At 44.2% G+C, this 72089-nt stretch overlaps 3 protein-coding genes across 3 annotated transcripts; 2 read left to right on the top strand and 1 right to left on the bottom strand.

Annotated features, from left to right (window-relative positions):
* Nucleotides 1–21593: 21593 nt before the first annotated feature.
* GPR146 (G protein-coupled receptor 146) lies at nt 21594–24850 on the top strand (the record flags this gene model as incomplete). The annotated part of the gene is made up of 2 exons (XM_079542700.1): nt 21594–21657; nt 23805–24850. The coding sequence occupies exon 2, from the start codon at nt 23849–23851 to the stop codon at nt 24848–24850; it is 1002 nt and encodes a 333-aa protein (XP_079398826.1). The 5' UTR covers nt 21594–21657; nt 23805–23848.
* Nucleotides 24851–49844: 24994 nt separating this feature from the next.
* Nucleotides 49845–50918, top strand: GPER1 (G protein-coupled estrogen receptor 1; the record flags this gene model as incomplete). The annotated part of the gene is made up of 1 exon (XM_079542649.1): nt 49845–50918. The coding sequence occupies one exon, from the start codon at nt 49845–49847 to the stop codon at nt 50916–50918; it is 1074 nt and encodes a 357-aa protein (XP_079398775.1).
* Nucleotides 50919–67591: 16673 nt separating this feature from the next.
* ZFAND2A (zinc finger AN1-type containing 2A) lies at nt 67592–70556 on the bottom strand (the record flags this gene model as incomplete). Its single annotated transcript, XM_079543117.1, is given in 6 exon segments — nt 67592–67790; nt 68326–68477; nt 68681–68710; nt 68713–68799; nt 69382–69476; nt 70547–70556. Coding segments are annotated over 6 exon segments (573 nt in total).
* Nucleotides 70557–72089: the final 1533 nt, after the last annotated feature.

The raw sequence follows: 72089 nt of genomic DNA, 5'->3' as shown, positions 1-72089 counted from the left end.
AACTTAAACCAATATTTGAAGGGTTGAACAAATATTTGAAACGCTTTGGGCTAGTTACCTATTTAGAAAGAGAACAAATTGTTTCAAAAAGACTTTTTGCCCCTCAGGCAACACAGAGCCAAATTCAGACCGAGCTCATCACACCCTAAGGACATTCAGCTGGTCCGAGCCAGATCCTTCCAACAGGCTGTTGTGGAGATGCCTGATAGGGTGAAATGAAATGCTTTAGGAACAGAAGTGCTCTAACAGGGAGGAACAGGTATGCCAAAATATGTAAAATATTAAATTAAAAAGTAAAACACATCATGGAGGTGAAAGGAATACACATCAGCAGCAATACTCGTGTTAAATCTGTGCAAGATTTATGACCCAAAAAGCAAGCACAATGGCAAAAACCACTGCCTGCCTTCTAAATAAAATCACTGCCTTCAGTCCCACACTGAGGGCTGTCGGAAACATCACCTATTTCAAAGTGCGTATGGGACTCTAAAGGCTTCTGAAATTCATCCCCCATAGTGAAAGCCTTACTATTTCCTGGTTTCATTTTAGATTTTTTAGAATGAGGTTGCATTTGGATGACAGTCAAAGCAGGCTGAATAGTTCTTGCGCTGCAACAGGGTCAGATAGAAGTCATGTCCATATCCCTGCCAAAGTGCGGTACGCAGCCTGTGTCCCTCACCAAGTTCAGCAGTTAAAGCAGGACACGAGCTGTAGGGTTTCAGATCTATCATAGAATCACAGAATGCCCTGGGTTGCAAAGGAGCACAGCGCTCATTCAGTTCCAACCCCCTGCTGTGTGCAGGTCGCCAACCAGCAGCCCAGGCTGCCCCGAGCCACATCCAGCCTGGCCTTGAATGCCTGCAGGGATGGGGCATCCACAGCCTCCTTGGGCAACCTGTGCCAGTGCCTCACCACCCTCTGGCTGAAAAACTTCCTCCCAATATCCAAGCTAAACCTCCCCTGTCTCAGTTTAAAGCCATTCTCCCTTGCCTTATCACTATCCACTCTCACACACAGCCATTCCCATTCCGGTTTATGAGCTCCCTTCAAGCACTGCAAGGCCACAATGCGGTCTCCCCGCAGTCTTCTCTCCTCCAAGCTCAACAAGCCCAGTTCCCTCCACCTTCCCTCATAGGAGAGCTGCTCCAGCCCTCTGATCACCTTAGTGGCCCTCCTCTGGATCGCTCCAAGAGTTCCCTGTCTTTCTTTCTATTTAAGAAATACTTTAAAAGTTAAAGTGAGGGAGATGCCATTGGAGAGTTCTGGTTTAGCATATGTTCGGTATATAAAGTTATTTGAGTGCTGTACAATAAATTACATGGCAACATACGCTTTCAACACGTTTGGAAGCTCAGTCATAAAAACAGTCTGATTTTGGCTAACGTGCAAAAAATCTACATGCAACAAATGCTGCAAAGGAGAAGCCACTAAAACCACTAAAAAGATGACAAGTTTTGCAGCATTTCCGTGGCTCTTTCTCCAGACTGATAACCAGAATTTAAACAAACCAGGCTGCAAAACACCTCGCATACATACAAAAAGAGCCTTTAGTCTTCAGTCCTTTCAGCTGCGAAATCAAATGTGCCTAATGGCACACAATAAGGAAGCCTCATCAGGGAAACAACCTGAAGTGACTTGCAAAACAGACTGTCCAGAAAGCACTGAGTGAGACAAACAGGGCTCTGAGAGCCACTGCTGAGATGTTCTAAGGATGTGAGAACGGCAAACAAAAATTCTTGATGATAAAGAATGAATTCTAACATTTAAAGGGCAAAGTAAAGAGACAGATGGCACTCTTTGTCAGACAAACCACGCTGATGGGTGCTGGGAGCTGAGCATGTTGTCACTTCTTCTGGACAATGAAACAAAACCACAGAAACCAACAGGAGCAGCAGCCAACTCTTACCACCCTATTTGGGCATTATGGGCCTATAAATACACACGTAGCATCTAAACAAAGGAAGGTTTTTCATTCCCTTGTAAGAAAATGATTAGCTGTGGCACACTAATAACACACTCGGAAATACCGAGGGACAAGCATCAGTTTTCATGTCCTCATGCCAGAATGCGACTCGGCGCTGCGCTGGTAAGGCTGCCATAAATGTGCAACAAGCATGAGCAGCACACGCTGACACACAGCAATCTTTTGCAGCACTGAAAGCTCCGTTTATGTAACAAACAGAGGAACACAGAGTCACAGCAAAAGCATTTCACGAGAAAAACCCCTTGATTTTGTCCGATCTAAAGATTTCATCTAATTTAAAGAGAGAAAGAAGCAATTTGGGCCAATGTGATACAGCGTCACGGCTCTGTTCGTCCACCAAAGCTTGTAGCACTGCCTATCATTTGGCTGCACAAGGATATTATCTAGCAGTTTCATAATTGAGATATTATTTACTACTGGAAATGATGTAAAGCAGGACAAGGATTACATTGAGCATTATCAAACGGGGCCTCAGAGTTATGATTTCTAGGCACAGGCAGGAATCGAGTAGCAAGGCAAAGTTTAAGAAAACAGTGATACTCTTGTGTATTAACAGAAGGCCTCTTCTGCTCTGTAGTGCACTACCCAAGACCATTTCCTTCCTTAGTATTAAAATTCTAATCAGCCTTCATTTCACCTAGAGAAATGTATGACCCAGGCAAAGCTCTGTGTATAGCTTTGGAAGCAAACAGCCCTGGAATGTGAGACCTGGTGTACTACAAACCCTTAATTCAACTGTCATCATCTGTACGTGCACAAATGGGGAATATTAAAGACACGCCAAGTGCCACTCTGTGTAACACAGTGCAAATGCCTTTATTTCTAAAGTAGCTGTATTAATTACAGATTTGATGTGAAGGTGCTAGATATCAGCACTGAGGAAACTGGGCCCACTGCAGAGAAAAGGAGAATGGGCAGCTGTGAGAGGTACAGGCACTGCACAAAACCTTCACACATTTGTGCTTTCTGGAGCTCTGCAAGGAAAACCAGGGAAATGCCAGCAGGGCAGAACTAAACGTGAAATGGTGAAGTCTTCAAATAAAATATCAAATACCAAGCTCAGGCTTCAAAGCACAGCAGTGAATCTGGATTGCTACAGTTCTGAAACACTCATCTGGCCTTCATGCCTCTCCATAGCTTTAGCATATTTATGTCAAAACAAAGGGGTGGGCCAATGAAACCTGTTTGCAGCAATATCATGCTGCACCACTTCCACCTCGCTGTGAAATCCGCTTCTTCTGCTCGGTGTAACAACACTCAACCCTCCTCCCTTCGGTGCTTTTCCATTCAGAGCAGTGCAGGACGCTCCATCCCATCTTCTGCCTCCCTCCTGCAGTCCTCACCTCTACTGGTGCTGTGTGCCAACGCCAGACACAAAGCCAGCTCTCTCCTCTTACATTTTTAAATCACCCCATCCTTTCTGGAGCTACCTGTTGGGCACAGCACTTCTCCTGCCTGCCTTCCCAGGACTCAGGTGCCCCTAGATAAGGAACAACAAACCAACAAGAAATAATCCCCCGCCCAACTGTGATGTGCCTCCACCTCAGTGGGACAGAGGAAGCCAAGAAGAGTGGGCAAGAAAGAGGAACTGACAGGCTTTATGCACGGGAACCAAGAATCAATCAGGACATCGCACTATTAAAGTTGTTTGCTGGCGGAATTACGATTTCCATCATACACTAATCACCTGTAAAGGCACCGAACCCTGGTGCTGCCATTTGCAGTGCCTGTATATGGATGCAGAGCAGACACATGTGGCTACAATGAAGCACCCACGGCAGCAAGCCTGCTGCTCCAGAGACTGCAAACCAGTGCCTGGGCTGAGCTCTGCACGCTGTAATCTAGCAGAAAAGCACTGAGAAGCATATCAAGGCCAGGCTTGTCAGCCTTAATATTTTCTGTGATTTGAACAGGGCCAGAGAATATGATAAGCATCTTTACAAATCCGGTTGGCTTTCCTTCAGATCCAGAAGCCTGTCTGTAAGCTGCAGAAGAACAGGAGCCCACATGAAATCACATTTTGAACAGAGCCAGTCCTGCTCCTCAGCCTCTGTGCTGAACCCTGTCTGCAGCAACACCCCCGTCAGCACGTGCAATTGCTCTTACAAGTACTGTTGCAGAGCTACACTCAGCATCAGAAATACCTCTCTTACTTAAAAATCTTCTGTATTTCTTTTTAAGGTTATGTTGATGAAGTGTTTCCAATGAGTTAAAAATTGTGTCAGCTTTCCTTGCAGACTTTTTTTTTAATCAGGCTGGTAAGTGTCCCCCATTCATCAGTGCAAATCAGCTTCATTTGCTTAGGAGCTCAAACTCGGAGCACACTCAAACCAAATACACCACGTTAAAGTGAGGGCAGTTGTGGTTCATCTGAATCATATGGTCAGATTGCAAATCTAAGCTGAGGAAATAGAGGTTGTGACACCCCACAGCTGGGACAGCCTTTGGACAGCAGTGTTACATCACGGCCACGGGGCCAGCCGGGCGCTCGCCTGTGTGAAAGTGACAGATCCCATGAGAACATTAAAAAAAAGGAAAGGTTTTCGTGTCCTCGCCAAACCCCTTCCTTCACTTAATGCTACCGCGGGCTGAGTTTCTTCAGAGCAAATGATTGCAGGAGGTTGCTGCCAAGCAATTGCTACTGATTTATTTTCATCCGATCACACAGCGCAGGAATTAAGCACTGTGCAAAACACATGGGCGACTTAATTACAAAAGGGCTTCTCCTGCCATACAAACCAATGCCAAGCGACTGAGGCTGCTCAGAGTGCCCTGACACGGCCCCAGCTCCGCATCACAGGACAGAGGGGCTCCAATGCCACACAGACACAGTGCCAGCAAACACAACACCTACACCTACTGCAAACGGAGCTGCTTCTCCTTCTGTCTTTTAAGCAGGGAGGATGAATGAGAGCAGTGCAGCTCGAGGCTCGGGCAGCGCTCTGTGGATGCCAGTGCCACACTGTGTGAACACATGTGTCCATCAGACAACTGTCAGGAGTGGTGAATTCTAAATCTGAGCCAGTGATAGGGGAAAAAAAAAAAAGGTGGGGTGTGAAACCACACCTGGAAAATGCTTCAGGCATTAGAAGTAAGTACAGTGTGAGCAGTGCTGTGCTGGACGGCCTGCAGCCCAGGAGCTGGTGCAGCATGCTACCTTATAACGTTTCTTTGGAAATACTCCGCTTCCCTCAACATTCAGTCACTGTTAAGTACCTTGAACTAATTAATCTTTCTTTATAGGGGAAAACACACATTTGACACCATGGGTTCATTCATTTATCTAAGCTAAAATGCTTAAACCTCTTTAATTGTTGAGTCACCATCCCTGGATGTGTTTAGAAACCATCTGGATGTGGTGCTCAGGACATGACTTAGAGGAGGGTTGTTAAAATCAGGATAGTATGGTCAGGTTGTGGTTGGACTTGATCTTCGAGGTCTTTTCCAATGTGAGCAACTCTGTGATTCTATGAATGTATTTATTTATTTTTATTTTACTGTAAGAAACAGGTAAATCAGTGCTTTACTTCATGCTTCTCCTTTGATAATTTACATCAGCACACTGAAATGCTGCCCACGCTCTAAGCAGCCACACATCCCTCCCTCGTGCGGCTGCAGCTCACTCACCTTAACTCTCTCCATCACTTTTCCCACTGCACAAAGCAGCAGACACATCCTGGCTAACCCAAGTGATGGAGCACAACACAGTGTGCCAAAACCATCGCCCTGTGCAGTAACAACGGAGCTGACATCTGTCACAGCATCTCCTTACCTGTCAGATACTTCATACTGGAAATGCTGTGCTTCAGCTCTCACCCAGCATGGTGAGCTGTCAGGGAGAAGGAAGCTGTGTGTTTCTATCTTCACATCAATACACAGCTTTTGCTCAGGAACCTCAATTCACCTCAAAAATGTAAATACTGCCGCTGACACCACAGTGATTCACTCAGTTTATCATCAGTTCAGCTGTGTCAGTCGGCAGTATTGCGCAGCAATTCAATGCCAAGCATGCAAACAATTATGTTCTCAACTTTCTGATACAACTCTCTGTATTGTAAATACTAAAAAAGTGCTAAAAAGCGTGATATGGTGGAAGGGAAGATAAATAAAACCTATTTCTCTTTATCAGAATGGATGAAATTTGCTTCTCAACCACTTAGGAGCAATTGTTTCACCTTTTTGTTTTGTTTTCCTTTCCAGTGGTTCCATCTTCAAGTGACGTCCTTCTGGGCTGCACCTCATGTGAGTACAGGCTTTATTGTATGTTTTCTATCAATGTACAACAGTGAAAATATTGACCAGCATTGCGATTTCTATTTTCTATTTACTTCTGTGAAGTTGTACTGGCAAATTCACTCAGTCCCTCTGGAGGGGTTAGTGAAGGCAGCTGCTGTTCACTCCCAGCTGCACCTCCTCCTCAGAGCTCAAACAGGTCGCCCATGTAGGCTCATACAGAGATTCCTCCAATGTACTACAGCTATAGCTTTGGGAAATTTAGACCTGGGGGATGCAGCCCATGATCCTCAGGCACTCAAGGACTCGAGAGAAGTCCGGAAATCCAGAGAAACTGCAGAAATAGACTGGAGGAACATCAGCACCTGGAGGAGTGAATTGGCATCACCTCTGCGAGCTGCTTGTCCTCCCTGCCAAGAAGGAATGGAGGCAGTCATGCTCTCCTCCCCACCTCCACCAGCAGGCCACCACAGCAGCTAACACTGGAAGCCCACAGCCCACATGAAAGGCTTTTACGCGCTGACAAAGGCTGCCCAGAGCGCGCTGCTCTCGCTGCTTAATGAGCCAAGGACCAGAGCCAGGAATCATTTAATGCTAACACCGGCCCTGCCAGCACCGAGTGCAGCTCTGCAGCTCAGCAAACCACTCTGACTTCTTCATTTTCTCCTCTGCACAACGAACACAACACTTCTGCACCCAACAACCATCTCCCCACTGTTTAAATCCCAATTTGATGCTCAAGCCGTGAACGCACCGCCTCCCTTCCTTTCACTTTGATAAAGTATAGTCAGTATCAACAGGCAACACTTTCTAAAAACTTATTTCCAGCTATTGTGAAACAGGAGCTGAATGTTTATGGAGTAGTTACTTTTTATGTCAGTTTACCATAGGGCCTCTTTAGCCACAAGCTTACAGCCGGAGGCCCCGAGGCATTTTTGGGAATGGAAACTTTTGGAGCTCAGCTCTTTACAAATTTCCAGCCCACAGCATGTTTTTCATTAGTCTACATGGTGTTATAATAAATGATGCACTTCCTCTTTCATTTTATGATTTTTTTAAACATGCAACAATTTTTTGCTGTCTGTTTTCTATTACTTTAAAATACTCAACCACAATCACCATACAGTCTGCTCCATGTATAACGACAGAAGGGATATATTGAGTAAGATATCAGCTAGAACAAGACAAGCTTCTCATTTAAATTCATCACTGAAGGCCAATCATAAATGCATTCAGTGCATTTTTAGGGGCCATTGTTACAAAAAACAGTAGTAAGTCTGGCATTCCAGAAGCTGAAGTTGGCCCAGAAGAGGCTCCTTACCTGCAGGACACAGCTGAAGCAGTGTGAGCTCGCTAGCCAGATGCTAAAGCCATGAAAAACTCCCCATGCCTTTGCATAGCAGAATTACACAAAGGGCTTTTTTTGCATAAGGAGATATAAAGCTGACTCTCTGCTCCCTTCCCTGAGTGCAGCTCAGTCTCATTTTCCTGGGGCAAAGCACCAGAATTCCTCAACTGCTGCGGTGGGTCCTTTACATTAGAGTAGAATTAGACCCCAGGAAGGACACACATAATTGTCTCCTTCAAAAGTTTATAAACAAGAGATAACAGCATCCCAAACAAAAACGTTGTAAAGTTATCACTCTAAACAAAACAGAGTACAAAGGGAAAGAGAAAGTGTCTAAAAAAAAAAAGAGAGAAAAGAAAGAAGCCAAGCACACAGCATTTGAGAATGTAACTGCATCCTAACAGCACGACTACCCACATTTAAAGCAAGCCAAAGCTCTTTGCACTGCCTTGTTCCTCTCAGCCCAAACGAGTTTGGTGAGCTCTGCAGGCGGTGGAAGGAAAATCAAAACCAAATGTCTGAAACATCTCAGAGCTGATGTCTGAGAATGCCGCGTTATCAAGAAATGCTCATCTCCCTTTGGGCTCCATTGCACTCACTGCTGGTAGTAACTGAGCTCAGCACATCTGTAGCAGACAAAGCATAGGGACAAGAACGTCCATACATTTGTTCAGTAATACTGGGGGACGTCTGTAGGTGAAAGCCTGAGAACTGAGAAAAAGGAGGAACCAATGCTAAAGAGTCCCCAGCAAACAAAGGCCGTGGGGTGATGGCCTAGAGGTTGGAGTGGCTGATCTCAGTCACCTTTTCCAACCTCAGTGATCCCAAGATCAGCCTTTAATGCTGAGGAAATGGAACCTTCCAACCTCTTTTTAACACAGAAAAGAAAGTGAAGGCCATCTGTTGCCACTGCCAGCAAGGAAGGAGGGCTGAATTAAGCAGATCCAGCTAATGACAGGACCCAGGAAGGAGAAAGGATTATCACTACACAGCATTCAGTTGTCTGACCCACTTCACCAGATTTAAAACAAAACAAAACAAAAATAAGAAGAAATACAAGTTTCATAATCACACCTCAAAATAACAACTAATTAGACACCGCAATTGCTTAACGGCAGAAAAGTACTTACTAATGGGAGCAGCAGCTCTCGACTACGTGCCCAAATCTATATTTGAATATTTTTCAGATGATATATGGTTGATACATTTATTTTTAGAGAGCCTTTTAATGTTCACCCTCTATAAATAATTCTCAATAAGAACACACTCCCAGGGCTGGCAGCACCAGGAAAACCAGGCTATGCCAACAAGAAGGCATTCCAGTCCAACTTCATCACGTCTAGCACACCAAGTTTCATTTACAAATCTTTGATTTCCAGATGAATGGCAGTTCAAAGTACATTTTAAAGACAGCTACTTTCTGCCTATGTATGTAGAGATTGCTAGAGATTAAGTCACTTTAATTACAGACTTCAGCAGGTGTAACTTTGTGATACTCTTTGAATTTGGTTTAAACTGATGAATGTTCTGTGATTAGCCGGCAGTGAGCTTTAGAAACATCAGAGATCTCCCAAACGCAGCAAAGGAAATCCACTGATGGTCTGAAGTTTGGTGCTGCTCTGTCATTTACTTAACGTACACATAACTGAGCTGGAAGCAGCACTCTGAAATGCTCAGCAATAAAGAAAAGCCCTGGAAGCAGCTGTGGGAGGGAAGCCCAGACCACGGCAGACCAACACATTGCAGTGGGCTTTTGTCCTGGTTTTTATACATGTATTAAACGACCCAAAGTTAACTTGCAGCGTTAAGGCCTACAGCATTTAAATTAAAAGCATTTGGGATTCAAATGGTTTAAACATGAAAATGGAATTATTTCTAACTCATTCTTCTCTCGGTGTCATGTTTTAGGGTGATAGCAATATGAATCCCCTGTTTCTCCCTTACTCAAAGGTTCTTTCTTGGGGAAAAAAAAATAATAAAGTAATCCAAAGATTAATTCTAAGCTATCAGATAAAAATACCATAGTATTTACCTTAACATTTTTTTAATATATACTGAATTCAAGTGAAGCGATTTCAAAAGTTACCCTGGATGCTTTTCTCATTTGAAGACATTAAATATTGGCTCTCACAGATTTCCATTATACATTGTCTGACAATATTTGCTGCTGCTGATTACAGGAGCTGACTTAGCTCTTACAGTGCTAATGACAAAGTCTTGTACGAGTTGGGCACAGATGACATTTCAGAGTTTCATACTTAGTGCAGATGTAATTGCACATAAGTGTAAAAATTGGTAGTGCTAAATGCATAAATTCCCTTTTGATCCTTTTTTAATAATTAAATCAACAGCTACCTTCAAACTTGCCTCCTAATCCTGCTTTAAATGATCATTTACTGCTGACACCTGAAGACAAGGGAAGGGCACAGGCACACTCGTATAATCCAGAGCACAGGGAACTTGCGAATCCCAAACTGAAGTCCCAAAGCCACAACAAAGCCATGGACAGAGCAGGGGGAGAAACCAGCCATGGAAGCAGACAGCAATCCAGCAGCTTAGGGTCAATGCATGGCATGTGGTGCAACAGCTCAAAGGCAAGGCTTACAGTGGATGATTTGCAGGAGGCACAATTCTGGGAGCTCCAACTTATCCGAAAGAAACAACTGCACGGTTCTGAAAAAAATCACATTTTCATGTTTTTCTCTTCATCAACTGCACCGATGCTGCAGGAGAGAGAAAAATGACAAACAGAAAGGGACAGAAAGAAGCCGTGTTCTGTTGCTTCAGCAGAAAGGTGCAAATCTGGAGTGACTGCAAAGGTTTGAGTGGCCAACAGGTGCTGTGTGACTGCGTGCTCCAGCTGCACAGCTCCTCTTCCAGAGATTGCAGCAGGGCTCGCCCTTGGCCAGAAAGGGAAAACCACCACAGGTAGGGAAGGTCCTTTCAGTACCCACATCAGGCACAGCTTAATAAGAGAACCTCACAGGGCCGCTCCACCTCCAGGTTTACTCGCTGGCGGCTGGTTGTGTAACTAACAACAGAAAGGAGCCATTTCCAGCTCATTTTGCCTTGTGAGCCCCAGGCTGCCAGGAGGAAGCATGGAGCTCAGGAGCAGCTTTCCTGCCTGCCTCGCTGGGTGTTCCCCTTTGAAGAGGCACCCAAGCAGCAGCTCACTCACCTGTTCTGTAGGGTTGTCTTTAAAGTAATGCTTTCCACCCTTTGAGGTTAACTACAGAGACATGCAATTAATTAAGCAAGTTAGTGGCATATAACTCCAGCCTTTTATTTCTACTGGGTGTCAGAGCAGGACACAAGTCCTGTCTGTAGCAGGGTTTTGGAGGCTCCACAGAAAATGCTGTACTTTACAGATCAATCTGATAGGGTTTGTGCAACACCAGCCCAACCTGTGTCAGAGGAAACCAAATAGCTATCAATTAAAGGAACCCAACAGCCTGTGCTGCTACTGTCAGGTATGGAGCTGGTGCATTAAACCTTTGTTCTCACATCCTTTTTTTTTTTTTTTTCTTTTTTATGACTTTTATGCTCAAATGAAGAGCAAGCCTGGAAGTGGATTTTAAGTGGACTGCCTCCAAATTGGACAGGCTAACAAATTTTCATTTGTTAACAAACAAATGGGCCCCCATTGGCCATGGGGGCTGCAACGCTGCATAAGAAATGCATCGAAAGCTGCTCCTAGCAGTAGTATCCAAACACCACATTACTGCTTCCCAAATATTTTCCTGGGCTACAATGTTTGCAAACCGAGCCCTCTCTTCTTGCAAAGCTGCCAGGAACATTCTCAACAGTTTCAGTTCTTAATAACAACAACAACAACAAAAAATTAATAAAAAACATCCCCACATTGTTAAAAAAAAAATTCTGGAGAAAAGATGGCAAGGAATCTATCCTAATATAATGGCTCTCCCATTTCCACATAGCGTGTGTGCTGTTTGTTTTCATTCTTGAAGACCAGGATTTTATAGCTGTAATTACCTCATTTTCTCATGGTACAAACAGTCCAATTTTTATTCATTTTGATAGCATTCTTCCCCTGGTTTTTCTTCGCCTTAAAGCTTGCTATTAACATCAAATACAATAGATTCATACAATCAAAATACCTGTTGGGGGAGAGATTCATTAATAAATTGTATTTTCAAATCAGCTTAGAGCACAAGTGTCAATATGAAAATGAATAACTAGAGGGAATGATGCTTTAACTGACTCCTGAAGTTTGAAGCATATTGTGGTGGTTCTATTTTTAAATTAATATCATTTAAAAGACAGTTTCTCAACCGTAGCCTTATCTTAAAAGATTTCTGTGCAGTAATTTTCCCCACAATCTGGAGGGCATTGAGAGGTAATGTTCAATTGAGCAGACCCTGGAAGCAAGGAGGTGCTTCATGGTCAGCTGGCTGTGAAATCCTGTAGCTGCCTGCAGCCCTGCATGCAACCCTGCTGCTTTAGGTCTAAGATTTTTTTAAGTGTGTAAGGACAAGGAGCTGCACCCCACTATTTATCAAGGACAGCCCTGCTTAAACAGCACCTGTGCTATTTCCCCCGTGCTGGGAAGCAAGCTGTAGCACCTGCAGGTGCAAGACCTGTGGTCTCTGCAGAGCAAGCAGAGGAGGAAAGCTGTTCCCCTCCACAACCACCTGAGGTCTGCAGAAGGAAGAACTTCTGAGAGCCCGGTGGCAGGGAAAGGTCAGGAGCAGGGTATTATATTCTGCATGTTTGGATTAGCACACAATGGTTAACTAAACTGACTTAATATCTAATGACATTTTCAAACAATAGCTCATACAATTATCCAAAGTATGCAGAAATAAAACACGCAGACAAACACCACTGTGGTCCCTCAGACATCCACACAGCAGTGCGTGTCAGCGCTCTGGCCGTGCAGATTAGAGGTCAGGTATAAATGAGCCTGAGTGAAGAATCCCCTGATCAGAAAAGGCAGAAGCACTCCTTCCTGCTTTGCCCGTTATTTTCAGTCCCATTTGTATGCAACAATCAGTTTCTGTCCCATGCTTTCAGCATACAACCATGTTTTTGGAAACAGAATCGCTGTGTTTAAAAAAAAATAAAAAGCATGTTACTGAAATGAATCACAAGCTCAGAACGCTCCCAGAAAGCCGCTGGGAATTAGCTGGGTTAGCAGGTCTGAGGGATTGTCACTAAAACCACATCAGCATCCTGAGTCACGTCAGCTGGGGAAGGCGCTGTGATGGGGCAGATGCTGTCGCTGCTCTCCAACTGCTCTGCACTGCTCCCTTACCAATGGAGCCGGCGTTAGGAATATTAAACTCAGGCACCTGTCTCAGCAGCTTGGGCTGCTCGTGAGGCACCCTCAAAAGTGCAGCTTTGTGGTCCTTTTTGAAACCAAGCTGCTGATGCTACAAGCAGGGCTGCCAGCTTCACCACAGCCCTGGGAGAAGCTGCTTGAAGTGCCCACAGCAGGCACTGCTGGTGAAGGATTAGTGAGCAACCACTGCGCTGCAGCTCAGGTACAACTGTGCTCTCCTTTAAGGGGCAAAAAGCTGTGCTCATACAAATGACATCTCTAAAGAAACTCATCTGATATTTGCTGGGAAGTCTTGCTTGCTTCAGCTGATTTGCAAATACAATTCATTTATTTTAGGTAATTACCAAAGCATTTTTGGGCACGTTAAGCCAAATTTGAACTTTCTGAATTCTCATACTAAGGTAAAACACAGACAACACAAGTCCTGAGTAGATTCCCTTCACGTTACTTCTTAGTTCAACACTTACACTGAAAAACAGGAAAAAGCATCCATCGGTGACTGCAAGCATCTGTGCAATGGAACAAGGAGATACCTGCCCACATTGCAACCTCTCTATTGCATACCAGTGAGGGCTGTTGGCAATCCTCCGAAGGCACCGTGATGTCAGCTTGGACTCAAAGCACGCTGAGGTTCTGACAACCCTTCCAGTTAAAACTATTCCTTATAGACAACTTCCACATGGGTAGTGAAGGCCCAGACACACACACACTAAATTCACTGATGCCACAGTGATGCTTCAACAAAACCACTTCAGCTCACAAAAGCAATACCCTACCAACCACAGTCCTCAATAACTACTTCTACGTTACCCTTGTGAATTGCTTAATCCCTCCTGAGCAGTGGCTCTACCTAACGCTGAATTACTGTTCCAAGCACTCCTAAAAGATCAACCTTGGTGAACAAAACTGAACTTATTTGTCTTTGTCTCACTTAGCTGCCATAAATAGAAGATCAAAGCAGAACTGCCCGTCAGTTTGTAGCAGCTGTTAGAGATGACAGCACCTCAAACACGCCGTGCCTCCGCTTTGCAGCACCGCAGAGCAGGGTGCAGACATACATGTGTATTATGTACACATTCATCATTCATTTTAGGCGTCAGCTCCTTTTGGGTTAACAAGGAAAAGCATCCACTACGCTTCTCTGCTGTGGGCAGGGAGAAAAATATAAATTAATTCTTCATTACAGTTTTACAAAGCAAATTATTTAGCGGCAATTTGTATTCAAGCTAAGCACACAGAATCATGATATTACGCTCTTTTTATTCAAATGAAAGGAATTTACATTCACCTACAATCTCGTTAAAGTAAGAATAATGAAGCATTTTCCTTTCCTTTTTTTTTTTCTTTTTTTTTTTTAATGAAAGCGTTCTTTCTGAATGCTTAAAATAATTCTGAGGTTTATATTTTAGTATTTTTTCAAATACAGGTTGGCTCTGCTTCAGGTCTAACGCAGCTTTCTGTTTAAACTCCCAAGCCAGCTGGATGCTGCAGGCTTCTGCTGCACAGCAGTGCTTTGCAGAGCTGGGCAGGGTTTGCCTCCTGACAAATACAGCTGGGAGAGCTGTAAGGGAAGTTCAGCTCACTGTGCCCAGGGTTTGCTCTGCTGTTGGCACGCACGGCCTTGCAGAATAGCTACTTCCCTGGTAAAAAGTCCTTTCTGGTACAAAAGCAGCTCCTCCAATGGATGCAGACACTATTTGTCGCTGGTTATGCAACTCTAGCAAGGGCTGGGCTATTCCTCAACCACAGTCACATCCTTCCAGTTTGTACTTCAGAAACAACAACAAAACCCTTGCGTGGTGACACAGTGGCACACGGAACGGACCTTCTGGCAGCACTGGGCCCCGTGCCCAGCACCCCTGCACCCCTCTGCCAGCACCGCGCCGCGATATCGCTGCGGTTTTGCAACCGCCCTCTCCGCCAATAGCAGCGTGCAGCTGAAGCTTAAAGGATTATGTGTATGTATGTGCAGGGGAAGTCACATGTAAATACAGACTCGGTGCCATGAACAGGGCTGGTGCAGCCGTCGGCGGGCTGCTGCTAAGCCTCCCTATTGTTTACTCTTGCTAGAGAAATGAGAGGTCGGAGTTTCTGCTGAGCTTACCTTGGAAGGGTTCTGACTTGATGGACAAAATGTTTCTGCCAGCCTTCAAGGAACAGCAGGGCAGTGCCTACCAGGTGAGATTCTTAATAGTTCGCCTTCTGGAATGCTTTTGCTTTCTTTCTGAGTCTGGGAACAATTCGTGTTAACACGTACGAGCTTTGGGTTGGTGCAAATGAACAGCTCCACCGTTACAAAGCAGTGGTCAGTTTTTAGAGAGCAGCTCTTCAGGAAAAACACTGATGTATAAATGTGCCATCCTGCTACTTAGACCTGCTCGTCCAAAAGAAAGTCACAGAGGGCTTCTTTAAGCACAGCAGTTTTCACTCTCTTACTCATTATGCTGGGCTTCTCATTTACTGCTTCTTCTTTGTATAAGTATGTGCTTCTAAGTTTTTCTTAAATATATGAGATCTTAATTATTTACTTTATATTAAATCCTGAATGGTACGGCAGAGATATAGCAAAGAAATCGATCAGATATTAATCTGATTAGTCTTTAATAAAGAAGCAAAGTTGCCAGTGAAAGTGAGGTACTTGTGAATCTTCTATTCATGGCACAATAAAAAAGCACGCAGCAAACCATACTGTGAAAAACTACTGCAAAGCAGCTAAAAGACACTGCTAATTAACTAATTAATTACAATTAAGCTGCATTTTCATTTATATTATAAAAGAAGGTAAGCCAAAGGCAAACATCAAAGCAGCAGAAATTTCCTGCTTTCAGCAGAAGCTCTGAATAAGCAGAATGACTGCTGTCCTTTTCAGCCTCCATAAGCATTTTCAGCTATGCTAATCACCACAATATTTGCAAATCTGTTTTCTACTGCACTTAGCACAAGACCTACTTCGCTTTAGGGCTCTGCCTGCTGAACTTTACGTCCCTTTCATATAAATGCTAAAGCAGCATAAAAAGGCAGCACGCTATTTCTTACACCAGCATCGCGTTCTGAACGTGTTTGATTGGCCCAGTGATTTAAGCCAAAGCAGCGCCCTGTGGATTCCAACAGAATTTGAATCGATTCTGAAATTATGAACAAAAAGAAGTTAATCAAATGTCTGGACAAAGAGATTCACGTGAATGTCTGCCTTCACGATCTGTACATCAGAATGATTCACTTTAGCTGCTCCCTTCTGGGTCTGAACAGCACATAAGACTTTCTCAGAATCTCAGCGTATTTTCCACAGCAGGCAAAACACAGAGCTCACGTACATCAGGATGGACTGGGCAGCTCCAGCGACCTCCTACAAACACTGCTGTAGTGCTGGTATGCACCCTGTATCTGTGGGCCATGTAACAACAACCATTTATCAATCATTACTAAGAAACTGGCTCTGTGACAAACTAATTACTCCTCAGGCTTCCACCCATTAGCACAGAAGGAAGCAGACACTCAAGGTGCATTTATAATCAAGGCTTTATACAGCTCTGCAGTAACAAAATCTGCTGCAGAGGTTGTGCTTTGGAAGGTTTCTTAAAATGTATACACCTAAATCTGCTCAAAGGACAAATCACTGTTAACTGCTTCATGGTATGTGAATCACTACAATTAGTAAGCAGGAGCCCTTATTTGATGTCGTTTATTGGGATGTGTAAAAACCTTAACCAGTGCTTCTCAAAATCCTGTGGGCTGGACAGAACATGGGCTAGCAGGTGTCACAGGTAGTACCCTCACCATAAGTATATCACTGATGTCTCTGCAATGAGAGAATCCATATGGAGAACCCTGGGTTACAGAGCCCCAAGACTCCTTTGCACACTTGGTTGGGAGCAACTCCCACCTGCACACCTGTGAAAGCAAACTGAGCACTGCCACGTCTCCAGTGCCCAGCAAACGTCCTACAGCAGTCAGCCGTCAGGGTCAGCGCTGCCTTCATGGAGTCTGATGGATTGTTCCATACATGTAGTGCTGCAGGGAGCCCTGTAAGTGATTAACACTATCAATCAACTGAAAACGTTGATGAACAGCAGGCAAACCCCCCAGCGCTGGTGTCGTGGAGAGGGGAGCTGCAGCAGACAAGCAATAGGTGGACAAATCCGAACCTTCTGTGCCAATGAGATGCCTTGATTAATTTCAAGCTCCTTGTAAATGAAATTCCTACTCCAGATCTTCATAAGAACAGTCATCCTAACGTCAGCATTAATATTATACTAGCCCTCCTAAAACCTTCAGTTAAAATACTGTATTCAGCAATTACAAGTGGAGTACAACTAAATCAGTAGATGTGCCAGTTCATCTCAAGGAGGCAGCTGGAAAATGGCATTTCCTTCACCGAGCAAAAGAAATCAAAAGCCACAGGAGTGTCAGGAACAAGAGGTCTCAGACTTCAGCTGACAATTATCAGGAAGGTATCTGTTTATCGTCAACGGATGTGACAAATCTTGAAGCCATTTCAGCCATAGTAGAGCTCTGCTAAGGGGCAGACTGTTCTCTTCAAACTCCAGACTCAAACCGGTTTCATACTTACTGTTATCTTGAAAAGAGCTATGTCAATATTTCTGCATTTACGAGAAACCTGAGTGTTTCACAAGAGATTCCTCTGCAGCCAACACGATGCCTTGTTGATCAGACACGGTGTTGGCTTTCACATGTGCCTCTAGTTGGAAATGGCATGATGTTAAAGCTTCCAGGAAAACTACCATCTGTGCTTCCTGCCATTCAGGCAGGAGAATGCCTGCAGAGAATGCTTCCATGCTGCCAGCTCTGAGCAGCATTTCCCATCACAAGCCCTGAGCATGGGAGAAGCCAGCAACGAAGGTTAAGATAAGGGCTCACTTACAGCCATCCCAGCAGGATCCCAGCCTCTCACACTGCCCTGCAGCAAGCTCAGCCCACAAAGAATAGGGATAGTTCACTCTAATTTTGATAGGCAAGGACTGTCTTCTTTAACAGAGTGATGCTGATTTAAATCATAACACTCGGCTCATAGACACTGCTTGCTCCTGCAATCCTGAGTAATGCTGGAGATTCAGAGATCCAACCATGTGCAAACCTGTGATCTAAGTGAAGATATTTAGCATAAAGATGCTTTGTAATTTTCTCTTTCCTCAAGTTAATATTTATATATATATGTCTCCATGATCTGATCTTTACACACACACAAAAAAAGAACATCTGTGTTTCAAATGCTGGTAGCCACTATCTGAGCTGATCCATGTCATGCACTGTGCTGGGCAGGTTGGCCTTCCTGTACGAGCAGAAAGAGACCCCACCTCACGCCACAAGACATTCAGTGTGCATTAGGAGCTGCACTTTGCTCTGTGGCAAAGCCCTCCCCATCACACACAGATGGTACAGACAAGGGACGGTGAGATTTCCAGGCAGATGCTCTGTTGGAATTCAGAGATAAAGCAAAGTCAGGAAGAGGTGGAGCATGAGAGCAGTCAGACTCACTCATCTGATATTTGGGCACTAAGATAAGGGACAGCCAGCAAGTGACAGAGTTAACCCCTGCGGAGCCCTGGGCACACAGAGCACTGCTGGCAGTGCAGCTCTTGCTGGGGCCGGATTCTTAAGTGCATGAAGGCAGATGTGCCTGGCAGACAGCAGCTGTCTCTGCACACGGGGCTCCTCCTGCACAATCTGCAGTGCCCTTAGTGCAGGGCTATCTCTCCCTCACAAGCTTTACTTCGCCATTAGCTAAAAATAAATTTTCCTTTTTCTTCCAAAGGAGAACCTGAACTCACCTGATGCATACTGATCTGTGAGGGCAATCTGCAGACAGCTTAGCTCTGATGTGCCCTTAAGTGAACTCAGGTTCCCAAGGAAAGAGATTAACAATCTAAACAAAGTGTGCTAATGGGACTTTGTTAATATTTTGCATTTGGAGGGCACTACATGTATTTATACAGTAGTAATAGAATAATGTAAAGAAGACATTGAAAGAGAAGTGAAAAACTGCATTTACGGTTGGTAGGTTGCTACCAGGCAGCAGAAGTGGGCTCTGAATTATGCTGGAGCTGCAATGCAATGATTTACCACAAGGATGCTGTCTATGGAATAAAGGAACAAACAGATTACAGTGGTCGCAAACCATCTGCAGAACAGCAAAAGACTTCACATCACAAGAGCGGGGCCCATGGGAAGGAGCCGAATTGTGAAGTGTTCTCAGGCAGATGTTTGTTTAGAATTTCTGAAAAAGCAGTGAGATGGGCGAGCAATCTCAAAGGATGACCGACGCACAGTGAGAAGAGTGACTTCAGAAGCCTGAGCAACTGTGTGCTCACTCCACATGTGACGGAAATACACCCATCCTTTCTGAGAATTCCGTTCTCGTTGCTGGCTTGACATGCCTAAGAATGCATCGAAGGCAGCCCAGGAAGTCCCATAGGAATGAGAGAAGAAAGAAATGACGAGTATCATCTGAAGAACCTCGTGCTCCCTCTGCCAGGACCGGAACGGAAAGCGGTACTGCAAGAGGAAGAAAACCACCCCACCCCCACTGATCTGCTCCTGCTCTTTTGTTTGTATGCTTTAAGCATCCCAGGCAGGATGTCAGATTTAATGCTACTTTATGCATCAGTTATTACTGTAATCCACTCATGGCTTCCTTCACGTTGTACTGCATGGGATCAACTACATTATAAAATGAAACTGATATCAATTATAAGCATACCACCCGTCAAACTGGTCAATGATTGCACCACGAAGACGCAAATGATGGGGTTGGCAGAGGCCTGTTTTTCTCAGCCCAGCACCCAGTATCAAGCAGGATTTTCTTCTACACTAATGTTTAAAGCATTTTATCTGAGCCATATCATTATATTCCAAACAATAGCAGCTCAGCAGCCACACAAAAAAAGAATATTCGGTTTCTTACTTGCCTGCACTGCAGCATTTTTCCCCTCTCATCTAACCTGGACAATCTAGTTTCACTTTTCTGTACAGCCAGCCAATGACTCCTCTGTTAACCCCTACGACACGTATATCAACTGGTAAGCTGAAAAAAACATCACATAATGCAGACTTGGAGGTAACAGCAACGTGAGACGGCTTTCTCTCACACTTCAGAGTTCAGAGCGTGCTCCCCCTGGGGCACGACTAATGGCAGGGGTGCTATTCTTCTGCAATACCTATCATCCACTATTTAAATGTTTAAGGAGTAACCCATAAATAATACTTAGCATGTCACTTTCTAAATGCACCTTACAGACCCTGATGAGTAGCCAGAATCTACTAAGCCATGGTTCATGCAACGCTTCTTGCAAAGACTTCCAGTTTTCTGCTTCTGCAAACCCCTGCAGTCCCACAGTGCCTCCCCACGCAGCACGCTTTGCTTTCAGTCCCTGCAGAAATTAAGAGACCCTTTGGGAACTCTACAGGACCCGAGGAAGGTACGAATGCTCAGCATCTGCAGAGACTTCATTTGTTGGCAACAGCTTTATAGCCACGTACGGCTTATAACGACATTACAGTTTGTGAAAAAGAATATTCAGAGGTTGGATTATCTGTTTAAGGGCACTGTCGCATACAGGCCAAGCAGACAAAAGCATTTATTTACTAAACTAAACATCTGGACAGCAAGAGGGGGCTACAGCAGAACACAAAATTCAGCACACCATTAACGATCAACCTACAGCTCAGAAACTCTGCAAAAGAAACGATCCACTTTAAGGACAGAGAGAACACACGCACACCACTGCTTGTGTGCAACGCTCAAACACGGTGAGCTCAGTCATCTTTCCAGCTTCTCAAAGAAAGGAAACACGATGGGATCTGTGACACCATCACAAAGTGGGGCCCTGTCGTATCGTCTCAACACTGAAGCAATCTCTGAATTCCACATCAGTGCCCGGAAACCTGCCTCCCCAGCTTCCAGAGCTCGCCCTGTGAGCAGGACAAGCAGCGGGATGCTTCTTAGCACAGTGTGCTCAACCACTGCCTGTTCAGGACGTATGGCCTGTAAAAGCGAAACCTCAAAGCCGTGTATTCTTATCACAGGTTAAAAATAAAACACTTGCTCTTGAGCAAGAGCAGTGGATCGCAGGGCAGGGAATGGGCTCCCACATGTCCCTAGGGAACCTGAGCACAGACGACAACCCCCAACAGCTCTGATTGCTGCCGCAGCACAAGCATTCTGGGCAGTAAGTCGGAAACCCAGTGGCTGAAGCCCAGCCTCTTGCTTCTTGAGCGGGGCTGTAAACAGCCAAAGGGAGGGGCCTCGCACAGCCAAGCCGAGCCCAGAGTGGTGAGTAAGTCACCGAAGGAAAAACAAGTGCAGCATGCAGCACTGGGGCTGGGAGGCAATGGGCTGCGGTGAGGCGCTCCGGCTGCTGCCCTCCCAGCATGCCCTCCACGCACGTCCCCTGCAATGCCCTCCATGCAAGTGCTGCCCAGGAGAGCCTGCAGGGCTGTGAGGTGAAGGTAAGGCTGGAGGGGTGCGAGCGGCGGGCGGGACACGCGCCTTGCTCTCGGTTTTCCGTTTCAAGCGCTGAGGTTGATCGCAATACGATAAAAAGTGTGAGCCCAGACAGCACGAGGGGGAAGCACTGGGGACGGCTGAGTCAGAGCACAGTAAACAAGAGCACTGCAGCATCAGCCTACCCAACACAGCCAACCTGGGACTGAGAAAAAACTGCCTTTCGCCAGAGAAGTGCTCAGTGGGGATCTGTGGAATCCTGCCCATGGAGCATGGTGAGGACTGGCCCAGGGGGCCCAGTGCCTTTGTGGGGAGAAAAGGTGAGCAGTGTGCCTCACCTGGCCGCCAGGAATGGGTAACAAAGTGTGGTTATTTGGCGTGGGTTTTATTTGCGCTCCTTTTTAGGTGGGTTTTGCCATTTCAGAAAGTTACTATTTAACAGATATCCTGCTTCTTCTGTCATTAAAACGGAGCTGACTAATTTACCTGCAGTTAGAGAACGTCAAGAAAATGGAGTAATTATTACACACAGTTGCGAAACCAGACATCCCACCAATCTATAAAACACAAAGCAAACACACGCACAGAATGCAAAGGCTGCTGACTTCCTTCTGAGACAATACACAGGCAAGTGCTCACGGCTGATGTAACTCAGTCTGTAGTAATCAAAGTTATGTGCTTAAGGGTAAACCTACATAATGGAACTACATGATTGTACCCATGCCTGTGCTTAGTCAGCCTTGCACTCACTGTAATGCATATATTTGCAATATCTTGTTCCAGTCTGCTGCGTTGCTTGAATCAAGCCAGAGCAGTTCAATGAGATGGAATTTTGGTTGCCTTTGACTGTGCAAGACAGCTTTTCTTCTTCTTTTTTCAAGTTTTAACACACCAGATGCTTCCTGAAGACTCACAGGGTTGTTTACAGTGTTCAAAATAGAATGAGGATTAAGGGACAGTATAAAGATACCACGGTTTGTACATCTATGCAACACTCATGCTAAAGAACTGGTCTGAGAATGCAAACAAAAAGGAGGTTTTTATCCACAGGTGAAATAAATCTTTGCATACAACAGACCTGCATCTTGTGCTACTGTTAAAGACATCTCTTACCTGAGAAAATCTGGCATCAGACTGTGAAATAAAGGCTTATCTGCCCAGCTAAGTGGCTGTGTTTTATCCTGCTATCTGGCTGTGCTTACTTAGAAGAAAGTGCACACAAAACAACTGCAGTGGGAAATAAAATTGAACTGGACATGATTCTGGAACATATTCTTCTGGACTTCAGCTGAAGTGTCAGAGGATTAACGCTACAGAGATGGAACTGCACATCTCCCAGTGGTTGCAAAACCCACAGTGTATCATTCAGCCATATGGTTCACTGAGTACAGTATGTTGTCTAGTGACATTCATTTTAATTGCACAATGCTTCATGTGGATTCAATTTAATCTTGTTCTCTCGCTGGAAAGAATGCATTTGTGTACTTTTCTGTACCTGCTGAAAGAACACAGTGCTGCATATCTGAGCATCTCAGACTACATCTGACACGTGAAATCGCCAGCCACGCTGTCCTAGGAAAGGAATGACAGCCATGATCTGAAGGCCTTGAATGTTGCCAGTTGTACCTTAGAGATTGCTTTAGAGATTTCTTATTTCTGCATTTCAGAAAGAGACGATGGCTTTGAGGAGTCTTCTGAATTCTGATGACAAAGGACAGCTGGACAATGACTACTGATATTAGCTTACTTTTTGAAGAATTTAAGCTATTTCAGGAGGAAATGATAGTTAATTCCTGTCGTTTTAGAAATACAGGCTGCCCTTCTATTAGGTTCCCTAGACTACAGAGGTCCATTGTTTTTCCAGAACTAAATGGTTGTAGGTTTGAAATCTGAATAGAAACTTGTAAAGAAAAGCCAGCAAAAAACAAAACCAAACCTTCCACCTCATTTCCCAGTTTCCTCTTGCCTTACCAGTGACTGATCCAGCATCCATTCACCAGACTGTCTCAGCTGTGCCTTCCAACAATCACTTTGAGAGAAAACTTGCTTGTATTTACTACATAAAACCATGCAGATTTTTCTATTTTCCATCTTATTGCTGAGATCTGTAGCTCCTCTTATATATTCTTCAGCAACTACATTGGCACAGGATTAAATAAAGGCGCTGTTTCGTAATTTAAGAAGTACTGATATTGCTGTGCATCACATTGGTATTTCTTTTTTTTCAGCTCATTGCCACTGATTTCCTCTTAAGGAACTGAAACTTGTACATTCGTTTAGCAGTCACCTGAAATTTTTGAAACACGGGTGACTTCCTATAGTGAGATGGAAAAGAATTTCCATCACTGACCTTAAACCGGTCAGTTTGGTCATTGGTTACACGAGCTGCGTGATCTTAAGTGTGTTTTCTTCACATAACATTGCATTTCACTTACACTGCAATATCTGAACGCTATTCCTGTTTCTCTCTCTACAGAAAAGCTGGTAACCAGCAGAGAAGATACAAGAGCTAAAATCACTATGTGGAGCTGTGAAACCTTAAACAGTACTGACAACAGCGAGGACCAGCATCTCTGCCAGGACTTCCACTTCGTGCTGTCCATCTTTTCCCTACTCTACCTCATCATATGTTTCCCAATTGGCCTGTGCTACAACGGCCTGCTGGTCCTGGTCAACCTGTACAACAAAGCGACCATGACGATGCCCGATGTTTACTTTGTCAATATCGCCATTGCTGGTCTCATCATCAACACCCTGGCACCAATGTACCTCCTAGGTCTTGCCAACACAAAATGGGCCATCTGGAATTCTAACAACGAAGTTTATATCACCTTGCTTATTTTGTTCAACGTCTCATCTTTGGTTACCATGTACTCTACCACATTGCTCAGTCTGGACTACTACATCGAACGCGCCCTACCCAGAACTTACATGTCCAGCGTGTACAACACCAAGCACGTCTGTGGATTCATATGGGGAGGAGCCATGCTCACGAGTTTCTCATCTCTTCTATTCTACGTCTGCAACCACGTATCCACTAAAATAATTGAATGTTCCAAGATGCAGAACAAAGAGGCAGCGGATGCCATCATGGTGTTTATCGGGTACGTCGTTCCGGCTGTCGCAGTACTGTATGCACTTATTCTGATCCTGAGGATACGCAAAGAGGCGACACCTCTGGATCAAGACACTGGACGATTAGATCCATCGGTGCACAGGCTTTTGATTGCCACAGTCTGTACACAGTTCACGTTATGGACACCCTATTACATTACCCTTTTGGTAAGCACATTTACTTACGCACGAGGAAGACCTGCAGATGAAAACTACAGTCGGATATTACATTTTACCAAGGTTTTATCCAAATTCTTGGCTTTCTCGAGCAGCTTCGTGATGCCTTTGCTTTATAGATACATCAACAAAAACTTTCCCAACAAATTACGACGGCTGCTCAAAAAGATACACTGTGGGAACCAGGGGTGTTCTCACGAACGCACAGCAGTACAGCAAGTCATGACGTAGGCACTGAACACCTCTGGTGCTGTTACTGCAGTACTCAGACTGCGATGTGGCTGCGTTGGCACTCAAAGTCACCGACGTGACAGCCCCAACCAGGAGGAGCCTTTAATGAGTGAAAGAGTCTTAACTTTCCAAATGTGTTTGCTGAGATCTGTAAGACTCTGGCTATGTGCTGTAATACCTGTGACATCTAACACTCTCAGTGCACTGAACTGCTTACAAAGAGTAAGCTCTGTCTTCATCATTCTAATACTCCTGTCTGAACAAATCACTAAGCAGATGATGGAAATCCTGACTGAACACACAGCACCTTGTAGGGGAAAAGGCATTACCTTGTTTTCTGTGCAAAGAAGTAACAGCGCTATCCTTGATGAAGTAAATAGTATTTTTCAATGAAGATGATAGGGTGATCTTTGCTAAAGGGCGTATCACCCAATTAAACATGTCCGAATAGTAAATGTTAATTATAAATTAAATTATTTAATTTCCTCTCCATCATCAAATTCCCTAATCTACCATTTTCAGAAGCTATATTCTCACACACTCTAACCTAAGCTATTAACACGTACGACGAATCAGATTTTTCCTAGACACAACAGTAACATGTTTTATTCTTCCGGTGCTTTGTTTGCATCCTAAGGCATTTCAGGAATTCAAAAAATATTTATTAACTAATTCTAGGGGAATTGAGAGATTTCTGTTCCACATGTTAAAATGAAGGACACAATGGTTTACAAACTTAAATCAAAACTGAACGAGTAAAGAATGTCTGGCTAAGTGTTATGGTCCACATATGTTCATCTGTAACAAGAGTAATTATCTTAAAAATAAATATGTTTATGATTAACATTTCTTATTTTCAAGGGATATGTTTCTCTACAAATAAACTGAAATCTCTTTAATCTCGGGGATCACTGGAAGTTCGGAGCCCAGAAAAAAAACAACCTTTCAATGCATGCAAGATTTTAGGATGGGAATAATACGAGGGATGCTCCAAAAGTAATGCCTCCTATTTTATTTTGTTGGTCCACGATGTCAGAGGTGGATGTCGGTGGGATGGCAGTAGAGGCTGAACCTTGCCAGCAATTTTCTGTGACGTGCTGTTGCCGTGTGACAGACGGCAGCAGAGGGGCACTCTGACAAAGTGGCATCGGACATTGGAAGTGTGTACAAAACAAAGGTGTTTTGAAATAAATAGCACTCACTGACATTTTTCAACGCTTGCTCACATGGGTGTGGATTTTAACAAGTGCAGTATGCAGGTGCTTATTGTTTGCTGGCAAAAACGCATAGCTCACGGTGGTGACCGTGTTGAAAAATAGTTTGGTGGCTGAGAATTTGCTCTACCAAGCAGTGTTATTATGCTCTTTGTATCTGCAGTGCTTTCCATGGCAAAAAAAATAGGAGGCATTACATCTGGAGCGACCTACATACATATGAATTCCACTCAACATCAGCTTCTTGCTGACCTGGGGAAAAATGCAGTGTCTCCCAATGTGATTCACAAATACACAGCGAAAGTACAGTTTCTGTATTTCACAGTGGGGATGGAAAAAACCAACACAGCTCAGAGTGTTTGAAGAACATGAGAAATACAAAAAGCTGCTGGAAACAAAACTACCCTGATCCAAACAACCACCTGCAGCTGTTGTTGCATCAGTGACAGCAGAGGGGACAGAAGTTATGCTAACATTCTCCCATTGGCTGAGGGCTAGCAGGACTTCTTTGCCACTGGCCCTGCAACAAATCATTTCTTTGCTTTATCTGTCACAACACAAATCATTCAGCAAGACTTCAGCCAAAAAAAATCAGGGGTTTTCAGCCTCTGGTATAGAAAAACCATGGAGTAAAAACAGAATTAAATCTTTTCTATTGCATCATCTGATCTCATAGCTGGTCACAATTTATGAGCATAGGAAAATGGTTAAGTTTAAGTGAGAAGGAGATGAGGAACAGACTTTTCTCAGATCTTTTCCCCTCTTTTCACCATCATTTGAGTCATTCTTCTCACAGCCATCTTCGCTTACCTGGTTCGTATACAGTCATCATTTACATTATCAACATCCTGCTCACCCCTTCCCCTTTTGCTTTCAATACCGTTTTCTATCTCAGTGAACTTGTTTAACCATTGAAACCCTACACAGCAAGTCATCTATTTGTGTGGTGGTTTCTCCCCATGAAATCTAGCCAGCATAATCACATTACTTTGCTTCACAGTGTCAGCCTGTGGATTAAAACCAGGTCACAGAAGGAAGCCTTTCCTTATCACCACGTCCATTCACACGCTAATTTATGCTTCTGCAGACACAATACTGGCTTCTTGGTTTTCATAACCATTTTTTGGTTTCATTTTTCTCTTAACTTGAGATATATTCTAAGAATTGCAAGCTACACTCATTTGAAGCATTCAAGCTCACACCCACAGCCATTCATAGCAAATCTTTCCTTGGAACTGCTGAGTAAACGGAGACTCATCTTCCCTCCGGGGAACACTGGGCATCCTGAAGCACCACATCACATCTCTCACGTCAAAACTGTTCAACAAATTGTGACCCACGGGGCAGGAAAACAAACAGCAGCAGAGAGGAGCTGGCAAACCTGGGTGTGAGCAGAGCCTCGTGGAGCTGGGACACGGCCAGGGCAGCGGGCTGAGCAGGCAGCACAAGGGTAGCTGTAACTGCTGTGCTGCTGCCCTGCGTCCATCTCCCCTCTTCCTAAGATGCACCACACTACTTCCCATGTCTAAGCACTTGTCACATTTATTTCTACTCGGGTTAAATCACCAGGCCACAGCTCTTTCATCACCTCTTTCTGTTATTCCCCTCATCTCCTTCAGTTCTCTACCCAAACGTGCTATTCCATTTCATTCTGCTCCTGATCCTTTTGTGCTTGGCCTTGTACACGTGGTAATTCCCAAGACCACCACCTTCATGACAACTCAACCTCCATCCAACCATTTGGCATTACAAATGGAACTGTACGGAAAATGGAAGCTGCAACTTAACAGAAGGAGAAAGAAAAGTCTTCTATCATCTACTCTTGAAACCTCAACTTTGATTTTTTTCCTAAAGATCCTTTTTACTGCAGCAGAATTGAGTTTGTGCATATCCTTGATAATCTACTAAATGTGATGGCAATCATACAGGCAAGGAGTGCTGATAACTTCATGAACAAGACTGGCAGAAACTCAAGGATTTTTAAGAGTGAATTTGATCATTTGCCTCAAAGAAACCGTGCCATGGAATGGGTTGGCTGCTGTTCCTCTAAATTCTGAACTTGATTCCAGTGCTCTCATGTGGTGTCCCTTAAAAAGCAATATCCCACAAAGCAAGAACTTCACAGTATTTATAGAAGCAGGACATGAGCGAGCGCATTAAAATACTCAAGGAAATGCACAATAATGTAACTATGGAGGAACCTTTATGCGCTAATTTCTAAAATACAAAGTTCTCAAGGACGAGGCCTTTCCATTTCGATACCCAAAGGTTTCTGATGACTGCAAATAGGGGCATGCCTACTTTGCATCTAAATAAATATGAATAAAATACTGTATATATGCAAGATAAAAATCAGCCTACTGATGAAAAAATAATTTTGAAGTAATTCATTAAATTATTTCTTAAAGCAAGTGTATCATTTAAATGCAAACCTCTGGACAGTCAAGTGTACTGTATGTTTCGGTATGTACATACTGGCATTAGAAAGTAAGCACTTGTTAAGTGCCATTATTAACAGCGTTATTTTCTCACAAAATTCAACTTCATGCTCGAGATGAGCTGTGACTTAAAGGCCACTTCCTGAAGAGCCAATTAAGTCAAATCTGTGAACTAACAAAGATGTTCGTCTCTGCTTCTGCTGAAGGTATTAACACAGCCAGTTCAAGTCAGGTCTGTCTAGACAAACCCAGTAGCCGTCCTGGTTTCAAAAGTTTCCATTTAGAAATCAAATTGAGATGCTCTATGAAGATGTAATGTTCAGTTAAGGAAAGAAAGTGACCAACCACTGGAGAATTCCTGGTTCTACTTGAAATAAAGAAATGTGGTCCTTCCATATTATATCCAAGAATGACATGAAATGGACTTTTGGCAAAGCTTCACAAAGAAACCACCGACTCCTAAGACTCTAAATAGAAAAAGTGTTAAAGCCCATCTGTTTGGTAAGAGGTGTGGGCTCTTCTTTTTGACAAAAGGGCTACTTGCAGGCAAGGCTAACGCTGTGCTCCTTCACAGGACCAAAACATCACAACTTCATGACTTGGATGTCAAACCAGGCGTGCTGAATTACCTAGATTTTCCAGGTCACAATTTTTACATCATTAACATCTAATTATGCATCAGCATGAAGTCAGCTGGGAATGAAGGCAAAAAGTCACAGTTTTTTTCAGCATAGTGAATCCTACAACTAATAGGACAGAAAAATTGGCCAAAAATACAAAGTTGTTGGTTAATGTGTACACTGGCTGTGTGTTTGTCACTTCTTTGTGCAAGTGAACCCAACTGATCATCAGTGTAAACTCAATGTACCACCCAGGCAAGTCAGTAAGTTTACATGAGGCTGAACTGTACCAATATGCAGCAGAATCAGCCCTTGTCTGTGAGCACAGAGAGACCTCAATGAGGACAACCACATTTTGGCACCGAGACAGAAAGCACTGAACTGTTCTATTACAGGAAAACAGGTTACAGCACCGAGGTTAGCAGGAAAATAGAACACCCATATCAGAAAGAGGGGAAGTAACACTGAAAAAAATAATAACCAAGATTCGGTTCTCTTTTTCTGTGCACGTACACAGTTAAGAACTTACTTATCGTTGCTAAATACAAATGAAAGCAGGCTGCTGGCCAGGCTGGAGACCTGCACATGAGCTGCCCTGCAATGGCACAGGGCTGGGAACAGAAAACAAAAGCGGAACCTGGCCAAGTGCCACTCTCAGTTCTTCTCTTAACGGAGCACTTCAAGAAGCACTGATTTGGGCCTCAGCTTCTGCAGCTGCAAAGTGCTCAACACACTGAGGAATCTGAAACATATGCTCTAAGATTAATTCTTGCAGCTTTTTGATAAGTAAAACCTTGTGTATTTCTTAACCATATCATGCAATACTTTTTCCAAGTGAAAGCAACTGAATGCACAAAACCAGCTGTGCGGACTCAAGTGTGAAATGTTTCCCATCATATTTCCCTTAACTTTCCATTACCTATCAAAACACTTTGGCATATTTTGAATACATTCTCATCCCGTAGGAGAGCAGTGCATTTATTACCTATTTTGTCACTCCACTTCCTTCCTACCAAGTCTTTGCCTTACCTGGGAAGTGTAGGCCATTTCCTTCGACTCCTCCCTTCTAAAGAACAGCACACTGACAGAATGCTCACATTTCCTTGCAATCCCCAGCAGAAAGCTCACGTGTTGTTACAAACCATGACAGGAAAAGGCTTAAACGATACCAGATTCCTATCAGAGCATTAACGATTCAGTATACAAACGTTTACAAAAAGACAAACCTTCCTTTCAGAAGTTCCCCAGAACAAACGAGTTTTTAAACCAGATGACACGGATTCCCTTTCTGGTTATAAAGCACCTGAAGATGCTTGGTGTGAAAACAGAAATAAGCAGCAGCACAGACACTCTCAGCTCAGAGGGCTGGAGAAAAGATTGTTAGGAAAGGGAACAGGTTCCCAATTAGAGCCATCCTAAGGTACCTGTGAATATACTTAGAGCCAACAGCAGGAATAATGCTGCCATTATACAGGAAAGCTCTCAACAGATCCGGATCAAGTTAATGTCTAAAAATGCAGAATTGATCCCCTAATTTAAAGGGGTTTTTAAAATCATAAATCCCCCAATTTCAATAGGAGGTTCTTTGATTTATCACTTCTATGCAAGTCTATGTGTTACCAATAATACAACAAAACTATAACCCTAACTTTAGCATGTACATCTGCAAATTTAAGCTAAAATTTATCTTGAAGCTGGTAGAATTCCCACACTTGTTTTCATCTCACCTCCCAGATAAATGGTATTTCTGATGTTAAGTCTGGGATCAAAACTGTTGTACAAACACCACCTGGTGGTCACTAACAGAACAATCCTGCGTGTCACAAAGATGGTTTGATCCACAGAACGAGTCAAACAATTCATGTTCACGATGGAAACAAGATCAGACCAGCTGCTGGCTATAAATGAACGTACCAGCAGGTCCTGTCTGCAAGCACATGGAAGGAGAAACAAAATTAGCCATTGCTTCTGCAGCACTGCTGAGACAGCGAGGTACATAAAATTCTGTTGCAAGAAACAATCCTCAACAATGTTCAATGTGTTTTTTAACCTCACAGAATATTTAACCGGACTATGAAATCTGATTATTGAAAAGACATAAATATTTCTTTTAAAAAAAAAAAAGCGTGTGTTTCTTGTGTTTGTTCTGAACACCTGGTACCAAGCACTGCATAGAGAAGATGCTCAGAGATCAAAAGCAGTGCCATTCCCAGCCAGCTCCAGAGCATCGTAATTCTTCCTAATTAAGTTACGCTTTCACTAATTCAAAATGAAATAGATTTCATTCATTATTAATAGAGAAGTTTCTGAAACCTTTCAGCTCAGCCTATGTAAATTAAATAGCCATTCTAACACCTGCAGTGCTATACGGAGCCCCCTTCCTTTATAGAAGCTGCTGTTAGACAAAGATGTTTTCCACCCCTCATTAAGGCATTATTTGGAAATACAGCCATTTTCAGCCCCCACTGAGGAGTTACCTGCACATCTACCCACACAGAGGAATTTATTTTGAGATTGATGGAAACATCACTGCAGAGTAACAGTAAGAAAATACTGTTTATAGAACAGCAAACAATGCCCAAATAAGCCAATATAAAAATCACTAACGGGGAATCATGGGTGAGCAATCCTGAGATGTGACGGCCGTGGTAACGCAGCACAGAGCACGGCTGTTCTACAATAAGAGGCTCAGTGTTGATTTAGGAGCAGCCTCAGAGGCGCAGGCAATTATTAATCCCAGTGCCTATGTACCCACATCACCAGCTCGTGATTTTTAACCCTATCCAAGCAGACAGCTTAAATTCCACAAATCCACATGGCTCCACGTACCTTACAATCAGTCTGTCTATCTAATGAGGAGATGAACCAGCTGTGCAGTGGGCTGACCAAAGGAGCTCAAAGCATCCACATATCCAAATGCCACCGCTGAGACCCATCTGCTGCAGTTACATGGCAGAAGCAGACACATCTCAGTTCCACTTACAGATCAAGATATCAGGAAGCCAACAAGCAAACAAAAACCCAAAAACATGCAGTGAACACAGAAAAAACAAAGACATGGCTTTTATTCTAAAATTCATCCTCAAGCAGAACTCCTTCAGTTCTCCGAGCTGGCAACTCCTGACTTTGTGCACAGATTCCGTTATTGTTCTGTTTGGCTTTATGTTTCACCTCAAAGGCCTGAAGTTCCACGATCTTTTAATTGAGGACTCAAATTTGCTTGCTGCTGAATAGCTGACTAAGCAAGAAGAACAATTTCAGAGTGACTCTGTAACTGTATGTCAGTATAACAAGAAACTTAGAATAGATGCTCTTCTCAAAAAAAAACCCAAAAAGCCCTAACAGTAATAATAATAATACATCTGAATAGATTATTCAAGAAAATGTCAGCCCAAGGCAGCTCCCCCGTGCAGGAATCAGGAGTCAGCACACTGACACAAGCAGCCCCGTGGTGCCCAAGTGCCACCAAGAGAAACTCTGCACAGCCAGCTCAGCCCCTGAGCAGCACACCGAACCTCCCCCAGCCTCCCGTGGTGAGCATCCCACCCACACCCAGGTTATTTTTTGTTGGATAATTACATTAGAGGAATAACTGAGATGGAAATACATGATAGTTTATGAAAAACAACTTCAGGGAAAAACGTGGATTGTTTTTCGGTTCGTAATTCCAGTAACACAACATTGCTTTTCATCACAGCATGCTGGGGAACGGGCAGTAACAGCCATTGGATGTTCCAAAACAGAGGGACGCTTTCCTTAGTAGCCCTCCATCAGAAAGGCAAGAGAAGCTGCCTCAGCCCTACGTAGAACATCATTACCACGCTCACCTCATCCACTGAGAGCACACACACGTGCTAATCATTAATCAACATCACTCATACAAATAGCGCTAAAAGAATGCAAACAGACATTTAACCACCTTTGTTTTCGCACTTTTCTGAAGGTTCACACAACCCCACACTAGTTTACCACTGTTCTCATGACTTGTGCCCTGTGATCATTTAAGCAGACGGAACTGAACTGATCCATTGTTTAAGAGAAGACGCAGCTGGTCTCACAACAGCAACGTCTCGCTTTTCTTTCAGTAGTGCAGAAACTGTGAAAGTAACAGCAAAGTAACAGCACCCTGGGCTGCTGCCAAACCCACCCTGCGTAGCTGTTAGGATGCCAACGGAACAGAATACGGAGTAAGAAGTTGGGACACCTTGATTTCCTGACCTCTGTTTCTCTTATGGCTCTCAGTGTCTTCCATCCATTTGGGACACCAAATTTCTCAGTACCCAAACTTCACCATCCATACAATGTGGACACTTTCTGATGTTCTTCTTTGAATCAGTGCACGTATTCTGAAACTGTAACGTGCTGCTTGCTCCCAAGTCGAAGCATGATAAGCATTTTTTCCTTTAGGTACAGCTGGATAATAACACACAATACGGAATAACATTTGTAAACATGAACATAAATTTGGAGATGCAAGCTTTCCCTTTGTTTTTTGTTGTCGTTAAAAAAGGATGTGTAAGAAATAGCTTTTCTCTTTTCTCTTTTCTAGTTCTCTCTGTATAATTTTTCTCATTAGAAGACAAGCTCCCTCCAAGCTCTTCTTCACACCTTGCATTAGCAGAAAAGCTGCTACTGAAACACAGGAAATGCAGGTCTCAGTGCTGATGTGCTGGGGCTTTCTTCACTCCAGTTACTCCTCCTTCACCAACTGGCTGTTAATTACCTCAGAATAAAGCTTTATAAAGGGCAATTTGAATCATCCTTAAACTTTTGGTGCAGGTACTGATTTTTCTCTATCTTACTGGTAGTCACAAAGGCTGCATTGGGAACAGATGAACCCCAGCAGGTTGTCCCAGCCAGATCCAAGTGCTGGTGAGGGACTGCTGTCAGAGCAGGGCAGATGCTGGGCTGTTCAGTGTTACCCCATGTGTGCACACAGTCCATTCTGAAACCCAAAAAGGCAGGTTAGTATCTCCTAGTTGAGGACCAGACACTTCCTAAAATTTTCTTGCCTTTCCAGCATAACCACTGGATTGTTCATGCAGTTCATGCATTCTCTGTGCAGCCCTACGTCCTACATAATGGATAAGGTGACACTCCAAATTTGCATAGCTCATGGAAAATCAACAGTAAAACACATTTGCCTGACTTGCACTCATTTACCCTTGCTTATTATGTGAAATTGATACCACCAGAAGAAACAAGGACTTGGGGACACCTCCAGACCAGCTGTGCCATACAGAACATGTACACCACCCAGCCAGCTTCAAGCTTTTCAGAAGCAATTTGGAAACACTATTAAGAATGAAAGGGAAACAATGCACCCAGTCCAACAAACAACCATGCTGAGATGTTCAAAAACAAAGCTACGTGGGAGTTGGGGTGTTCTGAACAAGTGCAAGCTCCTAGAAAACCACATTTCACAGAGCTGCTGAGCTACTGAAGAACTGTTTTGGAGCACAGCTACTTCACAGAGCCCGAAGCAACCCACATCTGGTTTGAGAGAAGTGCTTGCAGCAGCAATGCTCACCCTCAGGTGGAAGCACAAACCTCAGCTGACATTGTGCCTCCAGCCAACCTGCAAGCCCCATTCTGAGCCCTGCACTCTGGCGCATTGGTTTTATTCCATTTTCTTGAAGTGTTTTGGATTTTTCCACGTATTTCTCAGTAAAGCTTGCTAAAGCACAACAGGTGAAACACCATGGAGACAGGAAGCACTGAGCAAAGCTACAGCAGATTATTAAAGATTAGAAAAAAATATGCTTTGCCATTGATGTGCTCCTTTGAGGAAGCACAGTGCAGCTGATGCCTTCCAAGCAACAAGGCTGTGTGCACAGGAATAATCATGAGCCAAGCCTTTCTTGCTCATTTCCATCTAAGGTTTTGAGAATACTATTAAGCAGTCACTAAGAAGATTGATGCTTAGCCCAACTCAAAACATATTACGGACTCAAAATCGTGGCTTTTAGCACCTCATGGTCATTGCAGAGCATCTGGAAACATAGTTTGTTGAATGCGCACAACCCTGGGGGTGTTCCAAGAGCCAGAACTCACGCAGAAATAGAAATATACTGTATTTTTAAACCGTGACACAAAGTATTTTGTTGTCACGTAGCTGCCCAGTTCAGTATGGGCTTTGAATCTGCACTTATTCAATTGGCTTTCCTTTTTCAAGAGCCCTAGGAATTAAAACAGCACGCTTACCAAAAAAAGTAATTGCAAAGGCTGGGCAACGGGTGTAGGATTGCTTCATGGGCAGGAAAAAAATTCCACTGGATGGCCTCACAGACTCAGAAATGGCTGCAACAAACACTACTTTTCTGTTCTAAAATATCTCCCTGCAGAGGATAATTTGAACTTTAAAGTCACATGGTGAAATCATAGGTTTGCTAAGCATGCAACGTGTACGGTTTGAATGATGTAAACCCAGTTCCTGTTTCCCTTGCAGAACTGAATGTTTTTGTAGTCAGCAAGCAACCGGAGTTTTCATCGCGATTTATAACAGCCAAAGAAGTTACTGTGATATACACACGCTGCTGTCTGCATAAATAGAAAGGGCTACATCCTCCAAACAGTAACTGTAATTCATCTGACTACTCACAGTGGAAGTCTCAGCTAATTGTATCTGTGGAGCATTTTCCTGGAAAGGTAAGTGCTTTATCTTACTTCGGATATGCGATGTTTTATTCATCACCAGAGGATCAAATGGTGAAGCTGTGGTTGTCTTTCACAAAGTTTTTAATGTTTGCTTCTTTAACAAGATTTGAACGAGACAAAATGAAACAGTGCCTCTGAGAAACACCCTCGTAAAGCTGAATAAAGCCGAGCATTAAACAGAGTGAATCTGACAACTGCTTTCTGCTAACTGCATTACTCCCACTGAACTGACATGGACAGATGATGAAATCCCATTCAGTGGTGTGGACGAGGGACTCCACAATTCCCTAGGAGCAGTCTGCTGAGGGATGGACATTTTTGGATAATCCTAACAGCGCTGTAAGGGTTCTATAGGCAGGAAACGCATCCGCAGTGCTGGTGTAGATTATGCTCAGTTATAGCTGATTCATATTCTGGGAAAGGGAAAAGAAAAGCTTTCAGTTTCTCAGCAGTCATGGTTAGGATTTCTGAAGTCTTTAGCCTCAAATACTTTCCAAAGCGTAGGAATTCTGCGCTACAACAAGAAGAAAGTGGCATTTCAGTACAATCATCCCTTCCCTCTTTATTTTTTTCCCACCATTTGGCAGACCTAGCCAGAGCAGGAAGGACAAATCCACACGTGTGAACCCCCCACCCCCAAAGCGCCAGCATCGCTTCTGCGGGGCGGTGCAGCCCATGCCCACTCACACAAGGAGTGCTGTGTGCGCTGCTGGATGATGGGGGGAAAGAATTTTCTCCTTCTCTGAGCTGCTGGCAGACCAACTGCCCTGCCCAAGCTTTTTATAGAGGGAGAGCTCAGCTGCCAGCAAGAAACTCCCTGTTTTAGGGACTCTTCTTTCTAGACTTTAAATAAACAGAAGTTTCCTTGAGACCAAGCTCTCCAACCGCAGCAGTTAACCATCCATTGCATGGGAGGGTAAGAAAGCAATGGAACCTTGCAGACTGGGTCCTCTCATTACTGAAAGCTGCTTTTCACAGCTTGCTATTTTTCCAACTACTTCTGAACATGGTGCTCATTTCCTCAGCTCCACCTGTGGGAAGTGAAGCAGAATGCATGAGCTGTGCTTCAGAAAGTGGAAATTAAATATATTCACTTCAATCTCTGGCACAAAAGGCATGGTGGACACAAATGGGGAAACAGTGCCAGAGACAAACCCCAGAGAACCAAAATTGAAGCTATATGAAGGAAGGACTAACAGTGTGCAAATGATTGTCAAGTAAAACAAAGTGGGGAGGAAACAGAGGTGAGGAAGAGGATGGGCTTTTAGAGAATGGCAATGCAGGAAACCACAATGCAAACAGCGTGTTGTGACTTTCCCTCATTAATTAACCTGAGGAAAAGGCCTGAGTTCTGCATAGCTTCCATGTACGAGAGCTCTGATGGGATATTTTGATAGTGGTCTCAGTCACCAGTGCCTAAATAGAAATGATGAAGTCAGTTCTCCCCTAATAAGCTGAGAGGAAGAACTCATCCACATCCTGAGGCATTTACAGGGCACAATGGCAGCTCCAGGAAGCAGAAAAGGACCCGGCCCAGCAAGCACAGCACAAACGTGACGTGCTGGGAGCAACCACATTCAGTTCAGTGCAAGGAATGAACTCAGAACATTGGGAACGTTTCAAAACCGTCAAGACTTAGAATTTCTAACAGTTGTTTCCTACAGTAGAGAAGCACTGAGGCTGAAGGGCTCTCTAAAGCTCTAGATACAAACAGATGCACAGAAAGTTTACACCATCTGTCCCAGTTTTATTCAGCCCCAGATGCAGGATGTGAGGGATGGGGGGGCTGCTGGCAGGGCCTCAGCCACAGGGGCCAACACAGCAACTGCAGGAGGTGACGAGCAGCACTCCTTGCTAAGAGCCATTTCCCCAAGAAGGTACAAGGAGACAAGACATGGCAGAAAACAAGCAGCATTAGGGGATGGTGTCATACAGCAGGAATAGACACCTGTGTGAGTGCAGTGCAGAGAAAAAGCATACCAGTATTAGCTTGCAGGAAATATCAGGCACGTTTGTTTGCAACCATGGGCACACAAGTCTTTCCTAGCACATCCAGAATGCAAAACTGCCATTTGCTCTCCTTCAAATACTTAGTGAGGCATCAAAATCAAATAAGAGAACAGTCTGACATTACCATTGTGACTTTCTAAAAGCAGAATAGAGACAACGCTTGGAATAACTCAAGAAAGAGTAACAATCTGCATTATAAACTTCAATCTTATTTGACTAGCCTGCAAGGATTTCAGAATATGCTACAACTGCTAGCAATGATCAACAGAAAATGGAGCTATTTTTCTTCTGCACGAACACTTGATTGACTTCCAGCAAGCATCCTGCACGTACAGACTGAACACCGCAGAGCTGCCAACAGCTCAGTGCTTTGGCAAGATTTTGGTAATATGGATAATTTTCTGGAATTTCCCATTAAGACAATGCATCCAGAATTTTTCCTTTTGTCCAAACTTTAACTTCTACAGTTGCAGTATTATTTTCCCCTGAATTGAAATTCAATTAATGAAGGAAATTAAAAAGAAATACCTTCAAAGATGAACCCAGTATCAGAACCAAAGTCAGATCCTGAGCGCATTTCAACAAGTTTTGGCACCTTGTTTCTCCTGCAATCTGGTGGAAGGCCGTATGATTTCCTGTGAAACCTGAAGTTACTTCCTTTGTTTCCTTGGCAATTCTGCTACTCTGAGATGCTGTGCAAGGCCAGTGAGTGCAGCCTGGGATGGAAGCTGTCAGGAAGACAACAGAAACCTTCACAGAGCCAGAACTCCATGGAAATACTTGGTTCTGCATCAGGGCCAACAGGACTGGAAGGTGACCCCTGGAGACTCTGGCAGGAGAGCTGCTCAAAGCAAAAGTGTTTCTTAACCTCCTGAAAGTACTGTGTGGGATGCTGGCTTCCCATAAGAGCAGGAAGGTTTCTGGGGATGCTCAAGTGGTTCACATCCTCTGCAATCCTGGCACTGGATCAGGCTATGCTTCACACCTCTCTTTTAATGGAAGGTCAAAATTTGACTTACACTGCTTGCTTCACTGATTATTTAAGAAGGGATGCATTGCAGAAGTCAGACATTGGTGGCCTTCAGATTTCCAGGCAATGAAGAGAAATCAAAGCAGCAGATGGAGGCCAGGAGAAGGTCTGACAAGCTCTGTGGCTGCAGTGACTGTGTAGAATTGAAAGGTGAGACAGGCACATTCAAACATGCAGGTCAACATGAAAGAACAGCCATGGAGCCAAGGGGAGCGGACTGCATGGCAGCTGCTTGATTAATGAGGAATTTACTGGTATTTAAAGCCCAGAATATTGGGCCTTATCCTCAAACACTTTGCATCTAAATCTACACGGACCAAAGCCAACTGGTCCTCTGTGGCACAGAACTTCCCCATGCATGTCCTGCATTCCTGCCTGGAACAGCACCTCCAGAAAGGGAAAACTGACTTCAAAGAGAGGGAAAGAACGCTGCTTAATCAAAACATAACTCTATGGTTTGATAGAAATGCAATTATAATTACATAAGATTATACATATACACTTAATCAGAGTCACTTCGATAAGTCAACTTTTTGAATTAAAGTATTAGAATTCCAATTTTGAGGAGCGATTAAAAATATCAGCAATGTGAAGTAGTGTCAGAGGTAACAACACAAACGAACTGCCAAGCAGCATTAAGGCACTGACTTATCTATAATGAGCACTGCCTAAAAACACCCCTATATCTTCATGAACTTTCACCAATTTAAAGTTACTTCCACTGTAAGAGCTAAAATCACCAGAATACTTGGAGGAAAGGTGCCTTAAGCACAGCTGCGAGTGTAGCACTCTTGTTATTAATTGTTACTGAGTCTGTTATTTTCCGAACCAACCTGCACAACAAAGTGTCTCAATTTTGCTTTTAATGGTATATAAAACATATATACATGTATCTACTACACTGGGTTTTTCTTGAGTACATACAATGTTTCCCTACGAAGCTTATGGGCTTCAGATGGATCCTGCAAACACCAAGAGGTATCACAATTACTGTATCAATACATCCCAGGGTCACTGAGAGCCAGCAGCCCATCCGTGCTGCTGTTAAATCTCAGGAGCTCAGAACTCAGCTGCAAAAATTGTTCCATGGCAGAACTTCATTGGGAGGCTTATGATGCACTGCTGATCATTTTCTCATGCTTGAGCACGTGCAAAAAATTTCCATTTTCTGCAAAGTATGTAATGCACAAAGGAAAAGACATTAACACCTGTTTCTCCTTCCTTTTCCATTTCAGTTTCTAACTTCCCCGGGCAGGAACAAGCAGGTTGTGCAGAAAGGATGAGCGCTCACAACATGACGTGGATCAGCTACCCAAGCAAGAGCCTGGCTTCCACCTCCCTAGAAGAAATTGAAGCATTCATAGCTTCACAAAACATCATATCCAGACTTATGCACTGTTACATTGCCTTCTTTGTGCCGACAGGGCTGATAGCTGGCGTGTGCATTTTGGTCATTTTCATAAAGAATTACGTGCAGAACAAAGCCATGGAACACTTAGACCCGCTTCTCCTACACTTCACCATCAGCAACATCACAATGATTCTGTTGTCATTCACAGTCATCAACAGACCTGACTACACAAGAGTGACCCACCTGGCCTGTAGTGTTCTGTCATTTCTGTTCAACTTCAGTTATTTCAGCTCTCAGCACTCTTTGGTGCTGATGCTTCTCATGCTGTTACTGAAGAGATTTCCACCAAGGACCGCTCTGAGCACAGTAACCCAGCGCCCCATTCTGTGCGTTGGATGCATACTGCTATGTGCCTTCTGCTTGGCTCTGACAGAGGCAGTGCTGGTTGGCACAGAGAACTACCACTTGGAAACAGACTGCCAGCTAGATCCGTTATTTGCATGGCCTGAATACGAGATTGTTAAATTCACCCTTGGATTTGGAATCCCATCATTTCTTCAGATACTCTCTTTTATCACCCTCCTTGCCAGAGAAGCCCCTGCTGAAGCTCCAGCCTTACAGCAGCACATCCGTGCTTACCTTGCTGTGTTCATTATAAGCATAACTACATTTATATGTCGTCTATTTTACAACATTATGATTCTGTTCAGGACAACACTGAAATTACAGAAGAACATTGGAACTCCAAAGGATGAGCTCGTGATGAACATTGCTGAAATAGTTCTGTTCTCTGAGAGCTGTGCTAGCCTGGTACTCATCCTCTGCTTGCACAAACCATGCAAGGACAGAATACTCCAAGTCATACGGAGCTGCCGAAGGGCACCCAGCACCCCCAGCCACCTCGACATCCCAGTAACGCCCACAAGCCCTGAAATGATGCCTCAGTAACACCTGCTCTTCTCAGAGCTCTCAATCTACCCCTATGGCTTTTCTTCTTTGTAAAGGACAGTTGTTCTTCCTTTTGATCCCAAACTTGGACTATCACACAGCTAGCAGGACTGAGAGAAACATGTATTTATCTGCTATCTGCAGTGACCTAGCATGTAGAAACATGCAGGACTTGGGGGTCTGTTCTTACGTGCGTGTAAATATTTTTTCATCTCCTTCCTTTGCACTTTACTTCAAAAGCGAGCAGAAAGTATTGCAGCCATAGAAGCATGCTTCTGTAATAGAACCAATGCCTTAGTGAGGATGAGCACCAAAACATATCCCAGAGCAAACTGGAACTAAGGTAAAAATCTGCAGTCAAAGCATTTTCTCAGGTTTGCTTCCTCTTTGGACTGGGATTTCTTGCCCTGCAAGCCACCCATATTTTTGTAACACTGCTTAATTCCAGTAATAACAGCAGTGAAGCAGGGGTTAAGAGTCCATTACAATCCCAAAATAGTGATACTGCAAGTCTATTTCACAGCTTGCTTGTACCATGTATGCACACAGAATGGGGTTTTCCTTCCTTTCTTTTCCTGTTTTTCTCTTCTACACTTGCTGGAACCTCCAAGGTTTTTATCTGAATTCTTTGCATGCACAAAAAAAAAAAACCAAAACAAAACAACAAACCAACAACACAAAACCCCTCAAATTAATGGAAACGTTGGTCCATAAAGAACTTTGTGTCCTTTCTGAGGCACTGAACTGGAAAGATGGACAGGATGGCTAATTAAAACTTTGTGCAAGAATGAAAGCTTTTTGTTAAAGTATGCTCAGCTTCAGCTCCGCATCACGACTTCATGCAATTATTGATTTAAACCATTCTTGATGAGTTCATTCAGAAGTATGAAGTCACATGCCTTGAATAGTCACATTCCATTATACCTTCACTAAAAAAATGAGAAAAACCAGGCCCAGAACAGCGGAACTGCTTTTAAAAAGGCAAAAAGAAGAAGAACCCCAGATCCAGGCAGAAATCAAGGCTTTGCTGGAGATAGGAGAGGAACATTACAAATTTTAGATGAGAATTCACAGAGAAATAGTGCAAAATGGAGAAAGAAATCCAAATCTGAGCATCCCACAGCAGCCATGGCACTGCAGCCTATGGAAGCAGCCACTGGTGCAGGCAGAGCCTCAGGTGCAGGGCTGTGATGCTGGCTGTGAGAGCACCACTGCTGTAACCCAGGTGGGCCCAGAGCCCTTTTACACGTTTGGCTTCAGTCTCAGACTTCCTTCCAGGGAGGATAGAACAGAAAAAACAAGGAAGGCACGGGGCTGTTCTGCATCTCGGATAAAGATGTGGAGTTGGAGTACAAGTTAAAAAAAGAAATACAGAGAGGTGATAAGCAGGGCTCAAGTGACCTGAAGGGTCTGTAAGAAAAAACACTCTGATACTTAAACACATGTTTGTGTAGCACTGAAGGCAAAATTTACCTGATTAGACATGGCACCTGGATGCTAAAGGAAGCAAGAGATTTTATAGGAAAAATCTTGGAAAGTTATCTTGGTAAGGTTCAGATCTGTGTGCAGTCAGTGCAAATTGGAAGGGGCTGCCCGAAATACAGCAAAGTGGCACTGATCCACCAACAGGAACACGTTCTGCTAGGATTGCCAAGTGGAAGACTAAAGGACATCTGCCCAAATGTAGCGTGCATAGATCTGGAATGTATTTACATGGCTCTAGTCCTGAAATACAGTCAGAATCATGAATTCCAGGACTTCTATCACGTGCAAAGAGAGGGCAATCGTCCCACCATGACCATAAGGACCAACTTTTCCACAAGATGTAAGAATCAACTGGTGAAATATCTGCACTGCATTATGTCAGCTTGTTCTCCCACTCAGCTCTGCCCCACTGCCAGCACCAGCAGATGGATAAATAGGGAACATCACATAGAAACATGGCATTATTAGACACTGGTCAGAAAATATGTAGATAAGAATCAACTCTTCATATACAAGAGTTAATTATATAGTTGTGAAAGGATTTCTCAGATGACATCTGAAGTTTTGCTTTGCATCCGAGGGAGTTTAAACAACAAGGTCTGAACATCAGCCCTGCAGAGAGGAGCTGTAAGAGCAGCACATCAGTAAAGCTGACAGACTGAGCGAAAGGATGTGTCAGAAGATGTAAGCTGTTTATTTCAGTTCAGGCAGAGAACATCACACTTTCACAGCTAAGTATGTTATTTTCTAGAATGGGAATTATGCACAAAGGATTCTACTTTATTCACCGCTTCCATATATTGAAAGGATGAAAGAATAAATATTGTATTGTTTCTGAGTTCTGTGTTACTGTTCAAGGTGCCTGAAAGTAAACCCAGCCAGCAAATGCACAGGACCTGGTTAGAGAACAGTGGCTGGGCCCTGGGAAGTGGTCTGATGTGAGCAAATCACACTGTCCTGCAGGAGCCTGGAGGCTCAGCACAGGTAGCATGCATGACAGCACTGCAGCATTTGGCTCAAGCAGAACCACATCAAATATCTCAGAAATAAAGCCTGTGGGAGCGACTGACAGAGCTGACACTTGGAAAAGAGCAAGAACCACTGCTGCAGAGCTGTGAGTGCTGGGTACAGCTCCTGCTGCTGTGTGTGTGATGCGAATCGGTGAGCTCTGGTCTCTTCCCTCTCCTCAGCTGCTGCATGGGGACAAAAAGTATTTTCTGCATGGCTGGTGATATTGTCATAATGTCTACATACAGGAAAAGACTAACTGAAGGGCAGAAAACAAAAGGAATCAGGGGAGAAAAGGTTGAAACGTGAAACAAAAATCCAAGCTCTCATTAATATAATTCATAGCAATACAAAAATGTTTTGTTAAATGGTTCTTGATAAAGTTACACAGAATTGCCATTAAAATTCAAAACAATTTACATGTAGTCCTAGAGGAGATCTAATTTTGATTCAACTAGAACCTCTATCTGCAATGTGAAATGGACAGAATTAGTCCCAAAAAGCCAGTATAAAACAGGCAAATTTGTGGTAGAAGAGCAGCTTTGGCTTGGATTAACAGTGATTATTTTTAAATGATTAATAAATTGAAATGCTTTTTTTTTTTTTTTTTTTTTAATAAAATTAAATCTGCCTACTCTCTCTTTTTCTTTTTTTCCCATCCGTACCAGAAACAGCTTTGCTGCCCACTTTCTTCCAGGCTTCACCCAATTCTGAGCAGTACGTTCCAGAAGAAACACAGCACAGATATTTTTGTAGCCACGCTGTCAAAAATAACTAATGCCATATATTGGAAATTTGAAAGAATGCTTTATTTCTGTTCTGATAGCACACACATCTAAGACCAGCTTAGCTGAAAAAAAACCCAAAAACCTTCAGTTCCAAAAACTAAGAGAAATGAGCAGGCTGCTGAAGGGTAAGCACGCATTTCTGAGTGGGTAACACGCTGTAAAAAGATTATGTAGAGACTAAAGACTCATCTTTCCCGAACCAGCTGGCTCCAATCTGATCTGGTCCAATTGCAAAACAACATCTGAGCTAAAGAGAGACAGGATTTGCACAGCTGAATCATAACTTGAGCTGCTACACCCTATTTGTATTGCTAAGGCCAGCCTCCAAAGCATTTGAATTTCAAACTTATAGACCTAGAAAAGGCTTCAGCATCATTTGTGTTGACTTTGAGCTAGCTGCAGGTCTCAGTATGGTGAAAGCTCAAGCAATTTAGCCATAACAAGTATGCTATGTAACTTTTACACCATATACTTTGCACAAACAGTTGATTCACTAAATGCCAGGTATGAGAGAATGTGTTTTGCTTCCACAGTACTGTAATCCTTATTCTCTCATTTAGGATCAGTTAGTGACAACTATGAAATCCTTTCATTTGGACAAGTGGAGAGGCGAAGCACCCAGGAAGGCCTGCCAGACTCAGCTGCTGGAGTCGGAAAGGATTGCTGCTTTGTGAATTCTATTTTATCACATCTGGATGGAGACTGGAGTGCTATGATGACATCCTCCACTTTTACATCATGTTGTGGTCCAATTACAGAAAATCTGGATATGTTTCTCCTCTCTTTGAAGTGTTTTGCAACATACAGTGCCAGAGAAACAAAAAGATTCTACCAAACAGTTTGAATGGGTACAAGTGCTGTCCCTGCAAAGGCTGAACTTTAAAAAAAATGTATTTTTAGTAAGAAAAATGCGTTCTCAGAATAATTGGCAACTAAAAAGGCTGAACAAACAAACACACTCCAGGCAAGGTTTTCTGCAGGCACAGAACACAATCATTTGTTCCAATCCAAACTATGCTCGATTACGTGCAAGAAAAGTAGCGATCCTGTGACTGGTCAGGATAAAATCCAGAGGTACTGCAGAGGAGGGCAACAGCTCCAGGCAGATGTCACACAGTGGATGGACAAGGTCACAGGTGCTGCTCATGCTAACAGAACGATGAGACAGCCCTGGAGGGGGAGTTCCATCTACACGCACAACTTGAACTTTACAGCAGCATCTGTTCCTCCTCCACTCACCTCCCACTTTGCTCTTCCTCTACTATCACACTCCTTAGGTAACACAGCAGTCCTATGCTGACGCCTGCTAAATTACCTCCAGCAGCCTATATTATCATATTATCCTCACTCCGAGCCTCTTGGTACACCTCAGCACATCACAATCACACCAGTGCTCCTTCAACACAATGCAGAGCCAGATATGTTTATGGAGGCATATACAGTGTTTAAGAAGTTGACTACTACAGATTTAAAAACAACTGCCAGGAAAAACACTAAAGGCTGGATTACTGCAGCAGGACATGGCAGGAAGGCTAGCACACCAGTTGCTTCCATGCTTGTTCTCAGCAGCAGTTGCAATAAGGCACAACAGGCAGGGCTGTAATACTGTCACAATTCAGTTCAATATACAGATCACGGAGGCACTCGTTATGAAGTCCTATGGGATATCAGCAAATGAAGGAGGAAAAGGGACTGAGGTATTCAGCAGCTGTTAAAATTTGTTGTAAGCACTTCGTGACCCTTTTCAATGGGGAAGTGCTGAACGGTGAGATTAAGATAGATTAATCAGTAACAATCACTTGATTGCATAAACAAGAGCCTGGAGATGCTGTCATTTGTTTTAGGAAACAAAATTCAGAGAACTCACATGACCGCCTCATAAAATATTTACTGAAACACAGAAGTCACTAATTACAGTGTAATCATATTAGACGTGGCCTCTTCTTATGCTTCATAGCTCTCCTAGCAGGAGAAACAGCTACTTCAGGGCTTTTTCAGAAGGACATTTCCTACCTACACTTGAAGCGTGGCAGAAGGACACATTTCTTGTCCTAAATTCAAATGAGAAAATCAGCACTGATAACAGCATTATACATTCTGATAGCAAATCAGCTGATACTCGCAGTTAGAAAACCAGGGGCAGACAGAGCAGCTGATTGCTGGAGCAGGACCCCAACATAACAAACATGAACACCCAGAAGCCACCTCTAGGCATAAAGGGAAACACTGATCCTGCTGGCCCTTACAAGATCAGTGCAAGTTCTGAAGGACAGAATGAAGCAGACGAAACCACATGATCCATGAGCAACAAGAAAGACTCTTTATAATCCTGCCCTTAGAACAGAGGAAAAACAGCCCATCAAAGCTGGTATCACAAGACTTTCCAACACGACAATTACTGCACTCCTATAACCCAACCGCAGCTGTGCACTTCTCAAAGCAAAGCACTCTAAGGCCTTCGGTCCCCATTTCCCCATCAGGAAGACTCCAGAAATCCATCTGTGTGCACATTCTCTTCAGCTAAGCAGTAATGCACTCCCAAACCATCCACAAACAGTCACTGTGCAGGAACAACGACACGATAACTTCATGCCTCTGAACTGATAACACTGATTTCTTGGAACCCCAATGCTGAGATCCAATCCATTTTTTTAATAGCAGCAGAACATCGCATCAAAGCATGGCCTGCCCATTAATGACACTTAACTTTAAGTTAGCAGATCAATATCACCTTAAAAAGTGAACCACACAAAGACAAAATTGCTCTTTCAGGAGAAAAACACATTTCCTTTCAGCCTTCAGAACTGTAGCCACCAGTAGGTGGTGTTTCTGAAATGTCAGAGAAGGGTTTCTTCTCCCCTACAGATGAAATGCAAAACTCCACCTGCACTACTGCTGCTTTTCATGCAGGACTCCACGCTCACTGCTGCTCCACGTTCACTGCAAAGAAACCTATTTCATCCGAGGGCCTTTGAGCAGAACGATTCTACCACGCGTCAAGATGACAACACACACCTGAAAATGTAAATATACAGACGACACAGGACTGACTCGCAGGTAGGAAAACGGAAATCTGTAAAGCCAGTTTAGTAAATGACCCTCCTTAGCTGCTAGATTTCACTCCATCCAATATTTTCCTCTTAACTGTCCCGGGGTGGTTAAGAATATCTTGTATAACAGAAATTGTTGCTTTGTGTGCGTGTAAAATCGGCTCAGTTGTGACTTGCAAATGCATCTCTTAATAATTGATCAGCTGAGCTCTAGGTTTGAATACTCTGCCCTGCCTGCAAAAATGCTGAAGGCAAAAGGAGAGCCAAAGGAACGGTACGCAAGAGAAAAGTGACAAATAAGAGACAGCAGCTGCGTGAGTAGATGCAGCAAAAAAGAAACCAGCAGAAACAGGGTTAATTCCAGCCCTATGAGGCTGTTCAGCAGCACTTTGAACACAAATTAGAACAACCCTGGGAATCTATAAAGCTTGTTTTATTACCAAGGACGTGCAGCAAGATCTGCATTTTGCTGTCGTAATCTATCCTTTATTTAAGGCATTTTAAAACAGGACAGACTTTGAAATGATGCTTTCACTGCTGAATTGTCAACAGGTGACATTCCCTGCAGCTCTGCACACCTAAAGGCAAGTTTATCCTGGCACGGCAGTGGAAGTTGACACATCCATTAAGTGAGTACCTGAGCGAGAAGCAGCCTTCTGCTGTCTGCAGGAAAACCAGCTCTGGAAAAATGGAATTAAGGTAAAAATGAAGTGTTTCACAGTCTGGGGTTACCTGTAACGTTTGCAGTAGCTTGGGTTTCAGTGGGCTCTCAGACTTTACTGAAGCCTGAGCACAGGGCTGCCATGTAGAATCAATTGCTTTGACTCATAACTTAACCTTCCTTTTATTTACAGCATTTTACTGCCTTATTCAAAGATAAAAGGGTGTTACATGAAAGACAGTGGTCCGTGCCTCACTGGTATCTGCTTGAAACAAACACCAAACCTTCTTCAAATACATGTAATTTCACATGGATATTTTAGCATGCAGATTTACCTTATGAAAACGCTTCAAAGCACAGCAACAGTGACAGCGAACTTGCAGCTCTCACTGGGAAGTAAAAGCTCTTTTGATTCAAGTATCTGCTGGCTACTTCTAACAAAATGAATACATTGAAGCAAACTGAGGCGTGCCTTTCTGACTACAAATACTGTAAGGCTCCTTCTCCATTCACGGTTTGCTCCTTCTGTGCATCAGCGCTACTTGAAATCATTAAAACGTGGAACTGAGCGCTAATTTTACCAGTTTTGCTGGTAGGATGAAGGATAAAGCAATTCAAAATATTTAACATTTAACACAAGCTACCCTGGGTTACCATTTCCATGCTATTTGTGTAGCATTTTATTTAAATAAACTTCCAGCAATGCTCCGAGTCCACAGCATTCAGCGTTCATAGGAAACAAATAGGATTACCGATGTTTTCATTCCCTTCCAGAAATCAACGTAGCATAATTAATTGCAAAGAAAAGCAAACTGATGTCGGTGTAAATCCATGTGCTGCTTATACTACCTTCATTTCTAAAGTCTGCATTTCCTTCCCTCTGCAAGCAATAGGAACCAACTGCTGTTCGTCTCCGCTGCTTTCTCAGCCACTCTCCTACTTATTAAGCTTACGAGCTGCTGATGAACTGAACACACACACACACACACACACACACACCACATGCACATGCAATATAAACTTTATATTCATAGACCCTCTTCATTAGGCCAAATTCTCCCATTTGATTTCTGTCTTTCCACATATTCCAACACTGAATGGTTTACGATTTATAACGCCCTACCAGACCTACCCTCACAACACAATATCACCTCTAATTGCAATCCTTTTAACAGAACCGTGGAACATCCCTTCCTACCCGACACTTCCTACAGCCTCAGCTGAAGTTAGAAGCAGCACACTGTGCGTGGCACAACGCTGCACTATGAGATTAACAGTATTCCATTTGCAAATTGCAGGTCCAAGGATGTGCAATGAGTATTAACAGAACACAAATGGAGCTAGAATTCTGCCATCTTCCGACCTGCACGGAGGAGAACTGCTGATGAAAACCTTTCTTTGAAATGATCCAAGTACCATTATGGTAAAAAGATCCCGACGTGATCTTACAGCGTACAGGAACTGCAAGTGCTCTCATCTGCAATGCATATAGTGTCTTGTAAGAAAACAAGAAAGAAAGAAATGTACTTCTTGTACTGTTGCATTTCAGTCAATTTCAAGTCTAATTAATTTGGCTTCTAAAGAATTTGAATTTCCTATTTATAAGTGCGGGCTTTCTTCCATTCCAAACAAAATGCTTCCGATTCACTGCTTTGAAAACACCCCAAAACCTCATCCTTTTGGCATTACTACCAAACTGTGAGTGCTGTTATCTTTTGTGCAGGTATTTTAACCATGGAAACCTACTCTGCCACAGTCCCACCTGTCATATGTAACAGCACAACTTTCAACCTCAATGGATCGCATCTGTGTAACGAGAGCCTGTCTTCTAGATTAGCAGATAAATCAGAACACCAACAGTACGTTATTGGGCTTTTCTTATCGTGTCTTTACACAATATTCCTTTTTCCCATCGGTTTTGTAGGAAACATTCTGATTCTGGTGGTGAACATTAGCTTTCGTGAGAAGATGACTATCCCAGACCTTTACTTCATCAACCTCGCGGTGGCCGACCTCATTTTAGTTGCTGATTCTCTCATTGAGGTTTTTAATCTTGACGAAAAGTATTACGATATCACTATCATATGCACCTTTATGTCTCTGTTCCTTCAGATCAACATGTATAGCAGCATTTTCTTTCTGACGTGGATGAGTTTTGACAGATACATAGCACTGGCAAAAGTAATGAGGTCCAACCTATTTCGCACTATGCAACACGCCAGGTTGAGCTGTGGTCTCATATGGATGGCATCCATTTCTGCAGCACTGGTGCCATTCACGGCTGTGCACTTACAACACACCGGAGAGGTCTACTTCTGTTTCGCAGACGTAAAAGAAATCCAGTGGCTAGAAATAACCCTGGGGTTTATCATCCCCTTTGTGATCATCGGCCTTTGTTACTCGTTAATCGTTCGAGTCCTTATAAAAGCACACAAGCACAGGAGCCTTCGCCTCCGCCGACAGAAGGCTCTTCGAATGATATTCGTTGTGGTCCTGGTTTTCTTTATCTGCTGGCTCCCTGAAAACGTCTTCATTAGCGTCCAGCTCCTGCAAAAGAAAAGTGAGCCCGCCTCGTCCAGCAGCCCGTCCTTCAGACACGACTACCCTCTCACAGGACACATTGTGAACCTGGCAGCTTTCTCCAACAGCTGTTTGAACCCTTTAATTTACAGTTTCCTAGGGGAAACCTTCAGAGACAAACTGCGGCTGTACATTGAACAGAAAACCAAGATGTCCACGTTACACCGGTTCTGCCAGGCTGCCCTGACGTCTGTCATCCCCGACAGTAATGAGCAATCTGAGGTCTGATGTAGGGCTGTTGTGCAGAACGTCTGACTGTGAAGCTGTGCAAATAGTGAACAAAATGCTTACTACTAACAGCAAGAAGCGTGCCTGCCTGTGTATATATTGCACTGCTCTACTGAGCGTGGAAGGTTTATGTTCAGAATGTTTTTATGACAACTTTAATGTAGAGGAATATGCTATAGTCAGATTTATATTTAATTAAGAGCAGGATTATTAAAAGCTGAGCACTGGAGGAGCTTTATTTTATATAATACATGCATGAATGATAATATAGAAGAAAATTTTATCAAGCTAGGAAGAGTCCAGATGTAACTTGATTATCGGAGATGTTGTTTTGCTGGTGTATAGAAGGCACTTCCACTTAAACAACCAAACTGCAGTAAGAGTGGGGAAAAATCATTACAACACATTGATGTGGAAATGCAGAAAACAGTTTGATTTTTACCCAAATGTGTTAAGTTAAATGGCTTTGCTTTTGAGAACTATATAGTATTATCATCATTGTATTCCAGCATGTCTTCCACAATTAACTTTTTCTGATCTTAATACAATCTAGAATGGTGATGAGCTTTCGTCTCATAAATCTGATCTGCTGTTTACATCAGCACTTGATCAAAGCTGTAATCATCTGTCACTGTATGGTTCATCTCAAAGAACTCAACTGCAGCGAAATGTAATGCTGTGCTCTTCTGAAGATTCCCCAGGACAGCATTTCTCAGGATGGATATAAATGGGCCTTTTGTCAAAAATGCAAGCACATATATGTGCATCCACATCTCCCTTCAGACTCAAACAGAAGTCATCTAAGATCTGTCTCCACTTAGCAGACCCATTCAGATGGTAGAACAACATCCTGTGGCTTTAAAGCAGTCACATTCTGCAGAAGACTGCAAGAATTGCTTACAAAAATGAAAAAGCCTCTTTTTTTTTTTTTTCTGTTTTTCTTTTTTTTTTAAAGAAGAACTTCTGCAAAGGTGAACATATCAGATCTGCACTTGGTGCCCTGCCCACCCCACCCCCCCCAGAAAGCACAGGTCTTGGGAACCTTACGATGCACGTTGGTTGCTCTGTCCATTTGAAGACAAACAATGCTAAGAAAACAAACGTCAGCTAGAAAACAACAGCTTCTAATTTCTTTTAGAAAATAACTGGCTTTTAAATCTGGATGACGCTTAGCGCAGGTTACTGCTGAACTTCCCCAGAGGAAGCCATAAAGTTCCTAGAGATTTGTGCACAAGGTCATTAAACCGTCACACACTGCAGCTCTGAAATACACAAACTAATTCCACCTCTGTGCTCACCAAGTCGAGCACCAGAACTCCAGAGAATGTGACGATCTGCCCCACTTTCAAACATCACAAATGAGCCAATTAGCACACTAAAGGAGTTTTAAAATGCAGACACTTAAAACCATGAATAGAGTATTAAGCAAAAAAGGAAATGGCGATTGCACTCATATTTCTCACAAAATAGTCATTTTGCTAGCGAAGCTGCAGCCACAAAAGGTTTGACCTGTGAGCAGAGAGGCCCCAAGATGATGCTGCATTGGAACTAGCTGGATGTTCCTGAAACACCGAAATAGGAACAGCACAGAGGAGTTTGCCCAACAGCTGACCACTTCCAAGGGACTGTTAATCATCAGCTAAGGAGAAATTCCCATTTACTCCCATCTTTCTGGTAGAGCACTAATTATATTTTCTCTTTGAAAGATAAAAGCACTGCCATGCCTTCTCTGTACGGAAGCTTCTTGACAACACAGAGCAGCAAATCTCATGCTGCTCCAAATTATACATATGTCCATTTTCCCTCATTAATTTCACCTTTGGAATTAACAACAATCATCCCAGTCCCAGACAGACACCCGTGTGACAGACAGCTCTTTCAAACAGCACAAACAAAGGAACAGATCACACTTCCAGCAATGCATTTCCATCGAGCCCCAGCACAGCATACCAGCTGTGGGCAATCCCAGCACTTTCCACAAATAAACCAACTTCTCTTAGGTTGCAGCAGTACAGCTTCCCGAACAGAATTCCTCCATCCAACATCCCATTATAAGGCTAAAAGCACATCGCACACCTGAGCTACCAGAGGAGCTTCCTGCTGCTGGTATTTCGGTTCAGGTTTACGAGCGGTACCTGAAATGACTCAATTTAAACATGCTATTGTAAATAAATGACAAGTGTTGTCCCAGGTGAAAAAATGACACCTCTTCACAGAAGCTCGTGGTGTTTTTTTTCCTCTAATGTGTAATTTAATCACACAAAGTTGCTTTCACTGCATCCTTTCAACAGTTTGACATTTACTACACGGTGATTGTGCAGGCATGAAAAGCAGAGATGGTCAGTCTCGAGATGAAGTTTGTTTAATTTGTGAAAAGCGTTGATGATGTGAATGTGGCGAGGAATTTGAATCAGTGGGTCAAACAACCCCAGATCCTGCATGGGACAGACGAGATGCAGAGAATAACAGCCCCTTCCTTTCCCCTTCTGGTCCACACAAAAACCAAAGGCTCGCATCCAAAAACGCTTCACCCATCCATTCCAAAAGGGAACAGCTGCTACAGAGCAAATTCAGAAAGCAAAAAGCAGAAATCTTGAAACACAATTGTCTTCAACATTGCTTCTATCAACTGGAAAAAATACCACCTCTTCTTACATTGCCCTAATGTCACCAATTGCTGCACTTCATCAGCTGTTCATTAAGACTGCAAAAGGGAGGAGGTTACCTGGATAACTCAGAGCGGTTAGCACTGTTGCTTTCGTGTCAAAATGTGGTTTACAGGAAGTGAAAGTACACAGAATTCAACCTTGAGCATGATTTATTTCCATTTGAACTTGTTTCTACACAAAAAGGAGAAACAGATGCACACACAGAAGGCAGGTTTGAATGTTAATAGCTATTCATGAAAACGGATCAATGAATTTATTTCATTTTGCTTGAAAACAGGGGTGTGATTTGAATTGAGGGGACTCTGCCCTTCCCTTCCGATCCAAAAGCCTCTCCCCGCTCATTCAGAACACTGCACAGATGTTTGGGACTTCCAACACAGAAGAGCACAGAGCTAAATTCATGGCTGAATTCAATCAATCAAATTATCTCTTTGCAACAAGTTTACTCTCATGTTACCAATTACTCTTACAGCAGCCCATCACTACACAGCCAGACACAGACATTTCTCGTTCAGACTGTTTAGATTAAGCTATTATTATTATTATTACATTCTGTTTATTAAGCACATCTCCAATAAACATTTCCACCTCAGAAATGCATTTTATCTTTTTTTTTTTTTTCTCTTAACGTTTCATCTGCAGTAACATACGATAGGGAACAAGCCATTTTTAAGATGTGTGCACAGACAACCTTGCCTGTACTCTCAAACTGCTGTCAGAGAGGTTCACAGTGATAGGCAGTGACCCGTGCCATGAGCTGCATCTTACAGACACACACTGGATTTGAAAATCTGAGCACTCCCCAACCACGTTTATAATTTTGATGTCTTCCCTACCATTGGAAAAAATGGTATTTTCCAAACTATTTATTCTCCACTGACATACAATACATGGAAGTTTTAGCCCTTGCCTTTTAGCTTCCATTCCACCACACAGCAGTGTGACGCAGCCAGGAGCCAAGAAGGAACAGCTGCAGATTGAGCCAGCCACCCAAGCTGACAACAAGAAAGCAGTGCCTTCTCAGGACCTCAGGCCCTGCAGGATCAGCTCGCTGCCTTTCACTCAGCATCTCTTACATCACACAGCTCATTCCACTGCAACAGATCCAGAGATGCTTGTCTCAGCCTCATCAAGTAGCCTGTGTGTTTAGGAAGGATTCAAAGTCACTTAACTCCAGGGATAAAACCAAGCCAAGTTTTCAACTTGCTTTCAATTTGCTTTTCCAAATCCCTCAAGCACTGTCTCCCACAAACATACACAGAAATTTGTAAGTTCTAACTTCACAAACTACTGAGTTATTCACTATAAAAAAAAAACCATCCCTACATTTTTTAATGCACATACCCTAAGTAAGGATGTAATGCAGCAGGATAAGCTATTCAAAAGCAATGACTCTGTTTAGAAATCTCCATGCTTGACCTGCAAGCAAAATCATTCCAAAGGCTTAAAATCCTCTCAAACTGCACAACATGTTTTCTGGAAGGACTTCAGCAACACTCCGTAACAAAGACATAATAGAGAAACAGGAAAAATGTTGGGGTACTGTTAAATTAGCCCTAGCGATGGCATGAAGGCTATTCTGACAGGAGTTCACTGGTTGTCTAATAGCAGCAGGGATGGATGCCTTCTGCCTCAACCACAGCAACATTTCCGTTACTGGATATTCTCTCAATAGAAACAGAAATATAATGGCAAATGAGATTTTCTTCTATTCATTCTCTTCCACTCAGAACTGAAGAGAAATAGCCTTACCTGACTGCAGCAACTGTTTAACTCTTGTGTGCCACTATTCAGTTACAAGTGCAAATGGGGAGAAACCCAAGAAAGATCTCTCACAGTGTTGTCCCATGCTCCAAACATCAACCTGTGGGTTGGCCAAGACAGAAAGGAGATGCAAAGAGCGACACCTGCAAGAACTTAATTTAGAAGCTTTCTTGGCTTTCAAAGACAGGAGTTCAGAAGAATTACTTCTGACATCAATAAAAGCTGAACACTCTTAGAACAGCAAGACAAGCGACGAGCTATTTCCTTATGGTGGTGCAGGAGAGGTGGTGACGTGGCACTGCAGAGGTGATCCATGGATCACAAGCGCAGAGCTGCAGGCTGGGAGCTGCTGACACTGACAGCAGATGGCACAGGAGCTAAGCATGTGCTCAGCCCACAGCAGGGACTGCGGGAGCATCCTTGGCAATCCTGCCCCTGGTCCCTGAGATTTCTGCTCCACTCAACATCCCCTGCTACAAGGTAAAGCCTTTCAGCTCTCGGCCAGAAGGTGCTCCTGTATGACCGACAGGTTTGGGACAGCTGGCCATCGCTACTGTAAACCCAAACTAGAGCATGACTTAATCCAGACCACTCTTTGTAAAGAGGGAAATACATTTTAAATGAAGATAGTTCACTAACCCTAACCGTGATATGAGAACACGTGGTTATTAAAATAAAGCCTTCAGAATATAAAATACAAATTGCTTAAATTTATTATTAGCTATGTCGGAATGTAAAGGTAGAATAGAACGACAGTTATTAAAAACATGCATCCTCCTTGCATGCTGCCATATAAACTCCATGCTCCATTTCAGGTGATGCAGCTCTAACTCTTCAGCACGTTGTCTGAATGGCTCTGAGGTGCTTCAAACACAAAGGGTGTAGGGGCAGAGCTCTCCATCTTCCCCTGTGTACATTTGCTGTCTGCAAAGCCTGCCTCACAGATGCAAATTATTAAGATAATGCTGAAAATTCAATAAAACATCGTATGATGATCATCTGCTTCATGTCCTACAGAACTCTAGTGGGATTCAATTAGAAGTAGGGAAATGCATTCAAAGACAGGGTCTGGTTCTTTAGGTAAGAGGCTCTCCTGTCAAATACCTTCATGCTTGTACACGCAACACTTCAGGCAGCTTCTACAAGTCCAAAGATTAATTTTCTGTTCTAATTACTTGTTGGATGTAACACAAGCATTTTATAAGAATTTATTCATCTACATGGCTTTGACCTCCTACACAAGAGCCATGTTATCTATATTGTGATTTATCAATTAACATATACAAACATACACTGCTCTTTCGCATGGCTCTCAATATTGCCTCTAAATGCAAAGGGGATTTTGGAGAAGGAAAACCCTGGTGAAATAATGCCAGTTCCTCATCCATACTGCAGAAGCAGCCATCGCTGCCCCTATCTACTCAGAAAGGCTTTGTGTTGTATAATAGATTCCATCAAATAATTAGTATTTCATAAAAATCCTCGTTATGCCCATTTGGTTTTCAAAAGCAGCAGCATTCTGTCAAGGACTAGGAAAGCTGCTGATTTTAACACTGATCTGACTTTAAACATTCAAGTCTGCGCCTTTTTTTTCTTTTTTAGATAAATTAACATTTATAAAACTGTACCCAGCAGCAATCAAGAGGAAGGAGCAGATCCAAGGATTCAGTCTGCAGTCCTGTCACAGCGCACACACTCCATGCCCCCAGCCCTACCAAGAGCAATACTTAGTAAACATTCATCCTCTCAAGCTTACAGCGTAACTTCTTGCCAAGTAGAATGTTTTGAGAATTCACACATATAATCAGATGCATTTTATTTCTGAAGATTGGGGCCTAATTTTTGATATTAGGTAATTCAGGCCTTTTCTGGCAGTTTCCAGTCATCTTGCCTCTATGATGAGCTAGAACCAGAAACAGAGAATGAGTCAACCACAGTTGACAAAGGCACAACAGCAGCGTTCTCCATTGAGTGGAGCTGGGTGGCATTCACTCACTATCACCTGCCCCTGCTCCTGACCTCAGCGATTCTCAGCATCCACAGAAGCTTCAGCCATCAGTGGGAACCCTGCCCTGAGCTCCAGTTTCCTGAAAATATGTGCAGCTAAGTCATGAAAGCAAGGATTTATATTGGAAGCCTAGCAAGAACAGTCAAGGAAAGTTCTCACCACTGAGTAAAGAGCGAGAGCGGAAAGGAAACGTCAGTTGTGCTCCAAGAAGAGAAAGAATTTCCCCTCTTGATGGCAAACCAGGAACGGTTGTGTTTCCACCCCTGAACTCTCATCACCTCAATCCCTGGGCATGTAGAAAAGTAAAGAACTACATTTGGACGTATACAGATGAATGCAAATACCCAGAGTGAGCACAGCACTTTTGCTGGTTAATAAGTGCTGAAAAATGCCCAATTCCTTTAAACCAAAGTAAGAAATGCACCACGCGTTGTTTATCCCAAACACAGTTGGGGACGTGAGCCTTTCGCCTGGGAAAACCATCTTCAAAGCAGCAACTGTTTTCCCAGCTGTGAACACTCTTTCCTGGGAAATCGACTCGTACCATTACAAAAATAATTTTCAAAGGAATGTGAAATTATTCTGCCTAATCTATGCATATCCGTATGTCAGACGTTATTTTGTACCTTCTTAGACATGTTTGTTTACAGAAGGCCTCGCGTTCCCTACAAACACGATGTGGTGTGACAAAAAAATTCACTTCTTTTAAAAGATAAATAAACACGTGGTTAATTCAATCAAATAATTTGTACCAACTCTACCAACATTCTAAGAAAGAAGTGTTAGCAGGAAGCAAAGAGCTCTGTCCCATAAGCAGCTGCCCTCTGAGTTTGTTTTTTTATTCCCTTTCCCCTAATTTGAATAATATCACATAGATATAAAGAAAGCAGACAAAACACGTAGGATCCCACACAGCAAGTCACAAATGGGGTCCCGGTTTGGTAATTGCTTTCAGCCATCACAGGGCTGTCCTGTGGAGCAGCAGTCAGAAGCTCAGGGCCAGCAGGGAGACCTTGGAGCAAGGCAGAGAATGACTGACACCAGTAACAGCAACCAGCAGGAAGGAGAGAGAATGGGCCCAACGTCTCCATTGCAGGCTGGCCAAGACCAGCAGGCTAACGAAAGTTCATTAACATCCCTACTGACATTTAGGTTTGCGTTGAGAAGGAGCTATCTTCCCCTCCTTATCACCAGAAAGAGAGATTAATTCACCAGAGTTATCCCTCCCAACAAAACAACTGCTGGTGCACCCCTGCGTCGAGGCAGGGATGAAAGATTGTGTCATCTTCTCTTCATAACACACACAGCTCTATTTGCACATTAGAAATGCAAGCTGTGTAGTCAGAAAACACTACAAGATCCTCACTTTAGCTAAATACATATATATATATATTCAGTAATCTATTTTCCTTTTATTTTTTTCCCCAATGTGGAAGACCAGTTCTCTAAATATCTCTTTAAAATGACCACATGGATAACATTAAGCACAGCACGCAGGATTAAGTTAGTAAAGCAAAACTGTACAAATGCAGGAGGACCTGCACTGAGGTGCACCTTCACAACGCAGCTCAGGGTAGAAAATGCAGCTTATTTTGGTGGTTACGCAAAAGGCTTCACATCATCCAAAATGAACCAATAAATAAATCAAAGTAACAAGACAGGACTCATAGACTCCGTCTGCAAACCATCCGCAGCTCTTTATTCCAGCAACAGGCTTTAGTATGAATCAGTGGGCTGCCAAAGAAAGAAATACACTTTCTGATGAGAGCTTTACATTATCTGCTTGATGGATCTTACGCCACAAACGTCTGGTTTGCATTCATTAACCATTCATATTACTCCCCCAGTTACCTGATTACAAGCAGCACTCCTAAGCATTCCACCAAGCTCACACCAGAATTGTTCACCTCCACAGCTGAAACACTGTGGTCTGTGGGGGGTTTTCCTCTCCTGCACACAAAACAATGATTTTAGAGAATCACTTTTCGTGGTTGGCTTTGCTGCAGGATGAGTTTAGTACCTCCTTGTTGGTCTTTATCACAATCCCCAAAAGGCTGAAGAGAAAAACACTTTCCCTACTAAGTTTGCCATTTTCCATTTAGCAAACAGAGCTTACTGTTTGGGCACCTGCACAGCAGCCCTCTGATTAAAGAAACGCTCTGAGCTACTTGTTTATTTGCCATTGTTTGTACTGCCTGTATGGAATCTCAAAAATTAAATTCCTTTCCCACTGATTTTGCCTTTATCTGGGGGAAATGTTGATTCCTCCTCCTCCAACCACCAGCACTGCTGAAGATGACAAGGAACAGACAATGCTGCATGAGCATTACACAAAATACCCTTCAACCACAAACAACAGGATTTGATTTATAATGACCTGACTGGCTCTTACTCAATTTTCCTTGAAGTTACAACATTTGCTAGACTAAATTGGGAAGGAAGAGGAAATTAACGTTGTTTTCTATGGATTATCAATTTTGAGTCTCTTGCTTAATAGATGTTCAACTCTGGAAGAATTTCTTACTGTTCTGCAGGAAGCCTGCAGCTCTGAGAACAGCCCTGGAGGAACAGCAGCCCTTATGTCCCAAGGTCAAAAGATCCTTTGGTACGGCGAGGTCGTTCTCAGCACAACTCCAACAGCCTTCACAACCAAAGCCATCACTGCACCACGTTCCCTGCCTACAAGGCTCCTAACGTCAGTTCTGCTTTTCAGTACGCTTCCATAGCACCGAGGCAGCTGAAATCTGAAGGGTGAAGAAATCCATAAACAGAAGCAAGGCACGAGTGACTGCAAACAAGCACTTCCAATGCTTCTGTTACTCCAACACGACAGATAAAATATCATGAATATTCTTGCCATGGAGCCGAGACAAAACTCATTTGTCACAGACAAGGCCCATCAGAAAGTTCTTCTTTAAGAAGCCAGCATTCAGCTCCAGACCACCAGTCTAGGAGGCATACTTCAAATTTCTTTTCTTTATGCCTATATTATGTGACAATATGAAGAATAATCTCCAATTACAGTATGGTTTAATGTAAGGCCGTGTTGGTAAGCTACAAAATCATTAAAAACACAGACACTAATGCCCAGGCGTTTTAAAAATCAATGTGGAAGACACGTGGGTTTTATTGCCAAGTAGCTCAATAAAACAGCAATGTTATGAAAATCAGTAAAGATAAATAAATAACACAAAGGAAATTCAATCTAAAAACTTGCATTGCTGAGCCCCACTCGGATTTGGCACGCAGAGCCACGTGGTTCTGAGATCATTCACGGAAACACTTCTGTTGTACCTGAATCACTCACTGCTATTCAATGTAAAGAAAAGAAACTGAGAAGATGGAAATCAATAAGGCATCAAGATTGCTCCAAAAGGTCGAGCTGTTCCAAGGAAAAATGCTTTCATCTCAGGCTGCTGAAAATTTCTGAGATAAATTCCATGAAGGAATAATCAATGTGTAATAAATTCGGTCACTTAAGACAGATTCCAACGTGCCTGCCTGCAGCTCTGTAACAAAATCATTTAGAGATTTACATTTTCTGCTTTGCAGACTGAAAGTGCTGTAACAGAATAGGACAAAAAGTAAATCATGGGAAAGAAAAGTGACTTAATGACCCAGTGGAAACTCCCCCTCCACAAGCAGCATGCCGTGCTGCTACCTTCTGACCTACTTCCATCACATGAGACTCCTTGGAAGGAACTGGGACCTACCAATTCTTGCCTTAAGAACACCAAAAAAAAGTTCTCTTCACTTCAGTTCCTGCATTAGAAGTTCACCGTAGCACAGAATCCAGCACAGAATCAGAATCCAGCTGTCATACTTCAGCAATTCCAGCAGGTCTATCAGAGGTTAAGCTTACTTTAAAGTAGCAGAGCATTCCCAGCAGTTGTCTTTGTTCCATCCAGCTACCAGAGCCCATCACTCTGCAGCTTGCTTCTCTCGAGTGCTCCTTCTCACCTTCCTATATATGCACAGCAAATTTAACTTGTTTTCAGCTGCATCTTGCACACTGACAAGACCTGACTGCCAAAGCATTTTAAAGCACGCCACTGTGACTTAACTGCTATTTCACACTAATTTGGGAGTGCACACGAGCAACAGTCAAAGTGGGATACAGCTGACACTCATTGACCATTTCTGCAGTAAAATTGCTTAAGATTTGCCTGATGTTTTTCATCCTTGCCAGCCATTTCAAATAAAAAATGTGGTCTACTGACTTACACTTTCCTACTATCAACAGTTATAGTTTATAAAGCTGATGCCAAAAAATAGCTTCTCGTAGACCTTATATGGCATTCCCTAAAACTAACACCAGATACATGTTTAAGCCACCCTCTGACACCAACATTTATAGTCCTAAGAACGCTGTGCCTAGCCATGCTCCCTAGCAGCACTAAGGAGCCTGCTTTCCATTTCATATTTGCTCTCTCTTTCGCTGTCCTACAGCCTGCAAGGACAACAAGAGCTGACCCAGGCCTCCTACAAGCTGACCAGGTGACATCAGATGGTCCAAAAAGAAAGATCAGACAACATCACCTTAATTTTGACTTTCCATTTCACGCTTCTTACCCTGGAAAATCATTTCTACACAAACTGAATTACATTATTATGAATCTGAAGTCTGTAACGCACACCTTACAAAGGGAAGGAGAAACATTTCCTTTTATGAAGCTACACATAAGAGACTTGCCATTTTACTTTGGAATAGACCAAAGTGCACTGTGCACTCTTTCCTTACTTCAGCACATTCCTGCTGTGTTCAAAACCACAGGTATTTACAGACCTCCAAACAGCTGCTGCCCATCGGTTGGCTTTTCTCATGGTTTACAACAACTGCAGACACATGCAGTACTTGCACACAAGCAAAAGCTCTCAGAAAGAAGTAGCATTGCCAGTATGCTCAGGTAGAGCACAACAATAAAATAAGTAGTGCTACATTCTAGTTGTGATCTCTGTTGAATCACACATCTCATGGTAATGACAGCAACACACAGCTTTCTCATCTATGTCAGATAACCGTGTCCTATGAGACCATGGCTTATCCTAAGTAACAGAACTTCACCTTTTGTTCTCCCCTTTGTTATATCATCAAACCACGTTCCTTCCTTTGATCCACGTTCCACATTAAGCACTTGGAAGAACTGAATTAAGTCACCTTGTTTATGCACTGTTTCCATTAGAAAAAAAAATGGACACCCTTTAGCTTCTACTTAACATCTCAATATTGTTAACCTCGCTATCATAAAATCAATTCATCAAATATTTCATTGCACAAAGAGACTGCTGACACCTTCTGGCCATTCGACATTCTGTACAAATACCAACAGGACTTCCATGAAAAAAACCTTTATGCTTTTCCAGCCACTCAGAATCACATGAAGGCTTCAGCTACGCCTCCACTGCCATATGACAGCTGATCAGAGCCATCGGGCTCCCCTCTCACCCACACGCTCTCACTCATCCTTTGTCTTTCATAAAAGCATTCGGACGAGAGACTCTGACTGCTACAAGTATTCCAAATGATCAGACACAGCCCAAGATGTTTGCTCCATTTACCTTCTCTTTTTCACTTTCACTCCAGGCGAAAGTGGAATCCCCCATATATGTCCCCCATACAAGGGACAACTGCAACTGAATCACATGGGGTACTCAGACTGCTATGAACACCACAGGTAACAACCTACCCACACTGCACTGAGTTGAACAGTGAAAACCAGTACGACCTACCTGGAGACTTCGTTTCTTTTTCTTCGGTTCTGTCTCTGACTCCAGCTCTCCCTTTTGGGTCACACGTCGCTTTAGCTTTTTACTTTTCTCTTCTTTCATTTCTTTGGTTTGTATATTCTTCTTCGCCATTCTGAAAAAGAACATTGTGTAATTACCAACAATCAAAGCACCATTACAACTCCTCATTTTGTGGTTTTGGTTGTTTTTCTTTTTAAATCTGAAATGTACAAACCTCATACACAGGGTCTACACTAGCACAAGAATTATATCTTGACTAGGAAAATGCTCGTTTGCATTGAACTTCAATTAACTTGGGGGCATTCTCAGCTTTTTCCTTTCATAATACGATCCAGTTCAGCTGCTGCAAAACCAGAATATCACTCCCCTGTTAAAAAACTCCATGGCTTCTGTTCTCTGTGAGAGCCCAGCACCCACAACTGATGCAGTCTGTGCTGCACTCAGCAGCAGGTCAGCAGAGCTGTGCAGCATTGGGAAGCAGGTCAGTAGCAGCATGCCTTGCCACCTGTAGGCAGCACAGAAGGGCTGCTCCGAAAGTAATGCCTCCTATTTTGTTACATTGGCCCCCAGTGTCAGACATGGATGTTGGTGGGATGGCAGTAAAAGCTGAAACTTCCCACCAAGATCCCATGAGATTTCACTGCTGTGTGACAGATGGCAGCAGAAGGGCCACCTGACATGGAAGCGAACATGAAGCAAAAATACATCTCTTAGTTCCTTCATGTAGAAGAAACGGCACTCATTAACACTCGTTGATGCTTGCTGAATACTTGTGGAGACTACGCAGCGGGCGTGAGCAGTCGGGAGGTGGGTGGTGTGTTTCTGCAGTGGTGACACCTACATTGTTGCAGATTTCCTACAAGCACAGCATGCAGGCTCTTGTTCATTGGTGGTAAAAGTGCACAGCTTTCTGTGCACAGGACACAGGTGGTTGTAACATGATGGAAAGTGCAGCAACGACAGCACAGCAGCAAGGTCCCAGGCTGCAGCAAGCGAGGGCTTGCTCAAATGCAACAGCCACGAGCATAGAAATAATGGAAAGAAGCTGCTTACTTTTCAGAAAGCCTCAGGCAGGGATCTCCAGTGAGAAGCTCTCACCTCCACTGCCAGCCCTTACATGAGGGCTGGGTCCCGGCTCCACCTCGGATCACACAGCTGCATTGCACTGCATGCACCTGAGCCACCCTGGTCTGGCCCTGCCTTCCCACCAGGTGTTTATCAGTGCCTCAAGCCACGACTCAGCATTTCAGCTACAGCGCTGGATGTGCCGGCACGCAGCGTTCTGTAGCTGAGAACTCGCTCTGTCCAGCAGCGTTACGGCACTCCTCGCATCCGCCGCCATTTCCACGCAGATAACCAGGAGGCACTACTTTCGGAGCACTCTCGTGCCCGGCCGGCGGCATCACGTGACTTTCCGGCCTGCCCAGCGCCCCCTCCTCCCCACCCCACGAGCCGCCGCACCGCGCGCCCCTCTGCTCCCGCAGCGCGCGCAAATCCCCGCACATCAGCAGCCCTCGCGGTTCCACTTCCCCACCACACCGACACGAGCGGAACGCCACACGGCAGGTCCGCACCTGCGGCCAGGCCCGCGCGGGGCAGAGAGGCCTCAGGGCCCCGCACCCGCCGCGGATACGCGTGAGAAGGGCCCGAGGCGCCGCACGGCCGCATCCCCGCACGCCGCCACGCACCTTCCCCCGGGCCCGCCTCCTCCTCACATTTAACTGAGCCTCACGCTTGGCGCCGCAGCCCGCCCTCTCTCTCCCATTGGCTGCAGGGAGGGAATCTGCGCATCTGGTTGGCTCTCGACGTGCCAATCTTAAGAGCGACCAATAGGAAGCGGAGCTCCGGTGTAGAACGCCCACTCAGAGGGCGCATGCCGGGAGCCCGGCCGGCTCGCGGAGGGCAGCCGTGACGTCATCTCTCCGCGCCGAGCTGCTGCGCGCTGGCGGCCGTCCGCCTCCAAGTGCGGGGACACGGAGGTCGCCCCGCCCGCCGTTGGCCGGGTGAAGGCACCCAGCGCAGCATACGCAGCTATTGTGGGCTGACAGGAAACACCTCCCAGGGCAGGGCTTCCCGGCAGCGTGCCAATGCCCATCGCTATAAATACCGCATGCACAAAGCGCTCCGTGGTAATTTACGGGCAGGGACAGTTAAGGAAAACAACCGTGTCACCGCAACGCTTCCTTGTGGGCTGCAGGCAACGCCTCCCGGCACCTCACCTCCGGGAGGAGGCAAACCTTCACGCTCTTCAGCGCCGCCCCCACGTCCTCCTCACCTCACAGCACGTCAACCCGGCCAGCGCCCGCTGCTGCTCCCCCGCAGCCCCTTCCCCTGCCGGGGCACAGCGCCAGCCCCGTGCAACGTACAGGGATTACAAAGTCCTGCCAGCAGCGCGGCGCCGGAGCTGGGCGCAGTGGGCGGCCGGCAGGGGGCGCTGTCGAAAAAGCAGAGCTGTCCTTTCAGCTTTGTTCTATCGCGGATGGAAGCGCGCTCTACGCTTAGCCGTCTCAGCATCAGATTTTATTACGCGTCCTATTGCGCCACCCTGTGGTTAAACGCGGTATTACAGACATTGGCCTGTCGCAATTCAGACCTCACGACTGCGTAAAATTAGGCTGCGTGGAATTAGCGGCGGTAACTCGTACCGCCAGGCTTCACGAATTTTATTTGGCCAGCCGAAAGCTTTACAGGGCTTTAATCGCTCTCCAAAAAACACGTCACTGTATGAAATGAAATCCCACTAGGTGAGATGTGAACAGAGCTAGCACGCTCATTTATTGTTCCATGCCATCAAGAAATTACCTTATCTCTGCCCTGACAAAAAGTCTACATGTCAATACTTGGGCCACGTATTCAGTTTTCCTATAAGGAACCATAAAGGCATATTTTCCCTTTAGCATTCATACTCTAAGGAGTCTTTTTGAAAAGAGAGAAGCAGCGCGCCATGATCAACGCACAAACGTGGCAGAGCACAAGGTTGAATGTACGTGCATTAACTGCAGTTGTGCTCTCATCTCCTGCTGAATTATCAACGATTATTTTTCCCAGGTCAAGGAATGCAACATTTTCTGCTACGCTATTCCTCCCAGCTCAGCAGAACGGCATTGGAAGCTCATAGCTGCAGGTGATTTGAGGGACTGCAATTACCCTTCAGTTAGTCCTAAGCCAAGGCTCCAGCCTACCAGCCCCAGAGTGCAGAGGAATAGCTCCAATGACACATGAAATTGAGGTCTTAACCCCCTGACATCATCAGTAAGCTTTGGCATTTTTCTCACAATTAGTTGGATGAGAGGTCTACTTAGATCGCAGCTGGGGAATTAGCACTGTTCATTAACAGCACATTTCCATTTCATCAAGCTGCAATACTTCAGGCCCCAAGCTAAGCAGCTGGATGTTCCTGCAGTTTAAAGAGCAGAGCCTCTAGGTAATACAGCTGATGAAGATAATAGATGTTGCATATCTGTTATGCCTTTGTTTAAGCCTTTCAGGAAGAAAGCAAGAGTAAGCTCCTTCCACAATGCTGCATTTCAGCCTCATTATATGCAACAAGAAACAGTTAATAGCTGTTTTGCTTCCCTTCTTGCCCCAACCACAAGGAAACACCCACACCATTCTACATTCCTACCTAGGGGGCAATAAATTATGAAGAATTATGCTGTGCATGCCTCTGTGAGCACTATCCTTTCAGTGAATTGCTTAGGGAGGGCCCAGGAAAACTGAATATGGCTTTATAAATCAAGTACTCCAAACAACATCCAGAAACAGAGAGACATTATAGAATCCTAGCTTCACATTGATAGATGTTGTTTGTCAAGCAGAACGCTGCATTGTGTGCCAATTGATTTCCAAAAGGATTGAGAGCTATGTCAGCAGCCTGTATTTCAGACTCCCATCTTAGGAGACACTCAGTTTAGCCTTGCTTGACCTAAACAAAGCTGGCCGTGTTTCAACTTAATTTCAGCTTTCTTACTATTATTTCCTCAAGTGTTTTTCTTAGAAGAAAAGCTGTAATATCATGAAAGAAACAAAGTCTTAGAAAGGGTGACAGATTATTGAAAGGCTAAGAGATTGCACGAAAAATAAATTACTTGCATAGAAAAGAGCTTCTGATGAGATTAACTTAAAAGTAGACAAGGTTTGATCCAGATGTGAAGAGCCTCTATCATCTGCACCTGAAAGACATAAGAACGCACTGTGAGAGCCACGCCACTAAAACCTGTGGTCACAAGGAGATACAACATAGCAGGGAAGGCCTCAGGCCATTCATTCAGAGGCTCACTGTGCTTTTCAGCATTCAGAGGCAGCACCAGCTCTCAAAACTGAACCAAAAGCCTCATACTGAGCCAGCGGGAGACAACCTGCTGGCCCAATGAGCAACTCTGTGTCCTCATGCCTGCATCTACACAGCCATTTTAATTCCTGCAGTGTGGAGAAGCATTGCCCCGTGCTACCAGAACCCTGCTGCATTCCTGATCAAAGGTCGACTACCAACCCTGCAGCAGCTCAAGGTGTGACAGCAGCACTGCTATGCTGTGCTGACATAAAAGTGTTCTATAAACCTCGTTCATCTTTCCCTCGTTCCACAGCTCACACCTGTTGTGCTGAAGGTTCCCATTAGATGGCACTGCAATTGCTCCCGTTGACTTGAAGGCAGTTTGAGAGGCTCGAATCAGAGCTGTGGATCTGCAAAGAAACACGGCCAGGCTCAGCACCACTTAAACACACCTTCAGTCTCATTCGTCCATCCAGTTTAATTATCTGCATCTAACATCCAGACTTTACACTCCTACTGCACAGAACAAGGATGTTTTGTCTGCCTGCAAGAGATGTTTTTAGTTTAAAATTAGGTTAGTAAGCTATTGATTTTATTCCCGGTTACTTTAAGGTTCTGTGCAAAGCTTTAGGATTCCAGTATTTAGATCGAGAGCCCAAACAGTGCTGCAGATGGCCAGCACCTGTTCTCAGGGCTTTTTAAAAAAAGTCATGCTATCAAGTTAAGCAAACTTGGGAGAATTTTAGGAAGTTGTTTGAGAAGAAGCTTTTTTCCTTGGCTCAGACTATCAAGAATTATGCCCAAGATTCAAAGAGGAACTAAGGGCTGTTTAACTCTGGTGACCAGTGGTCTACATTGTTCCTTATTTGCCTGAGCTCCCCACCAAGCCCTGATCTGAGCTCTGAGGCTTCAGCTTGAGCTCTGAGTACCACAGCTGCAGCTCACCCAGCCTTGGAGATGGGGCAGCTGCTTGCTTTGCAGTCATGATCCAGAGGATGCCGATGCTTTATGCAGAAGTTGCCTCCACACTGCTCACAAACTACTTTCATCCTCTCTTTCCTTTTGCAGCCTGGCTTTAAACACTTGTTTGTGAAGATCTAGATAACAGAGGACACGAAGTTAACAATGATTGCTTGCTTTCTGTGATCAGCTTCCCAGGTAACAATGAGGCTGAAGCATGAACGCTCGATTGCCCTTAAAACAGAGATTGAACAGCAAGCTCCTGCATGCTCTGCTGTCAGAAGACCTAGCTTGACAAGCATTAAGCAGGCTGCTTAGATTCCAACAGCAGTTTCCTTACCTTTTGCTGTGCTGGATTGTACTTGCAGTCTCCTTATCCATGCGGGCTCCAACCACAATACCTGGTACTTCACTCTTCTGTACAGGGACAGGTGCTTTACAGAGTGGACACACAGGAGCCTGCACATCACAGCAGCACACCACACCAATCAGAAGCCTGACACTTATTGCTTTGCCCTTCCCTTTCTCTTACCCGTGGGTGATGGGAAGTATATTCATAAGTATGTTATGTTCTATTCATTAATTCTCTTGAACTACCTTTTCAGGAAGGCAGTTGCAAATCTGTATCCAAAAGGCCAGAAGTGCTTTGCCAAATGAGTTTATAGCAGCATATCCAATAAATTCATTTTAAATATGATTCTGGAGTACTGAGCACTACATGCACTCGAGTATCAGCCAGAGATCAGCGTTCTCCCTCACTCAATTTATTTCTTCTGCTGTAAGTCTTAGGCCACACTACATTGCTGAGAGTATCAAGCACTCCTCTTTGTGAAGAAGCAAAACGAGTGAGAAGAAAGACAGTCTAGAAGTGAGCTCAGAAAGGCTGTGCTTCGATACAGCTGCAATTCTGCTCATCATTAGCTGCTGTCCCGTGGTTTTTCCACCTGCTTTCATAGAAACCACAGGTGGAGGCTCAGAGCAGCCCTCCTGCATGACTCGGTGACCTGCAGTGGTGCTCACTGACTCACACCCAGAACTCACTGCCTTGCAGGCAGAGCTACAGCCGTGCTCATCGTAGCAGATGTGGTCCTTACAGAAGACTTCTCCACACGCGTCACATTTCAGAGGAAGGAAACCTGGGAGATGAAAAGAGACAAAAAATGGATTCTCATGGAGCAGAGCTGACTGCTTTACAGTGTAATGCTGGAGGCACGTTACAAAGCACGGCGGGTTTTTTTGCCCAAACTCTTCCTGCTAATACCTGGGTTTTGTCATTCCCCACCAACAGTGAACAGGATTAAGAGGCAGCTTAATGCAGGCAGACCAAGCACAAGCCACGTGTAGCTCAGGACACTTAGCAAGGCGTCAGTCATAAAACAGAGGCTGAAATACAAAGCCATGGCCCGGAGCAGAAGCCATTCATTAAAAAGTAGGAGATCCTTAAGTTCATTAACAACATCTCAGAACAAAATACTGTGCTACTCTATTCCATTCTACTCTATTCTACTCCATTCTATGCAATGCATTGCATTGCGAAGAACTGCACGCTATTTTGTAAGTAAGAAAGCCACGCAACGCAACGCAACGCAACGCAATGGCCACGCCTCCCGGCCACCCCCGATGACGTCACGGAGGAACGAACCAATGGCGTCCCTCCGTCACCGCCCGCGCTGCTCGTTAGGTGCGGAACCAATCAGCTGCCGGAACGGCGCTGCTGAGTCATGCGCGGGGAGGCGGGGCGATGGCGGAGCGCAGGGGGCGCACGGCAGCACGGCAGCACGGCAGCACGGCAGCACGGCAGCACGGCAGCACGGCTTGGTGGCGGACGCTGCGGTTCCAGCAGGAGCTGCGGAGTGTCCCCACGTGCTCCGCCTGCCGGCTGCTCGCTTTGCGTGGAGGCAGCGGCTGTCGGCTCAGTGATGTTGGTTACTGCAGCAGTGCCACGTGGCGTTCGTGTGAGTGCTGGGTGTGCGCTGACATCACGCCCCGCTGGATGGAACCGAAGCCAGGCACTCTAGGTTCATTTTCCCACCCGGACTCAAGATGTTACCAACGATCTTCATTTAAAGCCCTTTCTCCAATGAACAGCTGCAATGGCGGTACAGTGCAGCCTCCCGCCGTCCTTTGGGTTGTGCTTCCATCTCTCCACCTGCGGCACAGGGGCTCCTTGGGTGGATGTGCCGCGTCCAGGCTGGGCTCAGCTCACCGTGGGACATGGTGCAGCCCCATGGGATGTCCCCGTTTGGGTGACAGTGGTGTGAGAGGCAGTGCTGAACCCAGCTGAGTGCTGCCCTGCTGCCCAGCATGGCTGCAGGAACTTGGGTAGAGAAGCCTGGTGTCAGAAGAGGCTTCCTGGGTCATCACACTCAGCATCCATTGTGCACGTAACAACTTTGTGGAATTCCCTTCAGGAAAAAAGCTAGCTTTGAAACTTTATTCCCATCAGAAGGCTGTCCCACATCCCCAGTGATCTCATGACAAAAAACAAAAAAACTCGTAAAGTTTCCAGTTTAAAAGCTTCCCTGGCCACCTGCCCTCAAGGCAGCCTTGATCCTGGCTTATTTTCTCCTCGCCGTGTTTGGGCAAGCAGCAGCTGAACCAGGTTGACATTGCTTTGAATTTCTAAGGCTGTCATCTGCCTTTGTCCTAGAAGAGAATTCTGTAATTGCGGTGGATGTTTCCATCAGATGTCACACAGTGTTGATCTGCTGGTGGATGTTTCCATCACCATCACACACTGTTGGTCTGCTGATGGTCAGTTCCTTAGGTTGGGTTTGATGCAGATGCTGGTGGTTCCAAGTCCAAGGAGAGCCTGAGCAGTTTGTCCTGTTCTCAGCACACAGACATGTCTGGCATGGGGCAATGCAGTCACACAGCATCTTCCACCAGGTTCACTTGGCCATTGGGTTTGGTTAAAAGGATTTCTTGGCTGAGCTGAGTCAGCTCCATCATTTTCATGGGGGACGAGGTCAGAGCATGGCCTCCCCCACTTTGTTCTTATCTCGTTTGGTTTCTGACAGCTGGGGATGGGACAGTGTTGAAAAGCATGACAGAACAGCAAAACAAAAAAACCCAAATACAAACTACACTGAAAAGTCCAGCCTCACAAGGAGCTTCAAGACCTTCACTGCATTATACGTGTATTCATCAGCACCATTATACTGTTTACAGAATATTCCAGGACATGGGAAGCACAAAGAAAATTCCACACCCACCCAGCGCCCAAGGGGACTGGGACCCCAAAATCTGATGGGGAAGGCTTGCCCAGAGGAGTGGGGTGAGCAGGGCAGGACGAAGAGGCTGATGCTGGCACGTGGGCTCAGGCACTGTGCAGCCTGCAGAGCCGCTGTGAAAGGGATCGAGTTGTGTGGTGGGAAGGAGGAGCCCGCTGGTGGATGACAATGGGAACGGCTGTGCACAGATTAGATACTCTTAAGGAAGTCTGTAAATCCCGACTCTGGAAACCCGTGAAGCACAGGCAGCCATCTTAATAGAAACGAGGATTAGAAATTAGCCGAGGTCTTTAGTGATATTTTTAGAAGTTTGCTCCTGACAGGTTAGGCTGCTGAGAACGGGAGGAACGCGCCGAACCCCGCATTACTCGGGAAGGGATCAGAGTGCAGCGTGTGATTAGAGGCTGGCTAGCTTAGCGACAAGGGGGATAGGTGGGTTAGAACTGGTTCAGGAGGAATTAGCAAGGGAAATTGCTTGAGAAGCAGAATTTGATTAAGGGCAGCCAACATGGATTT

This window comes from Tetrao urogallus (assembly GCF_951394365.1).
Source record: "Tetrao urogallus genome assembly, chromosome: 15".
In the NCBI taxonomy this organism is placed as follows: Eukaryota; Metazoa; Chordata; class Aves; order Galliformes; family Phasianidae; genus Tetrao; species Tetrao urogallus.
This window is presented reverse-complemented; position numbering and strand designations above follow the sequence as displayed.